The following is a 69,280-nucleotide window of genomic DNA, read 5'->3' on the forward strand; positions in this document are numbered from 1 at the left end:
GGATTGCAATTACTCATCCCTGCATCTTTTAGAACTTTCTTTGCATACGGTTCTTGAGTAACAATACAATTACACCCCTCATGCTTTAGTATACTTCAATACCCAAGTAATACCTAAGTATACCAAGGTCTGACATCTTGAACTTGGTTGACATTGTAGCTTTAAACCGCTTAATGATATCTACACTTGAACCCGTTACAATCAAGTCATCCACATAAACACCTACGACAATCAAATCATTACCGATCCTATGTCGATACACAACCTGTTCTTGCAGACAACGTTTAAATTTCATACCTTTTAGAATATCATCTAACTTAATATTCCATGTTCGAGGAGCCTATCTTAACCCATATAACGCTTTATCTAACTTGTAAACCATTCTTTCACACCCAACTTTAACAAATCCCTCAGGTTGTTCAACGTAGACATCTTCTTGAAGCTCACCATGAAGGAATGCCAATTTTACATCAAGATGGTGAATCTCCCATCCTTTTGATGCTGCTAGAGCTAACATGATCCTCACCGTTTCAATGCGAGCCACCGGTGCAAAGACTTCATTAAAATCAACTCCCTCTTGTTAAAAGTATCCTTTTGCGACTATCCTAGCCTTATATTTGCTTATTGCCCCACTAGCATCACGTTTGATTTTAAACACCCATTTTAGTCCTATCACAGTCACAACCGACAATCTTTTAACGAGCCTCGATGTCTTATTTTTCACAATGGAATCAATTTCCTCCTCCATTGCTTTTACCCACATAGGGTTTTTCACCGCTTCCAAGAAGCTAGCTGGTTCGTCTTCATTCATTGATAAGAAAAGAAAATGATCTTCAATAAATAGATTGACAACATAGTCATCAAACCTTCTTGGTCGCTGAATCTGCCTTAACGAACGCCTTAGTTGTTCCTTATTGACCTCATCGTCAACCTGCAGCTTGTTATTGACCTCATCGTCAACTTGTGGCTCGTGAACGATATTATCAGGCTCTCCATGATTAGTATACTCTTCATGCCGATTCTCGTTTTGGTTTAAATTACCCATAAGAGGCCCTGCTCCAGTGTCTACGATCGTTTCCCATTGGACCCAAAACATTACAGGCATCAACTTGTCTTCAAGCCCACTATTCCAAGTCCAAGTGGCCTTCTCATCAAAGACGACATCTCGAGATACGATTATTTTTCTGGTAGATGGATCAAATAGTTTGTACGCCTTGTACCCCGGCTCCAACCCAAAGTAGACTAATTTCTTTGATCTATCATCCAGTTTTTTTAAGTTTGGACCCAATACTTTAGCATATTCTATACAACCAAAAACCCGAAGGTGTTCAATGTTGGGTTTTCGTCCAAAATATCTTTCGTAGGGTGTTGTATCAGACAAGGCCTTTGTGGTAATCCTATTGATAATATATGATGCATGTCTCACAGCTTCACCCCAACAATAATTCGGTACCTGTGTTGCCTTCATCAAACTTCGTGTCATCTCAAGAAGGGTGCAATTTCTTCTCTCAACCACCCAGTTCTGCTGCGGTGTATATGGTTCTGTAAGGTGCCTCATCATACCATGGCTATCACATAGACTATTAAAATCTTGAGACGTAAACTCACCTCCACGATCTGTCCTTAGCGTTTTTACCGAATTACTCGTTTCCTTTTCAACTTTAAGCACAAATGTTTTAAAGAAAGACAATGCATCACTTTTTTCTTTTAATAAATAACTCCACATAAACCTCGAGAAGTCATCTATTATGACGAAAATATATCTATTTCCACCCATTGTGGGAGATGTTATAGGCCCACAAGTCACCATGAATTAGTTCTAACGTTCGTTTTGCCCGAAACTGCGAATTCTTCTAAAAAGAACTTCGAGGGTGTTTTCCTACTAAGCAAGATTCATATACCTTGTTTGACCCGCTGACTTTAGGTAGACCATTTACCGTCTTCTTTTTTTGCCATCGATGTTAGCGTTCCAAAGTTTACGTGGCCAAGCCTTGCATTCCAAAGCCACTCAACGTCATCCAACCTCCCATGCAAACATACAAGTTTCCCAATAGCAATCTGAGTCTTATACAAACGATTAACTGACCTCTTCACCTTGAACAGTAATGTGTTTGTATTATCATACAAGCATAAGTATTCACCCTTCATGCTAACTTCACAGCCACACTCCGTTGACTGTCCTAGGCTGATAATGTTTGTCTCTAAATCGGGAATAAAGTACACATCAGTTAAAAGCTTTTGCCTACCTTCACGACTTTCGAACAATACCGAACCTTTTCCGCAAATCTCAACATGTGAGTTATCACTAAATCGAACCCTACCTCCTATTCGAGTATTTATCTCACTGAAGTAAGACCGATTACCACTCATGTGATTGCTTGCTCCATTATTAAGGTACCAAACGTCATTGGCTCCCATTTGTGAATATCTTGATGGAATTACTACAGCCTCATTTAACAACACAGTTTCGAACATGGTTTCTGCCATGAATACTGCCGGATCTTGCTCATCAACTTCACCGAGATTAACCTCCTGTTGCTTGACCTTATGTTCCGGACAACGATTAGTGAAGTGTCCGAATTTATCACACCGATAACATTGGACTTTTTAGTGATCTTTTGCTTTACCTTTTATTTTTTCAGTTTCACCACCGGCTAAATTCAGTGACAGGTTTTGGTGGTGAATTTTCCCGTTATTATTCCTACTTCCACGACTCTGTCCACCGCCTTTACTCTTCCTAAGATTGGACTCATTGTTCCGCGATGACGACACAACTTTGTTGAGTAGGAGTTTACCTTGATCAATGGTTTGAGAGTCATCACGGGTCCTCTCTTCGTATGCCTTTAGCCTTCCAACGACATCTTCAAACCCAACTGGCCCAAGGTCTAAGATTTGCTCTATAGAAGCAACTATGTGGATGAATCTTCTTGGTAAGCTTGTTAGAAATTTTTTAATCATCTTCTTTTCATCAATCGTTTCCCCAAGAGAAGATGATTTAGACGCTATAGCTAAGAGTTGGCTCGCATATTCATCAATTGTAGCCGACTCCTTCATTTTAAGATTGTCAAACTCGGTAATTAGAGTTTGCAATCTAGCCTACTTCACCCTGTCTGCACCCATGTTACGGGTTTTTATGGCATCCCAAATTTCTTTTGTCGTATCCAGCATTCCAACTTGCAAAATAAGATCTTCAAGTATCGCCTGGAAGATCACGGCAATAGCGACGTTGTTCTTCTTTGGATCAATTTCAGTAGCAACGTTATCCTTCTTTGGATCATTCGCTCCCGGATCTATGACATCCCACACCTGATGAACATTCAATATCACTTTCATGCGAATTTCCCACACAGTATAATTTGTCGCATTCAACATTGGTACTTGACACGAGAAAGACGTTCCTTTGTCGCTTCCCCCTAGACCAGAAGACGATGGAGTATCTCCCTCCACCATGTCTTCTTTTCAACCAGGATCTGATACCAAATCAAAGCAAGAAACAAGATCTAACCAAACACACAATGGTTATTATTGAGAAAAACTAAAGCACAAAAAACTCAATTGGTTCACGCTTGATATCACAACTTGATAACTTAGCATGTATATATATAGAATACACAACATAACAACCTTGCATCTATTTAGGATCCTAGCATCAATCCTTATCACTATCTAATTTGTCAAGTCACAAAACTAGATAACTCCTATTATACCTCATCGTATATAGGATAATTCAGAAATTTATGTGACCCATGTAGAATAGAAAACCATGTTGTTCCCTATTTATGTGAAACTGGTGAAAATGAAATAGTCAAAAATACTACTTGGGGGTCGAATGGTATACCTAAAAAATATTTAAACATATACCCAATAGTTATATTAAAGTTATTATGATCATATCCAATGAGGTCTTGTATCTTGAAATATTTTCATAATTGTATCATTACTAATACTTTCTAAACATTTTTTTTAATATATTACACCAAACTATAGTATCATTTAAATATAATTCTTGATTCAGGCAATAAAGGATACAACACACACTTGTCAATTTGGCTATCATATTATACTACGAACAAAACCGTAAACAAGGTTTTGGCATGTTTAAAAAAAAATACAAATGTTTTTTTATATAAGAAAATCTAATGTTATTATATGTATGTAATATTTTTGTTTTAATATATGTAAATAAAGTATTTTTGTCTCAATATTATACTTATGTGAATTTTGAAAAACTATTAATTTGTAAGATCAAATTAAACAATACATTTCGAAAATAAATATATTCAAATCCATGTTTACCCAGGTGTATCTCCTATTGTTTAGACTTTGGAGATATAAATATTGATTCTCGAATGTCTCACTGCAAGAAATGTTGGCATTAGTGGCGACGCGGGGCAATAGAGGCGACATGTAATTAATGTGTTACATGTCGCCGCTATTGCCCTGCGCCGCTGCTAAAGGGGTCGCCGCAAATGCCAACAAATAGTGATCCGCGTCAAATGAGCCCCATCCGTCCGATATGTTTTCAATCGAAGAGTCGTTGAGGAACGCGAAAACGCACTGACTTTTCCCTCCAAGGTGTCGCCGTTATTGCCCTAATGTCGCCGCTAATACCTGGGCGTTGTCGCTATTTCCCGTCGCCGCTAAAGCCTGTTACAGATAACCCCCTTTCAGCTTCCTTTTCTATGTCGTTGAGTCGTTCGTTTTTGTTTTCCTTTTCTCTCGTTTCTTTGTTCCTTTTCTTTCTCACTGTGACGATGAAGACGAAAGTAGAAACCGACGACCATTCCGTAGCCGCTCCTGCTACCACAAGACCGCCACACCTCCCCCCAATCCTCCATTATCGGCGACCTAGACACTTCATACCAGCGCCCTACAGCTCAATTCCGAAATTTTGACATTGAAGGTCGAATTCCTCCCTATTTTCTATTATTTTTTTGTTTTGGTGCTAATTTGGATGATAAATTGTTAGTATTCTTCAATTTTGTTGAGTGATTATCTTTGTATTTTGAGATATGAAGTGTTTATGCATTTTGTGGGATTGTATATGTTTTTTCAGATTTTTGGGAAGTGTTTATGCCTTTTGCATTTGTTTTTCTGATTTATGTCTATACCACATTGGCTTAAAAATGAAATTTGGCATGAAATTGAAATTGGATATATATATATATATATATATATATATATATATATATATATATATATATATATATATATACATTTGTTTGATTTTGTACTTAGATGTATACATTTGTATGAAATTGAAATTGGATGTATGCATTTGTTTGAAATTGGATGTATACATTTGTTTGAAATTGTATGCTTAATTGTATGAAATTGGAATATGCAAGTTGTATTGTATGTCCAAAATGAAATGAAAATTGGAATTGAATGTATTGTATAGATGTATGATTATGTGATATTTATGATTAATAGTTTGGCTTAATTAGGTTATTAATAACAACTTACTTCTAGTAATGTATTGTATATGGTTTCAAAGTGCTTAATTTTGTTAGTAACTTAATGCTGGTCATTACAACTTTAGCTTAATTAGGTTATTAATAGCAACGTACTTCTAGTAACTTTAATTTAACTATAGAATAAAATTAAATTAATTTTAAAAAAATCAATAAAAAATAATAAATTAATTGTAAAATAAAATAAAATTAGTTTAAAAAATTAAACTAATAACAAAAAAGAAAATATTAAATTAATTAGAAAATCAAATTAATTTACCTTTAGAATCAAATTAAGTTACTTTTATAAAATCAAATTAAATTAATTATAAAACCAAATTAATAGCAACATACTTCTAGTGACTTAATGTTGTCACTTTCTCTTTGCTCCTCGGGTATATATATATATATATATATATATATATATATATATATATATATATATATATATATATATATATATATATATATATATATATATATATATGCTTTTTGAATACTCTATCCATTTCTGATTATCTGTTCATGTGTTCCCGTGTTGAGATACTTTTTGAATCATCGACTTTATGAATACCCTACTTTATTTTTGTTTTTTGTAGAGTAAACCTTAAACACTAAATTATGTTTCAATTGCATCATGTCTATTGATAAAAGTCGGACTACTAATCCACATTGTCAATCTCCCGAGTTCCAGCTAGGACTCGACTCTTTTGTCAAGAGATCCATGCTACACCTAGATTGTAAAGGTGAAACCAGATATCCGTGTGAGAAATGTGATAATCGTTACTTCATGGATCCGAAAGCAATGAGACGTCATGTTCTTATATATGGTTTCAGTCAGTCATACGAAACGTGGATATATCACGGTGAACCTTTAATCCCTTTAGTTGTAAATGTCGTATCGCCAAGTAATGAGATAGCTGATGTTATTGACGATGTTATGTGGGTAGAGAGAAAATGATACAAACCTCGATGAAGGAACCTCGAATACAGGGTATAGCGGTGTCGATGATGATTTTGGACATTTGTTAGAGGCAGTCGAAACCAAGTTATATCCTGGTTGTATGTTTTCTTTCCTTGATTTTTTAGCAAAGCTGATGGATATCAAGATCAACAACAAATGGACTGATAGTTCATTTGATCAACTCCTTGAGTTGTTGCATTCAACATTTCCACCAGACAACAAGGTTCCCCGTTCATATTATTTAGCAAAAAAGAAACTGAAGAAGTTAGGTTTGGGGTACGAGTCAATACGTGTGTGCAAAAACGATTGTTTTCTCTTCTAGAAGGAACACGGGTCATTGCAAGTTTGTTCCGTTTGTAAAGAGAGTCGGTGGATTGATAAAAACATCAAGGGTAAGAAAGTGGCTCATAAGGTGTTACGGTACTTTCTAGTGACCCTTACACTACACTGTTTGTATTGTTCACGGTACACTTCCAAAAATATGATATGACATAGTATCGGGAGATCAGAAGATGGTGTGATGCGTCATCCCGTTGATGGAGAATCTTGGCAAAATTTTGATGTAGATTACCTTGAATTCTCGAGTGAACCTCGCAACATACGCCTAGGGCTGGCATCTGATGGCTTTAATCCATTTAGTAACATGTGTAATCCGCATAGTATGTGGCCGGTTGTACTCACCACATACAATCTGCCACCATGGCTTTGTATGAAAGAGTCATCATTCATGTTGGCCTTGTTGATTCCCGGTCATAAAGTGTCTGGAAAGGACATAGATGTTTTCCTTAGACCGTTAGTAGAAGGGCTTAAGTTTTTATGGCAATCATGCGTACGTATTAAGGACGCAGTGACAAACACATTCTTCACGGTGAAAGCTATGTTGTTATGTACAATAAACGACTTTCCAGATCGTAGTAGTTTATCGGGCTGGAGCGGACAAGGGTTGTTGGGTCAAAATATGGTTTATGCTTTACTTTTCTGGGCATTGTATTTTTGTGTAATAATTGTGGAGTTTTCGGTCTAGTTTACGGCTGAGTTTACGGCCGTAAACACCTTACGGCCGTAAACTCATTTACGGCCCATTTGTTTCCGGCCCATATCCAACATGTATAAATAGAGGTGTTAGGGTGAGGAGTAGAGATTGATGATTGTTGAATAGAAGTAGTTTACGGCCAGAGAGACAAGAGCTTTTATTTGTGTGTGAATCTTGTGTAAGGAATTTCATTCATATCATTAATACAATCAAGATTCATCATATTCTTCTTCTTCTTCTCTTCTATTTTATTTTGCATCATCCGTTTGATTGGGATTCCGCACCATCAAACGGATCTGACTGATACACGGGCATTTTAGGGACTTACAATTGGTATCAGAGCCAAGTTGTATCAGTCAAAAGGTTTATTGTTTCATCAAAAAATCAAATATTCTGTGTTTACGGTCCAAGTTTACGGCCGTAAACACCGAGTTCTTGGGCCGTAAACTCTATTTGGGGCATTATTTGATTTTATTTTCAAAATATTATTGCGTTTTTGGATAGATCTCGCAAAAATAATGGGGGTTTGTTCTTTGTGTTTTTCTTAAAAAGGGGTTTTTGATTGAGTTTTGGAGCTTCAAAGTCGAATTTTCACGTAATCTGATACTGTTTACGGCCGGAGCTTACGGCCGGAAACAGTTCACGGCCGGCGGCGCGTTTGTGTTTACGGCTAGGGTTTCCGGAGATCTCGGCTCGGCTCGGCGGCTTGCGGATCGGACGGCTCGGCTCGAATTTGCGGCTCGGCTAAGCAGCAGCACAAGCATCGGCACCTTGGTAAAAACAGGAAACGAATTGAGGGTGACCGGGATCGAACCCGGGACCTCAAGATCATCAACAAGGCGCCTAACCAAACTCTTGTCCTTTTACTTCGAAAATTTAAACTTAAACACTACCTGTCGCCTTCAAATTTCGCCAATTTGACACTTTCTGCCCAAAAACTAAATTTCTTTTATTTTTTAAATTCCTTTTTCATCCAAATTAAAAAAATTAAAATAAATTAATAAATAAATTAATTAAATAACAATAATTGTTTTTATTTTTTATTTTTATTCTTAATTTTGACTTTTTATTTCAAATTTTGATTTTTAAACTTTGACTTTTTCGTTTAATTTTTAAAATTTCAAATTTAACCTTTCGGTTTGATTTTTAAGTTTGACTTTTCAAGTTTAATTTTTTTAAATTTGACTTTTAAGGTTGTTTTTAAAAATAAAAAAAAATATTAATAAAAAAATAATAATAATAATAAAAAGGGGCATTTTAAATTTGACGTTTGCTTCTAGTTGTTTTTTTTTTTAATTAATTGATTTTAAAGTCTACAAGGGGTTTGAAAACATGAAAGAGAGTTGTCAGGATATGTTAAGACAAAATTTCAACTTTTTCGATAATATCCCTGGAGAAACCCTCGAAACTCAATTGCAGAGATTTACTACACTCACTATTGAGATGAATATAGCCGGGATCTTCTTGACTAAGTCCGAGATCAACAAAAAGCTGTTGAATTCACTTCCAAAATCATGGGACATGGACGTGGCTGACATCAAGAAGACAAAAGATCTCAATCGTCTTAGTCTGGCTGATATAATTGAAGAACTTAACGCTTTGAATTGTCGAAAAACAATGAGTTCAGCAAACCTTCCGGTCAATGAAGTGCCGTGTTCTCATTCATGTGAAGTTTCATGTTCTCAATCATGTGAAGATACGATTAAATTTCTTCGGGAACAAATTGATTTATTGAAAGGGGAAGTTGAGGACCTGAGATATAAAGGATATCAACTCAAGAAAGGACAGAAACCCCTGAAGGCTGAATTAGAAGCAAAAACCAAGGACTTTAGGAAACTTCAGGAAGACTACAGTAACAAATGTGAAAACTATGATTATGTAGTCAAACAAAATGTTGAGCTAGTGGCTGAAGTTGAATCTTTGAAAGGAAAGTTTGAAACCGCCAAACTTGATGTTAGAAAATATGATTTCTCAAGTGAGGTGGTTGCAAATATGATAGACCAAAGCATGCAGTTTAAAAGGAATCAAAACAAGGGTCTAGGGTATGATAGCATACCTCCGCCTTACAATCATAACTACACATCCATCCCTATGAAACAAGAAGAAATTGACAGGGAGGCACATCTTAAATACGGGAAACCAGCTGGATTTGTGTCAGGAGGAGTTATTAATGTTGAAAATATTGATGTTTCTGTTACATGTGCAGGTAAAGTAGAAGAGGATGAGAACAAGGAGAGTTCTTCTGAACAAACCAATGACTCCTTGAACTCTAAATTTGTTGCTTCGAACTCGGATGCTTCTAACAAACCTGCCGTTGAGAAATATAGGCCTCCAATTCCAACGCAACAGAGTGCTTGTGGCAAGTGTGCATGTGGGAACAACAAGAAACGAGGCAAGGATACGCCACCAGGGGCAGGAAGAAACAATTTCCCAGTGAAGAAAAGGACTTGTTTTCACTGTGGAACACCTGGATACATTGCCCGAAACTGCCCAAATCGCGCATACGTTCCCTATATGCACAAGGCTGGCAGAACGCGTCAAGAGGGAGACACTCCAAAAGATACCCCTCAAGTTCACGTTCAGATATTGACGACTGGAACGCGCAGAAGGCCAAGAATTCAAATCCCAAGGGCAAGAAGGAAATGTCAGCCAACAAGCCCAGTTCAAGAGATACTACTGTGAAGCCAAGACCGGTTAGGTCAAAGTCATCTCGGCAGCCGGCTTCAAGTTCCAAATCAAGTGCCGAGGCACCCATCGGATCGAAAAAGAAATGGGTTAAACCCAACTACAAATGGGTTCCGAAGGCTCAATCTCCCAAATCAACTAACGATTCTAATGTTTCTATGTATTCTGTTTGTGATAAACAGGACATGTCATGGGAGAGAGTATTGTGCAAGGATGACAAAGGTTGACCCAGTTTCAAAATGGACTGGGTTCCGAAGACCAACTGATCCCGCTCTGTGTCGGAGCAGCTATGGAGGCATATCATCAGACTTCGGTTTGTTGGTAGTGGCTGCTCCTGGCATATGATTGGGGACATCTCTCAACTGTACAACACTCAGAACATTGTTTGAGAGCATGTGTCCATTGCGGGAAAGGAAAGAAGGAAGGAAAGAAGGGATCACACGGGGTTAATTCTTAAAGATATGAAGAATTTTCGGATCTGTTCTGAGATTATGCTTGCTGTTCTCAGACCTTCTGGATGCAGATTCAATCGGTGACTTACGGTTTGCATTTTCTTCTCTATACTCCTAAGTTTTTCATAACCTGATTCGCTTTAAAGACTAATTTTTGTTTTAGGATAGTTTAAATTTGCGCATTTACTTTCGTTTCTCTCCTATGCACAAATTTAGGGGGAGAAATAAAAACAAAACAAAAATTAGAAAAATTCAAAATTCCAAAAAAATTAGAAAATCAGAAAATAAAAAATATATATTGGTTATGAAATGTGTTTGAGGGAGATGTTTTGGGAAGTGATATTATCAAGTGATAACAGGCAACCTGAGTCTGCGTAACGTACCCGAAGTTGAAGGGTCTATGCTCTGACTTGATGCGTCGGTAGGCACGAAAAATTTTAAATGGACTTGACTAGGGAGAGTTGAACTTAGGAAATTTATAGACTTGAAAAACCTTGACCTAGTTAGATACGTTCAGCCTGACAATACGACGCTCGGATAGGTTGAGCAGGGAGATATATATGGGAATCTACTCGTCACATTAATTGAACCCGTACTTGGAACCGTGGTTTAACTTTTCCTCGATGTGCGGATTCTGTCCTTAATTCCGGTTGGATGGGGCGACTGGTAAATTCCGATAAATTAGGTCTGTAGAAAATCGTTTTCTTTCTTTCTGTCTGTTAGTCATATGTTGTCTCCTTTGCGTGACCTCCAATCCGACCTGGTACACAACATATGCAACTCCATTTCTCTGTAGGAAATATATATGTGCTTGAAATATATGTGTGAACTGTATGTGTGAAAAACTTCTCATCTGTTAGCCATATGCTGTCTCCTTTGCGCGACTTCTAATCCGACCTGGTACACAGCATATGCAACCTTCTTCTTCTCAACCCCTCTGAAGTAGGTAGAAATAGAATTTTGTATCCCTTCTCTCTCTGAATGATTGTCTGCTCACCCGGTGTAAGGAGTACTCTGGAAGTTCTTGATGGCTGGGGCATATCAGGAAGCGGGAAACACGTTCCAGTACAATTAAAATGGAACACTCAAAGATTGTCTATAGATCTCGCTGCTCAATTTAGGTGGACAACAATATCCCTGGTCGTCGTCAGATGAATGGTCCTTAAGATATAGTATCTAAGGAATTAGGATCAGATATAATATTTAGGAACTTAAGTTCACCTTGTCTTGTATCAAATAGTATGTCCTAAATAAGTCACAAATTTTTCGTGTTTAAGTGGACAACAATACCGACGATCGACCAGACAAAGATGTGAATATGGAAGGTACCGAAAAGTGGATAAAGGCTGTCTAAAAACTTTGATCCCAAATCACCCTTAAAGTTATATATCATGTTTATTTTTGTTAAATTTATTATAGTTTCTTCTAATTTAAATATTAGGGGAGAATTAAAAATTAAAAAAAAAATCAGAAAAATTAAAAAATCCAAAAATAGTGTTATTTCTGTTTTATTTATTGTTCAGAAAAATAAAAAAAATCCAAAAATATTTTGTTTCTGTTTTAATTTGTGTGCTAAGTTTTCTTTTAGTTTTGTTTTGTCTTGAATAGTGATTTCAGGTATAGATAAGACTCATGGAGTGTGTGTTGAAGATTTCTGAGCAAAAGCTTCGTCCGTGAGCATCGAAGAATTCTCATTCGAAGGAGCAAGAAATGATGATCATTCTTTCAACATTCAATCCTTCAACCCCAGAAGCAAGGTGAAGCTGCAATTGAAGAATATGTGACGGATTGCATTGAAGCCTCCTCAATCAGTCTGCTGCTATCTATGAACTTGCTGAAGTGATCTAGAAGATTTGTTCTCTCTGATGTTCTCTCTGAAGATGCTCAAGCTGAAAGCGCCATCTTTCAAGAATCAGTACAAGAAGCCTCCTCACCCAATGTGTGTTCAATGCCAAATTCTGAAGAAAAACCCAACCGCTCAAGATGAAGTCAATTATTGAAGATTCATATGTTCATCTTGATGCTGTGAAGAAATCGAAGGTTAAAGCTGAAGCCAAGCTCTCATTGAAGATTGACAAGAAGAGCCAGCTACTTTTTAGGGGGAGCTTGTTGGGTCAATTAAGAAAAGAAAGCTATAAACCAAGGGGGAGATTGTTGGGTCAAAATATGGTTTATGCTTTACTTTTCTGGGCATTGTATTTTTGTGTAATAATTGTGGAGTTTTCGGTCTAGTTTACGGCTGAGTTTACGGCCGTAAACACCTTACGGCCGTAAACTCATTTACGGCCCATTTGTTTCCGGCCCATATCTAACATGTATAAATAGAGGTGTTAGGGTGAGGAGTAGAGATTGATGATTGTTGAACATAAGTAGTTTACGGCCAGAGAGACAGGAGCTTTTATTTGTGTGTGAATCTTGTGTAAGGAATTTCATTCATATCATTAATACAATCAAGATTCATCATATTCTTCTTCTTCTTCTCTTCTATTTTATTTTGCATCATCCGTTTGATTGGGATTCCGCACCATCAAACGGATCTGACTGATACACGGACATTTTAGGGACTTACAAGGGTATAGAGCATGCCCGACTTGCAATGAAGACACTCCCTCGTACCGTGCAGTAAATAAAGTCATTTATACCCGACCTGTTCTGCAGCATTGGAAGAGTGGTTTCGCTCATTGCCACCACCAAATAATCATGAAGGAAATGATAAGGACGAGTAGCTACTTTAGGATTTTATGAAATGTTTTGTAATTTGGAAGAATACTTTAGGTGGTGGTATGGATTAATATTTTGGATTGTGGATTAATATTAATATTTTGGATTGGTTGTGTATGAATTAATATTTCTATAAAAATTTATCAAATTTTATAAATGTTATATTGTTTTTTTTTTATAAATTTAATGTTAAATAAACAAAAAAAACAAAATTATTTTTGCGGAGACATTACAATATTAGCGGCGACAGACCAATAGCATTACCGGCAACTAAATGTGCATTAACAACGAAGCATTACCGGCGATTCATTTTCAGTGATGAGTCGTACCTTTTGCGGCGACACACGTCGCCACTATTGCCCACTTTTCTTGTAGTGTATATTGGCAAGTAACTTATAGTTGAGTTAGGTTTTCCAATTTAAACAAATAAGGGGCCAGCCCATTTATGTGAATTGTGATGCATATAAACCTATAAAGCCTATATAACGTCCTCGCACCATTGTACAAATTTCTCTGTGTATCAAGCTGGACGAGCATTCGTAAATCATGGGATCTTAATTAATAAAGCCCTTTTTATTGATTGCAGTCTAATTCACTATTCGTCTTCTCCGTTGTGTGATTTTTTATACTCTGTTTGATTTTCTTGGCTCGTTAAATTTGTGAGGATAAATATCTATATGGGATATGTCTATATGTGAAAATAGAATACTAAATTAGTATTGGTAATTAGGATCTTTAGTTACAAATAGAAAAAAAACAACGAAAAAGATGTTAAGTTTATTGTGTGGTTAACTTATGATTTTGCATGTTGTAGGTAACATCTTTAAGAAATATATAGACGTGTACAGAGTATGTAAACAAATCAGTTAACTAAGGTCGGGATCAAATCAGAGTAAAAATAAGACTTATATCGATTTTAAACAAAATTTGATCAACATGTATCACTAAAGTACAAGTTCTGGATGAGAAATATATATCCATTTTGAATTTAATATTAGTAATGTAATATAGTTTTCTGTCTACAATAAAATTCAACTAGTGTTGTATGGGTTAACCGATGTAAGAAAACTTATTGATTTTACTTATTTATATAACATCCTACTTTCATTTGTTCCCATTATAGCATTATACTATGACAAATATACCAATTCTAATTATGTCATTCATATAAAAGTTGTTTATTTTATTTGTACATAATACGTTTAAATTTGGTGATTTGTTTATTATAGCATCCTACTTTCAAGTACATTGCTATTTTTTTTTCTAGAGTTTAACTTGATCATATTATTTGAAAAATATATTTACCAAATGAAACTTATTTATTAAAAATATTTAGATAACAAAAGGGCTTACACAATATTAAAAAAAAGACGTTTTTGAACATAAATGCTTAATCAATGAACATAAATCTATTTTTGTCATTTTCTACAATGGGAATAGTATCAAACTTAATCATTGTCTTTTTTCTACCATCAATATTATACCAAATTCTTCATAACTCATAAATAGTTATAAATCTATTTTTGTCAATCTTACAAAAACAAAGCAAATATTGAAATAAAGAATAGAACATTGCACAAAGAGTGACTTGAAATGTGGATGTAAATCTTATATGCTATTGCTGTAAAGTACATTGTTGTATTCAATAATTTTTGTAAACTATGTTGTTATTTCTGGAAATTTTGGTTGTGTATATTTCAATATTTATCCTTTTAACAAATATCAACCTCGTACTTATCTTTTTAACCGATTTTATCAACTTACTAATCTTTTTAATTAAAGCAAAATTTTTAATATTTATTAGATTTTAAGCCACCATAGAGCAAAATCACATTTCACATGGTTGAAATGAGACATGTAGGATGTAAGGAAACAATTGTACATATCCAACAATCATAGAGTAGTTATAGAGAAGTCGGTAGCCTAAATGACACAAGGATGCAAAGGTAATCCGTAAAACATTTGGATTTTTCCCATTAAATCCCAATACTCCTATTCCTCACTGATTTTTAAAGGTTTTAAAACATCTTTTTTTTTTCTCCTTAACGTTTCACATTTTTCAAGAATAATAAGAACACCTCTTGGTTTTGCTGTAACACCATAAATTTCCAAACAAATTTTTCATTTTAAAATCATATAAATTTCATAACACATTTCACAAAATCTCATTTGTTTAGTTTACAAAACACATCTCCATAATTGATTGATTAATATTAATCCAGGATCCCCAAAACATAACTCCTTTTCTGGTGTGTACAATCGAGTCGGTGCCTTCCCGCGATCCTAAGAAAAACCTGAAACATATAACACATAACACGGTAAGCACCAAACTTAGTGAGTTCCCCGAAATACCACACACATCTCATTAGCCTCTCATGGCTATACTCAGATAAGACCCTCCGGTCAATGTGTCTCAGTGGGACCCTCCAGTCCCACGGTTCGTTGGACCCTCTGGTCCGGTCTGTAAAGCTCCGCATAGCATAAATCACAAAGACATAATGCATAGCATACAACAATAAGCAGGATAACATAACACTCAATGTAAGCACGTAAGACCCTCTGGTCACATATAAGTACCATTCTAGGTAAAGTATAGTGAGAAGACTCACCTCGGATGAAGAACAGCCCCTAAAAATGCTGCTGCTGCGCACCGACCTCTAACTCTGAGCCAAAACCCACAATTAACCCAAATAGGAACTATGTCCAGACTCTCACTCATTAGGTCTAAATGAAGACCACTAACTAGCCCATTAATAGCCTAAAACCCATTTGGCCCACCAAGGCCCAATAATAAATGGGCTCACCCAAGGCCCACCCTCGAAACTAATGGCAAGCCCAACTCAAGGGCCCAAGCATGAATATATACATTCCTCTGGTCCAATACCCTATTGTAAGAAGCCCAAACTCCAGGCCCAACACTCAAGGCCCCAAAATAAGACTTAGCTCAAAAGTCCACAGTGAGGTTACGTGGGTCGTACCTCCCTTAGTACGCTCAACATACTCACAATCCATATTGGCCATCGGGGACACTGGTCAGTACGCGGGGGGTACTAGAATTACGCTCAGCGTATGTCCAGGATTTTTATCTCCACTCCCTTGGTCTTAATCTGTTAAGACCATAACTATTCTCTTAGATCTAGTCTCCATAAAGGCTCATACACAATAAAGCTTGTGACTTTAAGCCTTTGCATGGCAGATCAAGTCCCAAACACAAAAACTCTTACTCTATACTCCGAAAATCCTCATATCTTATGCATGAGGTGGTTCTAACGTCCAAGACCTCATTTTTATGAATCCTCTCCACTAGAACACTTAAAGGGACATATATTAGGCTCTGGAGTTCAACAACTCATAAAGCTTCAAGCTTTGGGACCAAAACCCCTAAAATGGACCCAAAACAAAAACTAGCACAACAATAAGCAAGTTTAAAACTTGATACCTCTGGAAGATGCACCAACAAGAGAAGAACATAGATCCAAAATCTAGATGCTCAAGTTATTCTCTTTCAAATCTCCTTCTTTTTCAAAATCCAAACATAACAAGTCATCACCCCACTATATCTGTAACATCCTAAAAATTTAAGACCGGGTTCTTAAATTAATATGGATAAATAAATAATAGGTGAGTTATTTAAATAAATAATCAAGGGATAATCATATTATTATTCGATATGAAGCTTGCAAAGTTAAAGGTTGAGATGCTAACATTTCAAAGTTAAGGGACCCAAAGTGTCAATTTAGAAAAGTATGTTTGACCAAGAGTTGACTCACCAAGGTTAAATAGATGAGGAATGTTACGAATGGGATGTTCAAGGACTCATTATGTCAACCTTTTAAGCAAATGTGAAAATAAATGAAGAAATGGTAAATTTGCCAAAAGATGTAAACTAGAAGGACCAAATATGACAAATCCGAAAATAAGAATGCTTCCTCCTCATTTCAGCCAAACAAGAATGATAGGAGGAGATGAGAGGAGATTGGATGGTGATTCAAGCTCAATAGAAACCCTAGGGGTCGATGTTAATCCTTCTTGGTTCATTTGGAGCAAGTTGTGAAGAAATCAAGTGGTTCAAGGTATAATTTCTCTTCCTTTTCACCTAGAATTCGGATTTGTGAAGTGGGTTTGACCCCAATGTCGAATTTATATTATTATAAGGGTTAGGGTTTTGGTTTCTAACCTCCTTTGAGTTGTTTTGATGATCCCAATCTTAATCCAATCATCCTATTGATGGATTTGAGGATTTAGATGAAAACACTCATGAACCCTCGAAATTCAAAATGATGATTTCATGTTTATATGTTAGATTGGAATGGATTCAATGATCTAGATGAGGTTTGATGGCAATGAATCCAATTAGAATGATCAAACACATTTATGATGGGAGAGTTTTGCATAAACATGGGTTTTAGATGGTTATGTGAGAAATTATGATGAAAACCATGAAATTCTTGGAATGTGAGCATTTGATGAGTATATGATACTCATAATCATGAGTTGATACTACAATATGATTTGAATGCAAGAATATGAAGGATTGAGTGATCTATAGTTGAATTTATGGAATAATTGGCCATAAGGGTATTTTGGGAAATCTATTGGTAATTACATAATGAATCTCCTATAAGAAGTGAATGATATTCATGAACATGAATTGACACTCAAGAGATGATACTGAAACACAAACACGAGGGGATGCTAGTAAGGTTCTAGCTCAAGTGATTGTTTGGGCAAAAAGGGCAATTTAGGAAACATGGAATGGAATTGAGGATTCCATAGTTGGATTAAGTATTTGCAATGAGATTAATGATATTTTATCTACTTGACAACACCCAATGATGTATTAAATGATTTGGGAATAAGTCATATTGGCTAAAGAGTGTTTTTGAGCAAACTGAGCTATTAACCCTTTCATTTGAGTATTTGTAAGCACAATAAACTTAACATATTGATTGAGGACTTAATGAATTAAGTTGACTGGTTTGACATGATAAAACATCCTCTAGTAGTGCTTAAAGACCTTTATATGTTCCAAATGGTTACCTAAAAGACCAAAACCATCTAAGCAAGTTTAAGACTGAAAAAGTGAGTTTTTGAGGGTGTTTGGGCTGCTACGGGACGCGACCCGCGTGGTCAGGCACGCGGCCCGCGCACAGACAGCAGATTGCCCGGCTAGATGGAACTTTAGTATTTTCCTCATAACTTTTGCATACGGACACGGATTCACATGCGGTTTTCGCCTACATTCATATTTTTACATAAGGAATAGTATGAAACAATAAAATTTAGTAATGGAAACTTTGAGGGGTATTTTGGTCATTTTAATGACTTGTGTCCATGTTATATAGGTGTTGAATGAGAGTGTTTCTATAAGGAAAGGAACTAGAAGAAGCTAGCTAGCCTACGTGTGATTGAGGTGAGTATGTGTTGGCATTTTTCCCACTTTGGGGTACATGGTAAAATGATTTTATGAAAATGAAATGCAATGGTTTGATAAATGAAATATTTTGAAACGAAAGTGTCAAATGTTTTTGGAAAGAGTATTTTGAAAGACTGCCTTAAAGGAAAGAATGATTTTGAAAGAAAGGAACGTTTTGGAAGATCGAATGTTTTAAAAATATGGTTGAAATGTTTTGAAATATAGATGCTTTACTTTTGAAATGATTTTATGATATTAATTTATGAAATTTGTAAAGCATGGAAAGTAATGAAAAGAAATGTAAAGTAATGAAAAGGAATGGAAAGTAATGAAAGAAATCGGAAAGTAATGAAATGAAAACTGTCCGGACCATGATACCTCGTAAAAGGCGTTGGAAGAATCTATCGGGATGGCGCCTCCCCTTCGCGAGATAAATGTCCTAATGGAAATGATGCCTTGGTGGATTGATTTGTTCTTTTCACCTTGGTCTAGACTTGGGAGTGGTTCCTTTATTGGACGTAGACCCTAAGTATAAAAATGGCAACGGTTCAATGCCAGAATTAGCCCTTAATGCTAAAAGAAAATGAAATATGGAAACATGGCTTTTGAAATGAAATGATAAGATATGAAATGAGTTTTCCTTGAAAATGTTTTGTGGTCTAAAACTATTCTTTGCAAAGATGAAATGTTTGGTAAAAATGTGTTAAATGTTTTGGATCACAAACCCACGTAGCTCACGAGACATTATTATCTTACGTATCTCTTTTTAATGCCATGTATCTCAGGTTACCTTTAAGGAGAAATGATGATAGATGGAAGTTAGAAGTCAAGTGATAGAGTATGGAGTTGGACTTGTTAAGTTCATTGTTAATTATATTTATGTAATTCTTATTGGCTTGCTATGGTTGTATTGATGCTTAATGGTAACACCCATTGTTTTAAATTTGCTAATGTTTTTCTGGGACCGGTTTTTGTTAAATGTGGGTTAAGATCCGAATGTTTTTAAAACCATAGCATGAAAAAGTTTTGAAAAAAATTTGGGGTGTTACAATATCCACATGAGAAAGCCACCAAGATTCAAACTTTATGCTTTCTGGAACTAGATCAACCTGATTAGGGCTTGGATCCATAAGCTCCAAGCCAAGCAATGCTTCCTCAAGGAACTCCTTTTTCCACAATATGCACCAAAAACTCTAAATCACCAAAATTCTCAAGAATCACTCAAATGGAGGCTTGGCGTCGATTTCTAGGGTTTATACGGATGGAGGCTGAAGATATTAGGGTTAGGTTATGATACAAGGAGCTTAAATAGGGTCCAAGACCCTAAAATAGGGTTCGGGTCTGATTACCGTACGCCCAACGTACTCCGAAGAACATTCGTGACCAGCCGACCACCCCTGGTCAGTACGCCCAACGTACTCCAAAGTACGCCCAACGTACTTCTTTTTCACTAGTACGCCCAGCGTACGCTTTGTGTACGCCCAACGTACTCGGTTAAGCCTGAAACCACAATACTTCTGAAGGCCATAATTTCTTCGTTATAAATTCGTTTCCGACGATCCTTATATCCACAAAAAGGTAAGGAGAAGCCCTACACTTCTATCAACTTTATTCCTCCTGAAGTCCACTCAAAATCAGATCCAAAATTCATGAAAAGTCCGAACCAACGCTTTTAACAATACATTTGGGCTCTAAAGCACAAACCGAACTCTTTTATCACACAACCTACCTTACCCGCATCCCAAAAGGGCCTAAACATTTCTCTTTCAAAGCCTAAAAACCTTATCATACTCGGATTAAGGCCCATGGGCCTTAAATCATAAAACTATCCAGAACAGGATATTACACTTGCATTCTTTAGTGTTCAAGCTGTAACATCTTGTTTCGAATTGTTCCTAATTTGAATTAGTGATCAGAGGGTTGGGTGTTATCAGGCTTCGGAACCTCAATGGTTTGAGTTTGGACCTAATTGGAGTTAGATAATGTATCTTGGTTGCTCGGGTATTCGGATGGAGTTTTTGGACGAAAGGATATTTCGGTAATTTATCAGCTCAGACTTTTATGGAAAGTGGATTTTAGTTCGGGATGTTGTAGGGTAGGCATGAATTGATATTTGTGTTGAGCATCTCAATAACTTTCTATAGATATATAGATGGTTGGGATCAGGGTTGTATCTAGTGAGTTATGGTCTTCGGAAGAATTAGGGTTTTGGGAAAAGCCCTAGTACGCGGGGCGTACCAAGGTGGTACGCATGGCGTACCGAAGAGAAAGGAACTACGTGAGGTGTAGCTAGGAACACTTAGTGTATATGCGAGACTAGATCGAGGTGCACGTCCTCCTACGCGGGGCGTACGAGAAGGTACGCTGGGAGTACGAGGGTTAGACTGAAAAACCTAAAATTTGGACTTGACACCTATTTAAACATCCTTAAGTCATTGGGATTAAACCCTAATTAGCCTCTACAGCTTCATTTCGCCCCTTTACCTCATTTTTCCTTTGAGAGTGTGATTTTTGTAACATCTCGAGACCAGGTATATCTCAATAGCCCTTAATTTATTGTAGTTGTCAATTTTAGCCCTTAATTGACAAAAAGTGGTAGTTGAGTACGCAGGGCGTACATATGTGTACGCTCAGTGTACTCATGTACGTGATTTGGACGCCGAAGCCACCTAGTACGATGGGCGTATCATAGGGTATGTTGTGTGTACTTGGCCTAGAATGGACACCTTAATTTGTGGTGTGTCCCTATTTAAGGAACATGATGGCTCCATTTTTAGTCACCATTTCCAGTCTTCAACTCCCCTCAAAACCCTAATTTCCGCTTTCTTAGCTTGAGTGGCCATTTGAAGCTTTTTGAATGATCTTTTTGGGATTCTTTGTGTGAAGAAGGAGCTTTGAAGAGAGTAGAGTTGGTGTCCAAGCTTTGTATCTAAGTTTCCATGTGGTTGGTGCATCATTTGGAGGTATCAAGCTCAAAGCTTTCTCATTGTTTTGATTTGTGCATATTATGGTTCATTTTAGGGTTTATGTCCCAAAGCTTGAAGCTTTATGAGTTTGTTGAACTCCAGAGCATAATATTTGTCCTTTTAAGTGTCTTTAGTTGAGTGGACTCATAAAAATGGGATCTTGTACATCAAGATCCCCCCATGCATGATATATGAGAACTTTTGTGAGTAAGGAGTGAGAGTTTATGAGTTTTAGACTTGCTTAGCCATGCTAAGGCTTAAAGTCACAATCTTTATGGAGTATTAGCCTTTAGTGAGTCCAGATCTGAGATTATAGTTATGGTCTTAACGGATTAAGACTAGGAGAGTGGAAAAGAGTAAGTATGGGACGGACGCTGAGCATACTCCCAGATACGCGCAATGTAGCATCGAAGTTTCCCGATGCATGCATGGTGAAGTAGTACGCCCAGCGTAAAGGGTTGTACCCCCAACGTACGCGCTTGCTATTGACTTTTAGGGTTTGGTCAAACTGTGGACTTTGGAGGCCATGGAAGGGTAAAATGGTCTTTTATCCTTCTGCGATTCAGTAGAGGGTTTAGCCTAACATCTTTGGGGGTTGTTTATTAATTAGAGTTAATTACACGATATGTTAGGCGGAGGCTAAATCGGTGGTTCGAGTACGAGACATACATGCTTTACTTACGAGGTGAGTCTTCTCACTATACTTACCTGAGTGGTAATACTATGTGACTGAAGGGTCTTATTTGAGTTATCGACCGGAGGGTCCTAGGTGCTTATATTGAGTTATGTGATATTATGCATTTTGTCGTTGTGATATATGCTATATTATTCTGTGCTTTACTGAGTTAGGACCGGAGGGTCCAAACCGAGTTGTGAGACCGGAGGGTCTTCACTGAGATACAAGACTGGAGGGTCCAACCCGAGCTGTAAGACCGGAGGGTCTTCACTGAGAGACATGACCGGAGGGTCCACACCGAGCCATGAGACTGGAGGGTCCATTCCGAGCTATAGCCATAAGAGGCTTATTATTTGTGTATGTGGTATTTTGGGGAACTCACTAAGCTTCGTGATTACCATGTTGTGTGATATGTGTTTCATTTAGTTCTCAGGATCGCGGGAAGGCGATGGCTTGATTGTACACACATGTTCGAGATTATGTTTGAGGATTCTTGGATATTATCAGTCATTTTGTTAAATTGTGTTTTGACAACTGATACATTGTGGTTTTGAGAAATGTGATATTGAGTTTCATGTGATTTAAAAATGAAAATTTTGTTTTAAAAATTTACAGTGTTATAATTTTGGAGCATAAAAGTGTGTTGGTGGCCATTTTTGAGCTTATTCAATAAGAAGGAGTTAGTGAACAAGCTTGGTGTGACATTGGGCTTCAAGAACCTGCATGTAGTACATCTTAAGAACTTCTGGAGGTATAAATTTATAACCTTGTCATCTTATTCACTAGATTGAGTTAGGGTTTTCTATATTGTCCCCTTTTGAGTTCATAAGTCACCTCTTGGGAGTTGAGCAACTCCAAAGCTTAGGAAGAGTAGATCTGAGGTCCTTTAGCTTGTTCTTACCATAAAAATACAAACGTGTTGGTTGTTTTGACCTCATGCATGAGTTAAGACCTTTGGAAAGGTCTTAATGGGTTGTTGGGAGCATATGGAGCATGCAAAGGCATAAAGTTGCCAACTTTATGCCTTAGGACTCATCAAACAACCTAGATCTAAGTTTGGGACATAAAGTCTTCAAGTATTAAGCACTTAATGAATTTTGTGCATTAGCTGTTTGTACGCTGGGCGTACAACCCTTTGCCCAGTACGCTAAGCGTATAGAAGAGGTACGCTTGGCGTACGCTCTCAGGAAGACTTGGGCCTTAGCGGACTTCAGACCTTTGGGCTCTAATGGTTTTGGGGCTGGATTTGCTGGTAATTGGGCCTGAATGTATCTTTGGGCCAATATTGGAATAGTTGGGTCTACTAGGCCTTGTGGCCTAATATAGAACTCGACTTCGCATTTGTGGGCCTCGGTTTGGGCCATGTTTTGGACTAGGTTGTCGTGGGCCTTCGTGGGCCAATTGGGAACATGGTTATGGACTAAGGAAATTATTGGGCTTTAGTATTAGGTCCATGTGGGGGAGCCCATGGCAAGTAGTAAAGACCATGGGGGAGCCCATGGCATATAGGTATAAGACCCTGGGAGGAGCCCACGACATCCTTATAGATGCTGGATCGGTCTGTGATAGTATTTATTGAAGATATGCTGGTCTACACCAAGACCCAGGAGTAGCATGAGGAGCAATTGCGAGAGATATTACATACCCTAAGGAGGGAGAGGCTATATGCGAAGTTCTCCAAGTGCGAGTTCTCATTGTGCAAGGTGTAGTTTTCGGGGCACCTTGTCAACTAGAATGGTATTTTGGTCGATCCGACCAAAGTAGAGGTCGTGATGAGATGGGAGGTTCCGAGGTCTCCATCCGAGATTTGGATTTTCCTTGGGTTAGCTGGATACTATCAGAGATTTATTCAAGATTTCTCCAAGATAGCGGTACCCCTTACCCGATTGACGAAGAAGACTGCCATTTTCCACTGGGGGCTTGAGCAGCAGGCAACGTTTGGGACTTTAAGGCAGAAGTTGTGCGAGGTGCCGATTTTGACCCTGCCAGAGGGTGTCGAGGATTTTGTAGTTTATTGTGACACGTCTATTGCGGGCTTAGTCGCGGTCTTGATGTTGGGCGTACATGCAGAGTACGTCGCGTGTGCGTATGCAGTGGACAAAAGTGATTTTTGGGCTCTAGGATGTTGGGCCTTGAATTGTTGGGCCTCAATCCCACCTGTGGATTAATACCTATGGGCCTAGGACTATGATTGATGATATTTGGGCCTTATTGGGCCTTAGAGTTTATTTGGTTGGGCTTGGACACTTTGGGTTGTTTTGAAATTGGGCCTTGGGAGGAATAGGCCCAATAAGGCAAGGATTAAGGAACCTTTTGCCTTAAGACATGAATTAGGGTTTGGATCTTGGAGTCATAATGTAATCTAATGGCTAGTTAGAAATTTTTGGTGTGCGATAAGGAGAGGACTTCACGAGTCATTCACTAAGTACGATTTGACACCCACTGTTTGAGGTGAGTTTCCCTTCGTAGAATTCGTGGGTCGAAGGCACCAAGGTCGGCCCACTAGTTATGATATATCATGATGGTTGTCTTTGTGATAATTATTGGTTGTGTATGTATTGTTTGATGATTCTGTGAACTATGTATGATATTATGTGGTAGTGGTAGGGGTGAAATAGACCTGGTATCCGATTGATAAAAACCAAAGTGGCAGATCGAGCACCCATATATGCTCGACATTATCCGGTTGGAATAGACCGAAGGGGCAAGTCGAGCACCTAGATATACTCAGCAGTATCCAGTTGAAATAGACCGAAGGGGTAGGCCAGCACACAGATATGATTGGCAGTATGTTTGTTTTGTATGTGGTATGGTGGGGAACTCTCTAAGCTTTGTGCTTATAATTTTAGTTTGTGTTTAAGGTACTTCTAGCTCGAAGGGAAAGGGGTCGGCATGATCGGATCGCATCACATTTTGATTTTCTGCAGTAGAGATTTTGGGACTTATGCTCTGATAATACTTTTCTGTGTTTTGTTTTGATTACATACTATGATCATCATATGTTCACATTGTATTTGAAATTGATGATATGGGTTTAGTAACTTTAAAAATGAAATTTTTGGGTCGTATTTTTGAGATGTTACATCACCACAATAATCTTGATAAGATCAATGAACCGAACCCTAACAAGGATCCAAAATCTGTATGGATTCTCCAAAGTTAAAAACTTGGATGGCCTCAATTATAAGATAGTATGCATATTATACTATATATTAAAATTATTTGGCTTAGAAATAGTATACTTTTGTAGTTTCACACTTTTACCATAAAAGTTTCTTATTTTACATTTTGACCACAAATAAAAGGGTTTTTTCATATTTTGGCCACAAATGATTTTAACAATAAGTTTAGAATAATTTCACCTTTGGTCCTTCTTTATGTAGAGCATTCACTTTGGCCATAATACTTTCGTATGTTGGTAGGCTTGGTCTGTGTGTACAAAACAAATTACAAAAAAGTATCCATGTAATGTACAGAAAAAGTCTTTACATAGATTTTTGTTATAGAAATGATCCTTGTGTTTAATACTTTCATATGTTGGAAGGTTTGGTCCCTGTGTAGAAAATAAATTACAAAATTGTCCCTATATTTTACAAAAAAATCCATGTTTAGATTTTATTTACAAAAACAATCCATGTGTTTAAAAAAATACAAAAATGATCCCTACCAAATTGGAAATTTATGCGTCACTTGCAATGCAGACTTAAGTAGACTCCCGATCTGTCTCATTTGCAAAGCGGGGAAATGACAATTTCTAATTGATATAGATATAGATTATAGATTATAAATTTATATACAAAAGATAATGTTACATTGTTTTGTTTGGTTTAATCATATAAATAAATCATTATAGATGGTGATATAATACTAATCAAATTGAATATCAAAGTTGGATCATATGGAACGCTTTTTCTAAAATAGTATCTTGAAGTTTTTCTATAACACAAATATTATTGATCCCAAAATTGGACCGCCTGAAAAATAGTGTAACATATGGGTTGCAACTATGAATGATCAACGTTTGCAAGGTCCAAATTATAAACAGGTGCACATAATATGGATGTATCATCCCAAAATAAAATAGCAGGTTCGATGACACTAAGTTATTACAATATAATCTACAATGGGGTTATATATCTAAAAAGGTCTCACATAGATATCGTATAACATCTATACTCTTTAGATTGTCACGCATAATACAAAGCATAACTATGTGTGCATGATACATATTATGAAAATAATATGTATAATAAAATTGTTACGCGGGATACATAGGAGAGAAAGATGCAATCATCTTGATTTTTCATAATCACATATTTTTCTTTGAAATCAAACAATAAAGACTCAGACATCTTCATCTTAGGTTAACAAAAAAAATTAAGCAATTTATACATTTTTTTTGTAAAATTAACTGATAGTCGAAAGTTGTAACTTTTATTTATATTAAAATATTCGGAAAAATATTTGTTGTAAGCTTTTTAAAGATCCAAAATAACATAAAAGATCATACAAACCCTCCAAAAGTTCATTAAAGTAAATTTGGTTAGAGATTTTATTTATGATAAATATTAAAATTTATGCTACCAGAGTTTTTTTTAATTTGATTTTTTTGGTAAAAATAAGAAACTAACTAAAAGATTCCAAAGGCTTGTTGCCTAAAAAGCAACTTTTTTTAGCCTAAAAATTTTCAAAGGATTATAAGCATTACTTTTTGTAAAAATAAAAAATTTCAAAACTTCATTATGTTTTCATAAAAATTTAATTTTTATATAACTTTGTTTTTTTTGTTTTGTTTTTTTTTTTTTTTTTGTAAAAAATTAGTCACCAAATTTTTTAATTTTTTTAATATTGACCATATGATCGATCAACCCAGTTACTCGCTAACATCGCATGTTGACATATCAGTCTTTTGTACCGTGACATACTAATATGACATTATTTGGTACTTTAACGGTGACGTGACATGATAATGTGTCAAATTGAAAAAAAAAATAACAAAATACACAAAGTTTTCATTTTTTTCGATTTTGACACTATATTTAAAATCATATTTTTATATAAATAAAGGTTTATATATTCAACCAATAATGTTATGCATATATATGTATTATTTTTATTATAACCGTATTTTCATTAAATAGACATTTTAATATAAAATATGTATTTTTACATATAAATATGTAATTTAATGTTAAAATATGGTTTCTAAAAAAATTAATACATGAAAAATACTAAATAAATGAAAATACGATTTAATGTACTAAAAGTAAATATTTATATCTAAAGTTAGGGAAAATGACTCTTGAGGGTAATTAACTTTTGCGTTTGTACTCATTTGGTCCCTTTTCTTTTTTTTGTATTCAATATACCATCGAACTTGTTGTTGGTGTTTACCATAGCCCTTTTGACCGGCTTTTGACCTGTGATAGCCGGTCAAAGGGCTATGGTAAACACCAACAACAAGTTCGATGGTATATTGAATACAAAAAAAAAAAAAGGGACCAAATGAGAACAAACGCAACAGTTGGTTACCCTCCTGATTCATTTTTCCTTTACTCATTTACAACAAATCCCACATCATCTCCTACTGATATTAATAACTTTTATGAGATTCATTCTTGCTTCTCTTCAAAACATAACCTACGAAAGGACATTATTCATACATGTACAACTTTGTAATGCACTTGAATATTTATTTGGGGAATCTTGACTAAGCAGGCGCATTTCATGACTACATTTACATTTCAATCAAATGATTTATCGTATCATGGATTCTAGACAAGTCTACAAACGAGTGGAATCATAAGTGCTATGATTTTTGAGTTTACTTAGCTTTAAGATCGAACTCATGGGATAAGATACAACATCAATATGTATAATATTATGGTGTATTGTACATATTGATGTTGTATCTTATCCCATGAGTTCGATCTTAAAGCTAAGTAAACTCAAAAATCATAGCACTTATGATTCCACTCGTTTGTAGACTTGTCTAGAATCCATGATACGATAAATCATTTGATTGAAATGTAAATGTAGTCATGAAATGCGTCTGCTTAGTCAAGATTCCCCTAATAAATATTCAAGTGCATTACAAAGTTGTACATGTATGAATAATGTCCTTTCGTAGGTTATGTTTTGAAGAGAAGCAAGAATGAATCTCATAAAAGTTATTAATATCAGTAGGAGATGATGTGGGATTTGTTGTAAATGAGTAAAGCGAAAATGAATCAGGAGGGTAACCAACTTTTGCGTTTGTTCTCATTTGGTCCCTTTTCTTTTTTTTTTTGTATTCAATATACCATCGAACTTGTTGTTGGTGTTTACCATAGCCCTTTGACCGGCTATCACAGGTCAAAAGCCGGTCAAAAGGGCTATGGTAAACACCAACAACAAGTTCGATGGTATATTGAATACAAAAAAAAGAAAAGGGACCAAATGAGTACAAACGCAAAAGTTAATTACCCTCAAGAGTCATTTTCCCCTAAAGTTATGTATTAATTTCAACATCTTATTTAAAAAAAATAGTAGGTCAAAATTGAAAATAAAAAGGAAAACTTATTGTCAAAATTGAAAACAAAAAACAAAGAGTAAATTACACGGATGGTGCATGTGGTTTGGGGTAACCTGCGCGCCTAGTCCCTGAGCAAGATTTTTAACTTGGGTGATCCCTAATGTTAAAATTCGTAACCCGTCTGGTCCCTCATTTAACATTCCGTTTAGTTGCTTCGTTAAAACACCCCACGTGCAAGGCACGCAGGGGCATTTTTGTCTTTTTAATATTATTGAGTTACCGCCATGTTGTACACGAAGAGGCGATCATTTTCTCAGTACTCCATCTTTCCATTGAGAAAACCCAGACAAAAATTTCACAGTCAAGATAAGAAAACCCTAATCGTGATATCTTCGTCTCTGAAACATAATGGTGTTGTGGCGTATACGTGCAAGTATGGAGGAAATCGATGTTGGACATTGTTACTGTAAGTATTCTTTCACTCTCAATCTTCTATAAAATTGATTTTGTTGAAACCTAAGCTGAAGTGGGTTATTTCATTGGGGGGGCATCCGACAATCTTCTCCATTAGCTTGTACCATGGTGGAGAGTTCACCAAATTTCCTGGAAGAAAGTACATCAAAGGAAAACAAACGTATGTGGACTTACTCGACATGGATACTTTCTCAGTGCATGATATTGATGAAATGATGGAACAGTTAGGCTATGTTGATGAAGGTATACCTTTGTACTATCACTTTAAATGACCTTTTTCAGATTTAGATTTCGGGTTATTTGATTTGGGTAGTGATCAGGATGTGAGACATCTGGGTACCTTCATTTCCAAACATAAGTTGATTAAAGGCTATATTGAGCATGGAAAAACCCAATTACATACGTACACAATGTCCCCAAATCAATCAAAAAGTCAAATAAAGGAAATTATTGAACCTCCAACATGTTCTCGTAGGCTTTTCTTAGATTGGTATGATACTGGAGAAAAAAATGTTGTTGGGGATGCTTCTAAAGAGGCTAATGTAGTGGACCTCACTGGAAATGACAATATGGAGTTAACTGTTATTGATAATGGGGATAATAACAAGGAAGAAAATCCATGTGCTGATTTTGAAATTGGGGACAAAATTGAGCACACAAATGAAGTTGAATTTTAGGATGGTAACAAGGATGGAGAAGATCCATGGGCTGAATTTGAAAGTGGGAACAAATTTGAGGACATAAATGAAGATGAATTTGGAAGCGAGGACAAATTTGGGGATGATAGTGGTTATGAATCCAGTGAGTCCGATGACATAGACTTTTATGTTGACAATGATAACATCTTAGATGATGTAGAAGTTGACATGAATGATTTCAATGATAACATTAATATGGATGCATAATGGGTTGGAGGTAAGAATGGCAATGTGGCAGAAGAAGAGAATGAAGTTAGGGAGCTTAATGAAGTACTAAATAACGAGGTTCTTATGTCAGGCTCATCTTCGGATGAAGGACCAGTTGCTCAACGAAAGAAGACCATCAAAGCTATCCAAAGAGCTCACGAGAATGATGAAGCAAATGATGCTGAACCATTTTATATCCTTCAAACCTTTAATACAACCCAAGAGTTTAAAGAAAGAGTTAAACTCCATGCTATTAAGACAAGAAGGGAACTTGATTTTGAAAAAAATGACAAGAATAGGGTAAGAGTTGTATGTAGGGGGACAATACCAAAACTGGGAAACTTAGACAATAGTGGGGAAGGTCAACAAGAAGTCAACAATGAAGATGAAGAAAAGTGCCCGTGGAGCCCCTATGCTAATAAATGGAAACGTGACATAAAATGGATGGTCAAATCTTACAACAAAGAACATCAGTGTCTCCAAACGCGGAATGTTAAAGCTTTTACTTATAAGTTTCTCGCCAAACAAATTGCAACTAAGGTGGAATCTAACCCAACTATTCCAATTCATGCTTTACAAGAACAACTACAACGTGATTACCAAGTGGGACTTTCCAAGATGAAGGTGTTTAGGGCTAGAACTAAAGCTCTCAATCAGGTGAGAGGGGATTATGTTGGCCAATATGCCTTATTGAGAGATTATGTTCTAGAACTTCAAAAACATAACCCAGACACGACTGTGAAGATTGATGTAGAGAGTGAACCAAATCCAAATGCAGAAACTAGAACTTTCAAGCGCATTTACATCTGTCTTGGTCCTTTAAAAAAGGAATTTGCTGCTGGAAGAAGAGACTTTCTTGGTCTTGATGGTGCTTTTATGAAGGGTCCATACCCAGGACAAATACTTTCAGCTATGGTAACCTTTTTTCATATGAACTACATTTATATCCATTGAGTTATATTATAAAAAGTTGTATTTTAGGTTAATTGTGAAATATTTACTTATGTAGGGAATTGATGGTAACAATGGAACATATCCATTGGCTTATGCTGTTGTGGAATCTGAGAGTACCAACTCATGGACTTGGTTTCTAACTTGTCTAGAGGATGATTTGGGTTTAGGAACCAACTTTTACATTTATGACAGACAGGCAAAAGGTATTAATTCGAATATCAAATTAATACATTATATATGTTATACTTTTAATACATATTTTCCATGTATAGGGAGTGTTACCTGTTATAGCAAAGTTGTTTCCATGCGCTGAGCATCGTTATTGTCTTCGTCATATCCATGAAAACATGAAAGCTACTTGGAGGGGAAAGCAATTCAAAGACCTGCTATGGGATTGTGCAAAAGCATCTACTGTTCAACAGTTTCAACGATCAATGGAGGAAGTAAGAAAACTTAATAATGATGTGTATGAGTGGCTTAAAAACATTCCTCCTCAACATTGGTCTCGTTCACACTTTACAGGTAGATTTTAATGTTAAATCATTAGTTTGTAACAAAGACTGATGCATTATTATTGATTTATCAGGTAGAGCTCATACAGATGCTATGCTTAACAATATGTGTGAATCTCTGAATAACAAGATTGTTGAAGGTCGTGATGTACCAATCATTACAGGTTTGGAGTACATTAGAGAGTACTTAATGAAGAAAATTGTAACTGTGCAAAAGGAAATTGATAAAGCTACAGGCCCCTTGACTCCTACAGCTACCATATGGGTTGGAAAATTGAAGAAAGAGGCTACACAATTAAGGTTTGTTTTCTATGGTAATGGGAAATATCAAGTCAGTAAAAATCTTATGGAACAGTTTGCGGTAGATATGGGCCAACAGACATGTTCATGTAAAAGGTGGGAACTAATAGGGATACCATGTGCACATGTAATAGAAACTATGTGGGAGATGTTGAAGAACAAAGAAATTGATAAGATACCAGAACATTGGGTGAATCGAACATATTGGTTAGAAACATGGAAGAATATGTATTCTTTTACAATTCAGCCAATCAATGGAAGGAATATGTAGGAGAAGTCTACATGCCCTACAACCTTACTCCCTCCAAAACATCATGTGCCCATTAGAAGACCAAAGAAAAAAAGAAGGAGATCTGCCATGGAGGTTGAGGATTTGGTGAAAGGTAACCAATTGTCAAGAGCACAAAAGTCAGTGACATGTTCTAAGTGTAACAAAAGTGGTCATAATGCAAGGACTTGCAAGGGACAGAAGGCTGGTGGTGCTGGAAGTGCAAAAGTGAAGGCTAGTGGTGCTGGAAGTGCAAAAGTGAATGCAGGTGTTAGCAAAAAAGGGAAAGGTGTCCCATAAATGTGGCTTTTAGGTGCTTATGTATTGTTTTGGTTGATGTTGACAAACATAGTCTTAATTTGAACTAGGTTATATGTTGTCATGGTTGTGTTGATTGCTTTTGAAAAACAATGTTGTAATTATAGTATCTAGTTTTAGCAATGTACTTTGCCTTTGACAAACAATGTAATCTTTTGATTGCTTTTGGCATTGCTTTTATTTTGGTCACCTGTTTTGCTCATTTTTTGACAAACAATGTAATCTTGTGATTGCTTTTAACATTGTAGTTTTACACGGATGGTCCCAGTATACCTCACAAATTGTAAAATACAATGAAGTTCAACAAAATATCATTTTCATTGATAAAAGGGTATAACAATAAGATTCATTACAATGCATTGATAAAAGGGTACCATTGATACAAATAACATGCATTACAAAGCATTGTAAACAACAGCAACTATATCAATTGATCTTAAACCTAACACTACAACTTGTAAACAATTATCCCAAAAAACAAAACCCAACTGATTATTAACAATGTCTTCAGATTCCGATTTTGGACCTCAAGTTCTTGAATTCGGATTTCAAGCCCCTCATTTTTTATTTCCGCCTCATCACCATGTTTTTCATCATCTACCCACTTAATAAAGCCAGACCTTGGTCCATGTACTGTCAATGGCTTCGATTAGCACATACACATACTAGGGTATAAAAAGAAAATCCCACAAAACAATACAAGATCATACCTCTAACGGGCAAGCATAAAATGCCCTACCTGGGTTTCTTTTCGTAGTTTAAGTTCGTATAACGCCTATTGCACCACAATTGCATTTCACCATTTTTAATCGGCTGTAAGAAGAAAGGTAGAAGGAGAAGACTGCGATTGAGAAAGAAATGAGGGAGGAGGACGAATAAACCATGTTTAAAGCCTGGGTGATATGAAAAGACAAAAATACCCCCAACGTGCTTTTCACGTGAGGGGTTTCTAACCACAAAACAGACGGAATGCTAAATGAGGACCAGGCGGGTTACGAATTTTAACATTAGGGATCACCCGAGTTAAAAATCTTGCTCAGGGACTAGGCCCGCAGGTTACCCCAAACCACATGGACCATCCGTGTAATTTACCCCCCCCCCCCCCCCCCCAAAAAAAAAAAAAAAAAAAATTAGTGTCTTTTGTACCATTATTTTATTCGGGTTTGACAAATCATCATGTCACGATAGCACAACATAACCAAATAGTGTCATTTCAAAATGTCACGTTAACAAAAACTGATACATGGTAACTAGGGTTACCGGTCAAATGATCAAAATCGAAAAAAATAATAAAAAAAAAAAGAAATTTAATGACTAAATTATAAAGAAAACATAACACAACATCAAATATAATAGGAATTTTTATAAAAACATAATAACTTTATCTAGTTAGCCTTTTGTCAATGTTTTAAAAACCAGTTTGAACCGACCAATCGAACCGTTTGGACTGGGATCCGGAGAAATGAGCAGTTCAACTAGCATCAGTTTTATGTCTATTTCTGAACCGAAACGAACCAATCCGTTTTTTTTTACAAAAACTCGGTTGAAACGATTAAATTAAATAAAAACATATGAAAATGAATCATTTTGCATAACAAATTTTGGTGTTTTTGTTTACATCTATTTAAATTTCTTTGAGTAAAAACACATGATAAATGTTATGAAGTTTTTTAATGCATTTGTATTCATTTAAAACTTTATTTTGTTTCCATATTATACTTTATTTTTATTTTTTATGTATATGGATTAGTATAAAATTTATGATTATATGTTTTTTAATGTATTTAGACTGATCTACAACTTGTATTTATGTATATTTTTAATGTTAAACTTGTGTATTTTTATGATAATAGGAAAAAATATGAAAATTATAAAAACCAATAAAACCGATAGTCGAACCGGTTAAACCGAAAACCGATCATTATATCTGTTTAACTAAAAACCCGGTTTTTAAAACATTTTGTTTTGTTTTTGTTAGAATATTTGATAGAACATGAGTGAGTATATTATATTTGGCAGGTGACTTTCTTTATACAGGCGGGTGTCGCCTACGCTTCACGGCCGTACTACATCGGAGGCTTGGAAACCACCACAAATCGTATCGCCTTGTTGTGAAAGTTTAACATTTTAAATTAGTTTTGATTCTTTTGGGCTATGCATCATTTAGCCGTTATATCAAGTTCAAAACTTTCTAACTGGGTTTCAAAGATCAAAGAGTCGTCGTTCAGTGGGAGATGGCAAGATGTATTGTCGTTATACAATGACATGAACAAAGCAGGTGTTCGATTGACAGAACCTTCATTGTTCCATCCGATTTTAAAGGCCTGTTCGGCAATATCTTTGGCACATGGGAAGTCCCTTCATGCATCTGTAATTAAGCTCGGAGTGGAATCAAGCACATCTATTGGAAACTCTATCATGGACTTCTATACAAAAGCTGGGGATGTGGGTTCCACAATTAGCCTCTTTGGCTGCATGAAGATCAGGGATTCTGTTTCATGGAATATTCTCATTTCTGGGCAGATTGATCATGGTGATTTGGACCAAGGAATACGTTCGTTTATTCAAGCTAGAGCAACAGGATTTGAACCCAATGTCTCCACCTTAGTCCTTGTAATCCAAACAATTCGAACACTCAAAGCCTTACACGAAGAACAGAAAATCCATGGGTATATGATTAAAACCGAGTTTCTAGCCATCTCTTCACTTCAAAACTCTCTCTTATCCATGTATGCAGATACGACAATGGAGTATGCACAGAAGCTGTTCGATGAAATGCCAAACAGAGATGTTATCACTTGGAGTGTCATGATTTCAGGCTATGTTAAAACCAACAAAAACCATCTTGCTTTACAGATTTTCAAGGAAATGTTATCACAATCCGGACCTGAACCAGATGAGCAAACAATCCTAAGCGCCCTCAAAGCCTGCACCAATTTAAAGAATCTTATTACAGGAAGAACATTACACGGATTCATCTTTCACAAAGGTTTTCATCATGATACATTTCTAGGAAACTCTTTGATCGATATGTATTCCAAATGCAATGATACAGATTCCGCATTACAATCCTTTACAGAAATCCCTCTTAAAAACATCATTTCATGGAACTCTATCATATCCGGATTAGTATACAACGAGAAGCATTCTGAAGCCATTCATCTTTTCGATACAATGCAAAATGCCAAAATTGACCCTGATGCAGTCACATTGGTGAACCTCCTACAAATATGCAAACATTTTACAGATCCTTTAATTTGCAAAAGCATACACACTGTGATAATCCGAAGAAACCACGAGTTAAATGACTTAGTAGTGAACACTCTAGTTGACACATATGCAAAATGCAATCTTATATTCATCGCACATAAACTCTTCAGTTTGATCAACATCCACGATGTTGTTTCTTGGAGCACAATGATTGCAGCTTTCACATACTGTGGATTCCCTCATGAAGCAATTAGGGTTTTCCATGAGATGATGATCGACTCACAACATAAACCAAATGCAATCACTATGTTGAATCTTATCGAAGCATGTTCATACGATTCTGATTTAAAATTACCAAAATCAGGTCACGGGATTGCAATCAGATTAGGGTTTGCATCGGATGCGATTGTTGGGACTTCAATCTTGGATATGTACGCGAAATATGGCGATATAATGACATCAAAAAAGGTTTTTGAAATGATTTCGAATAAAAACGTTGTGTCATACAGTGCGATGATTGGGGCATACGGTATGAACGGTGTTCCTCACTCCGCTCTATCTTTACTCACCGAAATGGAATCACATGGTGTAAAGCCCAACTCCGTAACCATCCTCTCAGTGTTATCAGCATGCAGCCATGGAGGTTTAGTACATGAAGGGCTATCACTTTTCCGAAAGTTGACCGAAACCCTAGAAGTCAAACTTGGTGTAGAACATTACTCATGTTTAGTAGACTTATTAAGTCGAAGTGGGAATCTTGATCTTGCAATGAAAATGGTGGAAGGACATGAGAAAGGTGGTGTGAGTGCTTGGGGGGCCTTGTTGAGTGGTTGCAGGTTTAGCTTCAATGAAAGAATTGCAGAAAAGGTGGCGTCTTGTGTTCTTGAAATGGAGCCCAATAATTCAAATGGTTACATGCTTGCATCAAACATGTATGCTAAATTGGGATCTTGGGAAGATGTTGCAAGGATTCGAGGGTTAATGAGAGATAAAGAAGTTAAGAGTGTGGCTGGATTTAGTATGATAAATGTGAATAATAAGAGTTGTAGGTTTGTTGCAGGAGATAGAAATCAAGTTTTGTTAGATGAAATACGTGATACGATTAAAGAATTGCATGAGTTTATGAAGATGGATCATTGATTATATAAATATATAGTAATATATACTACATAAGTACAGATTGTATATATATGTGTATAGATATACATAAATAAAACAGATAATAATACTCGTATTATATAATACAATACACCCATAATTTAGAGGCTTAATCTTAAATCTAAATCTGAAATTGGAAACGTGGAATGATGATCATTAGGTGGGGGTGAATTCAGATCGAACCTAAACGGTGTTGTTATTGGTGTATTATTAACGGCGTCGTCTTTCTCCCAGTGACATCGTTTGTGTCCACCGAGTGCCTGCCCGCTTGAAAAGATCTTTGAGCAAATGCTGCATCTGTGTTGCTGCCCGCTGCCCAAAACCATCACCATGTTCATGTTGTTATCTACACATTCAAATTCTCCATCTTCAACTTCATCGTTTCTTGTTATTGCAAAACAACCTTTCACATTCTTGTGACTTGCCCGGTGCCCGCCTAACGCTTGGTGGGACCCAAATACCTTTTTGCAACTCGAGCACTCAAATCGGGTATCCGGATCCTGGTGGTGGTGGTGGTGACTGGTGGATGGATGGGCGGCGATGGTGGTGGTGGAGTTAGCGAGCATCAATAAGCATGCGGCCACGTATTCATCTTCTTCAGTTGTTACATTGGTGAAATCGTGATTATCCGGCGCCGGCGGGTGGTGGAGATTTGGTGGTGGGTTGATTCCCCGCCATGGTCGCTCAGGGTGGCAACGCATGTGGCCGAAGAGGGCTTTCCATGACCAGAACCGCTTCCCACATTCAGTACAGGGACGAGTGATTTTTGGAGCACTTGGGTCTGGTTTTTTCTTTGTGATGATGCCGGAATGGTTGCCGGAAGTTGAACTGCCGCCTGCAACACCAACAATGGCTTTGCTGTTGTGGAATCGGATCATCTTTGTGCGTTTCTTTCTGGGGTTTTGTTGGTGGGGGCGTATGGTGGTGATGGGTTGGATGTGGCCGACGGAGATGTCGGAGGTGTCAAGGGTTGGCCGGAAAATCTCTTGAGCATCAGGGGACGCAGGGCAGAGTTGTAAGTCCGATGAAGTAGTGGAGGTGGTGGCACCCATGATCGTGTGTGTGTTCATAATGTGGTTGCTAACAGAGATGAGATGGGAAAAAGTTGAAGAAGTGGCGGATGGGGTTACTTAAGGTGGTGGTGGTGGCGACGGTTACACACAGTAAGTGTGTGTGAGAGAGAGGGGTAGTTATTTTCAGTTATGTTTGATGTTTATCTTTTTGGAGCTATGGACTCCGGGAAGATGAGACTGGGCCTCGTTTTTCGGAGGTTGTTCTTTGTATTTACAGTCACCACCCTTCATCTCTCATTTAATACTGATTATCTATTAACCTTCGTTAATGGTTAATGGTTAATGTTTCTATTTCTCTTAAAAAATACTACTTTATATAAATAAATGCAGTTCAATTTGATTAAATGTTTTTTTTTTCACAGTTTAATGTGCATTTACGCAATAACATTTGTTTTTCTGATCAACAAACAAAAAAAAAGGTTTTTTACATCATGACATGGCACTCATTGGATATTTATTTATGCAATGATATTTTTACTTTTTATGAATTTGTATAAGAATTTATCAATTTGTGCCACAACATTTTGTTTTTTTTTTTACCAAGTTTTACAATAGACACGAATGTGCAGCCATGATTTAACTAATTAAACATATTACCATTTACCAATAAAATGTTAATTGTATGTGCATGGCCTAAAATGAAACTGTCCTTTTACATTCCGTATAAATTAAAATATCATCTTGTTATATAAATTTAGAACAAAATAAAATGTTGTATACATGTAAATGTACTCTTTCATATTTAGATTAAAAACAGTACCCAAACCTTATCCTAACACGCTCAGTATATTATTTACAAATCAATACCATTACTTGGAAATATAAATTGTAAAAAAAAAAAAAAAAATATAGCAATTATTAACAATTCCATCAAGGACTTCTAAGAAGAAAAAAATAAAGTATATGTATCAGTAGTAAGTTTTGCATGTCATTTCACTTGTTTGAGTCGGCTATCCATTGGGCATCAAAAATCTTTGCACGTTGGACCTCTTTTGCTGCAAATACACACAAAATGATGCAAACTTTAGACAAATTGTGTTCGTGTGTGTTAGGATTTATTATTGGTATTTAATTTCTTTGAAGTTTCCCAATATGAAGCTTGAAATGGTGTAATTCTATATCAAAGTGGGGAATGAAATCTCCAAATGTTCTTTTAGCCACACATGAATAGAGTTTTTCTTGTTTATGTATATTGACACCTTTTCCACCTTTGTTAACATAAAGGTTACAGATAAATATTACCTTCTTCCATTGAGAGTCGAATGGTTCTCCTTTCTAGTTCAACTGCAAGTCTACTAAGGTCAACTGAGGAGAGAGAGCGAAGCACTACCAAATAAGATTAACACTGTCACTGAGTGAGGGATTAAATTTTGCAAACATGAAAATGTAAAAATTACTAAATGCATTCAAGCACATACTCTGGAGATAATCATCTTGTGTTGATTGATCAACAGCCTTCAAAAAGTTTTGCAATAGAAGGTATCTCTCTTCCCAATTCTGAACACTCATTTTCTTTGTGTAATCCAATTGATGAGAATTGGAGGTGATATTGGTTACTGAAGGAAGTGCAGAAGAAGTCTCTGGAATATGTATTGGTGAATCCTTCATGGGTGATTGTTCTTTTTGCTCTTGTTCTTGTTCTTGTTCTTGTTGTTGATTGTTGTCATCCTGTTCAGATAGTGTAATTGGTAGATGTTTTGATTTGTTGTTACAGATGGTGTTTTTATGATGTTCTGATTCTGGTTTTCTGCGGACATAGACCAGATGCAGGCCATTATTTCTGATAGGGGTTTGTTGATGAGGAGAGTTCATTATTCATTAGGCACTCTGGCTAGGGCACAATGCTCCTTTTCTCATCTTTCAAATCTCAAAAAGCCTAACTTTGGAAACCCAGATTTTGAACTCCAATTTTCTGAAATTAAAATCAATTGTTTAACATAGAGTTACTTCATAAGATGTGATTTGAATTTTGAAGGTATATATGTTACAAATCCTTTTGAGAATCATACACAAAGACAACGTCCATTAGGAATCACCCAATCAAACAAATAATAAGCGTTAGCAGTTCACGAGATCTATCTATACGAATTGCCATCAAATTCCCAAAAGAAGTTTGAAAAGCATTTAAGAAATCGATAACAGAAGGGAGTAAAATTCATCGATTTTTAATATAATTCAGGAGATTTCGATGTTCCCTTACATCAACAGCTAACCTAACGGGAACAAATTCAAAGCCTATGAGGGTATGAATGAGTGCCCTTCTTAGGGAATGGAAGATTTAATGGAATTGAAAGAGAGAATCATACCTTGAGAGCAATGGAGGATTGGAAAGCAGAGAAATCGGGTCTGTAAAGTGGCAGAGAAGGAAGGTTTGGCGTGTGGATTGGAAAGGCGTTCGTTAATTTGCCGTTAAAACATGTGCGTTGACGGTGGTGATTTTAGTTCTTTATACAAGATCCATAAAAGGATTAACGCCACCGATGTTGGTATGTTTTCTATCGGTGTTGGCCACATTTAAAATGTATATCATTCTAATCATATTTTTTTGTGTTATAACTCCGTAAGTTATTGTCACTGTAACCCAACAAATTACGTATAATGGTTTAAATGGCCCTTCGTGACTATTTTTTGCATTTTAAAGGCATAAACTTTTTATTTACCGATTGGAAAAGTCATCTTACCCATTTTAGCAAGTTAACTTGCCTCGTCACTTGTCATGTATACATATGAGGTAACTCACTGAGTCAATACCGAGTTGACTCGATGACACAAAAGCTGACACATGCAAAGAGTAATTACCGTCTTTAATTTCCACCAACACCTCCAACAACCTTACACGAACACGACACGACACGATGTCGTGTTTTTTTTTCATCAACACGAAAACGAACCAATTAAAACACGACAACACGACACGACACGACACGACAAAGATAATATTACATAACTATTAGTGTATTTCATTCATACTTAAAGATATATAACACGACAAAAATGAAAAACACAACAACCATATGCGTAATCGTGTCAATTTCGTGTCGATTTCGTGTCGATTTATGAACACGAACATGACACGACACGACATCGTGTTTTTTAATCTTGACACGAACATGACACGAACACGAATTCAGATTTTGATTTCGTCCTGATTTCGTTTCGTTTCGTGTATTTTTGTCGTGTCATGTCATAAATTGACACCCCAACATGTGGGGTTTGAAGTAAAAAAAATCTGAAACTTGTTTACCATATTCGGGCAAACAATCCTCTAGAAGAACCCTTAAAAAACAACAGTGTCGGCTCCACCACCTTCACCCGACTCTTTAAATTCTAGTGAAGACATCAATTACAACGTGCTCTACTCAATTTTCTATGATTGTAGTCCGAAGATTACAGAAAACCAAACCGAAATGAAAAGGTTGAAGGAGCAGCTTGGACAGGAGTATATCGTTTGCAGGATCGACCACATCAGTCTCCAGCACAAGCTGGATGACCATGATCAGAAGTTTAAAGTCATTGGTGTTGCTATGGGTGGCATGATGGTGGGGATGCTCTTGTTGTTGGTGGTTGTGCTCTATTTCCTTGTTAAGATTGGGTGATGGGTTGATCTGCAGCTAAGGTGGTTGATGGTTAAGAAGGTCATTAGTATGTAGTGTTTGTGTGTGTGTGTGTGTTTTTTGGTATTTGTGTTTTTTTTTCGAAATATGTAAAAGACCTCTCTAAATGACAAGCATTATGTAAGTGAAATCCAATGATTAATGAAAGACCTATCTAAATGATAGGCATTTTGTAAAGTTGGGTGATGTTCTTTGTTGATTGTTTTGATCTTAATTAGTTGTTAATTTTCATTGAATAATCTGTTGAAAGTGTAATAGAATTAGGAAGAAGGAAAAAGTGGGGATGTTAGGGACCCCGCTTTCCTTGCACAGTGGGGGTAATATAGTCTTTTACACATACTACCCTTTCATATATACCAAGTAGTTTCATTCTAGCACATTGTTTTCTTCTTCAAATACTCTCCACTTTGAAGGTACATAATGAAGAACATGGAATGTGGATGTGGAGCGGAGGCTATAATAAAAACATCTCGTACTACCAATAACCCATGAAGGCCCTTTTATGCATGCCCGAAAAAGGTAATTTACCATTTATTCAAATTCTGATGTTAACCCTGCTTTTTTAAGATGTATTAATTCAAGCAAATAGTTGGAATCAGGATGCTCGTTCACGTTTTATAGCTTAGGTTGATGAAATGTAGTGCAACAATAAAGGTGTGATCATAAATCGGTTGTTTAATTCGAACAAAAAGCTTCAAGTTGAGGTCTTTAAGTTGAAGGTTTACCTAATATGTAGTTGGGTATTTTTTTTTCTGTTTAATCATGTACAAGTTGTAATGAAGGTCAATTGGACCACTTGTTATGTAACTTGTAATGCACTTTGATGTGTTTTGAAACTTGTAATGTACTTTATTTCGTTTAAGTTGTTATGTAACTTGTAATGTACTTTATCTCGTTTAACTTGTTATCTTTTAGTTTTAATGTGTTTTGTATGCACGAAATATGAACAAGCAAATTAAACAAAGTTAGTTACAACACAACCAACTTAAAACATAACAACTTGTCCAATTCCAAACTTAATAACCTACTACAACCCAATTCCAAACTTAACACTTAAATCCAACCAAACACAACCAAGTTAAAAGATAACAACTTAAACGAAATAAGATCCTAATCATTAAGCTCCAATGGGTTTGCACTGGTATCTCTTTTCCCAACTTTTCCCTTCACCCTCTTAGCAGGTTTCATCTTTATGATTCTCTCTGATTTCTTTCTTTTACATCTCCTTCCAACAGCAACACCTTCTGCTCCTTGACCCTTTTGCCCTTCATGCACTGATTTTGCTCCTTGACCATTTTGCCCTTCGTTGACACCTCCTGCTCCTTCACCTTTTGCATTGACTCTTGTTTTCCTTTTTTTAACATTTAGTTTGGGCCTCCTACCAACTTCAGGTTTTTGCACTTGAGGTCATTCAACTTGAGGACATGTGACCTTGTTATGCCCCACATTTTTACACACACTGCATGATATTTTTTCCCTGCCTTCGACACAGTGTGCCTTGGTAGCTTCTCTGATGCATCTCTTCTTATGTTAACCTTTGGTCTACCTGGCAATCTTCTCTTCATTAGTGGAAGAGGTGGTATGAAGTCAGTAGGTGGCCACATATTGCTACCATTCATCCCCTGAATTAGATACTTATAGGTGTTCTTGTAGACTGCTCCATAGAACATTGTATCAACATAACCACCAACATCTCTATTGAGAAATGATATAGTTGCAACTGAATGCACACATCCATACCCATTAAGTTGCCACACTCTACAAGTGCAATTCTTCTTGTCCAAGTCAATAGCATAGGACTCAGCCATGTTTCTTGTTTCAAATTGGTTTATACCACTTGGTAAAACCTACCAATACCTAATTGTTGGAACCTGAAAGTGAACCTCTAGCAATCATTGATACTAATTCCGAAGTGTGTTTGGTTCCGAAGAGATAGGTGCTCCAGAAGTTGTCCGGAGCTGAAGATAAGAAGTAATGGAGAAAGGAGAGAAGAAACTCATTTCGGAGTATCTCTCATGTCCGGAATGCTTGCATATCCGAAGGATGCTATTTTTTCTTTTGTCATTTATTATATTTGTATTGATGTAACGTCTCATAGGACTTGGCTTTTTGTACTCATAGACAATCAGAATGTCAGAAATAGTTCTTTTGTCCAGTCCTATGTAAGTTACTTGGTTAATTCTATGTAGTACTCTCTCCTATATATAGGAGCATTCAATACAAGTCAATGACGGATCTTTTCTCTTACTTTTGGCATTTATCTTTATCACATCAAAAACATTCTAATTGTTCATTTATTGATTTTCCTTGATCATTATCTACTTATTCATACTTAATGTCTTGATCATTTGTTGAACTAATTATCTAAGACTTAACTGGTCTTTCTAGCCTTGACTTGAACATCCATTTGCAAGCAGACATTGATCTCAAGCATTCACTCAATGTTTGAGTTCTCAAACCTTGTCCCTGTGCAAAGTTCTTGTTCTCTCAATTGGTATTAGAGCTTGAGTGGTTGTCCTTTGAATCTATAAGATCAAATTATAGTTGGTTTGAACTTACTTTGGTATTTCAACCATTTATGTGTTAAGGATAAAAGTTCTTATATATACCACTTAAGCTTGAAGATATCTTGACTTCAATGGCTGCTTCAAATCCTCAACAAATGATTTCAATGCAAATCGCAAATAGCGTGGGTGGCCCTACACGTGCCCCATTGCTAGTTGTAGAAGAATATGATCATTGGAAAGTTAGAATGGAAAGGTTTTTACTAGCCACAGGTAAAGGTGAAGAGATCTGGAGATCCGTGAAAGAAGGTCCACATGTTCCTGTTAGAACCGTTGTAAGAGATGCTACTGCTCAGCTTATGGGTCAAGATGAAGCTCGTCCAGCCTCTCTAACTGCATATGATGTTAAAAAGCTGCATGTTGATCAAGTTGCCTTCTCGGAAATGGTGTTTGGTGTTCCTCCATCACTCTTTGAGCACATCAAGCTATGCAAATCAGCCAAGAAATTTGGGACACTCTTTAGGATCTGATTGAAGGTTCCGAAAATATGAAGGACAAACGCCTCACCTCGGTTGTCAATGACTTTGACACTTTCACTACCACTCCAGGTGAATCTGTAGCCTCAGCCTCTAACCGATATTGAATCGTTGTCAACAACATGACTGCTCATGGGATTGTTCGAACTCCTCTCGAGTACAATCTCAAGTTCTTTAACAGTCTTGGTAAAGGATGGGGAAATGTAAAGTCTTGTCTTCAAAGTAATGGTTCCATAAAAAAAATTGAAACTCTATCAACTTTTTGGTGAGCTTCAGGGACATGAATCCAATGTTGCTCAAACCTTAAGAGAACTTTTCGGAGGACCACTCGCTCTAGTTAGTTCTTTTGAATCAACCATTCCAAACCCACCTGTTCCGGAACCTTACAAACCCGCTGTTCCTCTGACTCAGTCATCCTTAACCTCCTTATCCACACATATCTATCCCGACGATGATTCTGAAACTTCGGATTCAGAACTCCGTTTCCAACAAGAGTTTACCCTATTTTCAATGAAATACAAACGTCCTTTCAATCCCGCTTACAAACCATACCAAAACAGGTTCAGTGCTCCTCACCAAAACCATCCTCAATCATATTCTGCTCCGGAACCAAAACATACCTCCGAAAACCCTCCTACATACAAGCCTAACCTCACTAAACCAAACTCAGCTCCAAAATCTTCTCAAAATTCCAAATCAGAAAAACCAAATATTTTGTGTCACAAATGTGGTCATGAAACCATTTTGCCAAAGATTGTCTAGCTGATGCTACACAAAAATCAAAAGTCAAAGACTCAGCTTATTATGTCCAAAAAGCGCAAGACCTGGCAGAAAGTGAGAAGGCATTTGTCACTACATTTTCAAGAGATATTGAAGGATACTGGTCATCCGGAGATGATGAAGATTTGGTGTCTGGAAGGAATATATGTTTGATGGAAAGACAAACAATTGAATGTGATGAAGGTTATTGGTCTTCTGGGTCCGAAGATGAAGATGATGTTGTTGAACCTCACTACTGCTACATGGCCACTAATGATCCACCAGGTCGAAGCATTGTTCAACAGGTAAAATCCATGATCTCTGATAATAATTTTGATTTGACTTTATGTGAACCTTATCTGACTCAGATCCAAACAAATATGAACACTATCTATAAAGCCTATGAGTCTGCCATAGAAGCTAGTGAGAAGAAAGACTGTGAACTAAGACGTCTTAGATTACGTTTTGAGGATAAGAAATTGAAAATCAAGTCTCTAGAACATGAACTTGAAATTTCAAAAGATGAATGTATCATTTTGAAGGATAAATGTGAAATCACTTATTTTGAACGAAACATTTTGATTTCTGATAACAAACGTCTCAATGCCTAAATAGATGTTTTGCATAACTCTGTAGACATGCTTGAAGCTGACATTCGAATGACTCATAATTTTCTTCATCCATGGTCAAAAGCTCCTGGTCTCGGAAGCGAGTTTCCAAAACCAATTAATAGTCCCCTGAAGGAATTGCAAAATTTGTCATTCATGAGAGAAGTTCTGAACATCAAAATTCAGACACTCCTGTTTCCTCATTATCACCCCTTCAGGAAGATAAAAGATCTTTTGAGTCCCTAATTCCTGAGTTCCAACCAATAGTTGTCAAGTGTCCTAATTCCATGCCTCTTCCGCCTCTGATAAACCTGGACCTGAATCGGACCACAGAATATCATCATAGTCTTTCAAATTGTTTGGACCATGTTCCTATAAGCAATCACGTAAACAACTGTGTGATTGAGGAAATTATTCCGGAAACAACTAAAGTCAATGCCTCATAATTCATATGGGCATCTTTAGATGATAAAATTGAAGTCTCAAGCAATGTGTCATCTGATTCATGTGAATCGGACTCTGTAGTTCTTTCAAAAACCAAATTGGTTCCCATCACTCCCAAATTTTCAGATCCATCCAAAGGACAATCCTCTGGATTCTCTCCTCATCCTAAAAGAAAACCAATGTTGAATAGAAATGATGTTGTAGATCCCAAGGTCGAAGCGAGAAATGCTTTCAAAAAGGAAGTTAAAACTACACAAGATTCCATATTCCTTGCTAATTCTAAACCAAGTTCATTCCGGAATCCTCGTGTCTTCACTCATAGTCAAAACTCCTTTGTTCCTACAAGAATCCTGAAGAGACCTTCCGAACCTCCTGTTCGTTCATAACCAAAAGAAGTTTTTAGCTCCAAATTACCTCAAGCTCATGTTAATGTCAATGTCAAAACCATCCAAAATACCTCACCACCACCTCAAAATAGGGGTGTTGAACGGGTAAAATTTTCGGGTTTCGGGTAGAACGGGTATTTCCTTAGGAAAATAATACCTGATACCCAACCTATATTGTAATTCGGGTTTTTGGGTTTCGGGTATTCGGGTTTCAGGTCGGGTCGGATAATTATCAGGTATACCTGAAAATTTCTTAAATGACACTTATTGATAATTTTTATTTTTTTATTTTTTTATTTTTACATGTTGGTTGGATTAATAAAGAATTTGGTAGGAAAATACTTCATACGATTAACAATACAAATCATTATAATATGTTATGTACTTTTTTAATTCCATTCCGTGCGATAGTGAGAAACTGAGAATTGTGATAATGATTCAGGACTTCAGTTTCAGCGTCGTATTCCCTTTGCAAGTTTGCGTCGACTGTCGAGCCATTGTTCATAAGAAGGAAACGAAGGGTTTTGTTTTATTTGAAGTGTGCGTACGTGACTACATTGTATATTTAGTATTATTTAAAAAACGAATTCGGGTATTCGGGTATACCCGAAAATATATATTCATACCTAAAACCCGACCTATATTATTATCGGGTTAACCTATTACCCGAATGTTCATACCCGTTACCCGTTCTACCCGAATTCGGAATGGTTCGGGTGGGTAGAACGGGTTTCGGGTTTTTTCGACAAGCCTACCTCAAAATGTATCATCTGTTTTTATTGCAAAATCTGATGACACAATTTTTAAACCAAGAATTTCAAAGAACAATGTGTTACCAAATAAATTCACAAGTCCAAAAATCACTGTTTCAAAATCTTCAAACAAAAATCTTGTGTGGAAAATCAAAACAACCATTAACAAAGCAACTGTCTCAAAGATAACAAAATGTGTCCATCCTTTGGATACCAAAGTTCAGAAGAAGTCAGTTCCTAACCCACAAATAGTTGAATATGACTACTAGATAGATGAAAAGACTTTAGCATTCTGTCTTTTTCCAAAGCACTCAAGAAATCTCACCAAAAAACAAGTAGTTGTTCCAAAGTCACAATTAAAGTCCAAAGCCCATGCCTATGTCCCAAAATCTAACTCGGAGCCTAAAAGCTCCATTGTTCACTAAATTTGCAGGCACTTTGTGCTTGGGAGCAAGAAACAATATGGTATATAGATAGTGCTGGCTCCATGCACATGACGGGGCAGAAGGACTTTCTGCGCGATTTAAAGCTTTCTCCAAATGCTGGCTATGTGACATATGGCAACAACTCCAATTCTCAAATTCATGGTTACGGAACACTCACTAATGGAAACTTCTCTATTTCACATGTTGCTTATGTAGCTGACTTGAAACATAACTTGATAAGTTTTGCTCAACTCACTGACTCAAATCGACGTGTGGAATTTTGCAAAAAATACAGCTATGTGATGACTGAAGACCGAAAGGAATGTTTGATAAAGTCTCTTCGCAATAAAAACATGTAACCTATTGCCATCAACATGATTATTGGCAAACCTCAACTCTGCCTTCTCTCCAAAACTGTTCCTAACGTTAGTTGGTTATGGCACCAAAGGCTCGCACATCTGAACTTTCGGTACGTGAATGATCTTGTATCAGGTGAAATGGTAAGAGTTTTACCTCTTCTCAAGTTCGAAAATGATCATTTATGTGTTGCATGTGAGTGTGGTAAGCAATCAAAGAAGGGTCATCCTGTCATTATCGAAAAATCTATTTCAGATCCATTGGAACTTCTACACATTGATCTTTGTGGACCATCCACTGTAGAGAGAGTCTTCATCATAAGAAATACATTCTTGTGATTGTTGATGACTTTACAAGGTTCACCTGGGTCTTCTTCCTACGGCTGAAATCTGAAACAGCATCTGAGCTCATCCACCGTCGCCCTACCCTAGATTTCACTTCATTCTATGCTCATCAAACTCCCCGTCAGAAGAATCCGAAGTGATAATGGTTCGGAATTCGTTAACTCCACCATTGAGAAGTTTCTCATAGAAAAAGGGATCAATCACAACCTCTCAGCTCCCTATACTCCACAACAAAATGGTGTAGTTGAAAGATGCAATAGAACACTTGTTGCAGCCGCTCGATCAATGATAAACTATACAAACCTGCCACTCTATCTTTGGGATGAAGTTGTATCCACTGCCTGTTTCACTCAAAATCGAAGCATCATCAATCGACGTCTCAACATGACACCATACGAAGCAATGAATGGTCGAAAGCCAACTATCTCGTTCCTACATGTCTTCGGATGCATATGCTTCATCAAAAACAACTGTGATCAGCTTACAAAGTTCCAACCCAAAGCTGATGAAGCTATCTTTCTTGGGTACTCTTCAAAATTCAAGCCTTACAGAGTTCTCGACCGAAGAACTCGTGTTCTTGAAGAAAGATTTGATGTTACCTTTGATGACAACTTCGTTCAGAATTCTAGCCCCTCTTCCATCACTACTCACATTATGGAGTCTGATGCTCCTTCGCCAGGATGTCCGAACCCTCAAACTATTCTCGAAGTTGATTTTGAAATCCTCTTTGGTCCTTCCAAAACCGCTCTTGATTCAGAATCTCAATCAAAAGCATCTCTTATTCAAATTCCTCCTTCGGAAGCCCCAGTTTCTCACAACCTATCCGGTCCTCTTCCGAGCCTGTTGCCATTTGATTCTGAACCATTTCAACCTTCTCAGGTTGAGGGGGAGAATAATGCTAATCCCTCTCATGAATCAAATGTGGATGGCTTCCAAGATACAACTGTTGAATTCGATGACTCCAATCCAATCAACAATAACGACAACAAAAATTTCTTTGAGTTCCCTTCTGATGATGATGTAAATCTCTCTGGTTCAGAAGTTCAAAGGGAGCATCATCCTCAAATTCAAATCATTCAGGGGGAGCAACTAAATCCTATTGTTGATATTGAATTGACCGATACTCAAGAACTTCCCAAATTGCACGTCTGGACCAAGGATCATCCTCCAAACCAAGTGATTGGAAATCTCAATGCTGGTGTACAGACTCGCTCTGCTTCAAGTATCCAAAATGAATGTCATTTCTTAGCCTTCATTTCTATGATCGAACCAAAATCCATTAAGGAAGCATTGGATCATGTTGACTGGATCACAGCCATGCAAGAAGAACTGGCTGAATTTGGCCGAAACGAAGTATGGACTCTTGTTCCTCCTCCTCCAAACCACCCTATTGTCGGCACAAGATGGGTATTTCGCAACAAACTTGACGATGCAGGAGTTATCATCTGAAATAAGGCAAGATTGGTAGCTAAAGGTTTCACTCAACTTGAAGGTCTTGACTACGACGAAACATTTGCTCATGTTGCACGACTTGAAGCTATCAGAATCTTTCTTGCATATACATCCCACAAAGGTTTCAAAGTTTATCAATTGGATGTTAAGAGTGCTTTTCTTAATTGTGAGCTTCAATCCGAAGTATATCTTCAACAACCTCCTGGTTTTATCAATCTCTCATTTCCGAACTATTTTTACAAGCTCCGAAAGACTGTTTACGGACTTAAGCAAGCCCTTCGGGCTTGGTACGAGACTCTCACTGATTTTCTCAAGCGCTCCGGTTTTCAAAGAGGAATACTTGATCCCACTTTATTTCGAAGATCAAATGGAAAACATCTCATGCTGGTACAAATTTATGTGGATGACATCATTTTTGGGTTTATGGACTCATCCATGGTTGAAGACTTTGCTAACTTAATGATCAAATGATTCCAGATGGGCATGAACAGATAATTAAGTTTCTTTCTAAGCCTTCAAGTTAAACAAACTAACAAAGGCATTTTCATCCACCAAGAGAAGTATATTTCTGAGCTTCTAAAAAAATACTCTATGGACACCTGTACCTCAGCAAAGGTACCTATGGGCTTCGGTCACAAAATCTTTGCCGACCCTTTGGGTATTTCTATAGATGAAAAGAAGTATCATGGAATGATTGGATCCTTACTTTACCTCACTGCAAGTCGTCCAGACATAATATTCTCAACATGTATACGTGCAAGAATTCAAGTCAATCCAAAGATGTCTCATCTTTTGGCTGTGAAGCAAATTTTCCGGTACCTCAAAGGTACAAAGAACCTCGGAATCTGGTATCCAGCAAATGAAAGTTTCCTTCTGCAAGCTTACTCTGATTCAAACTATGGTGGTCTTCAACTCGATAGGAAAAGTACATCAGGAGGATGTCAATTCCTAGGTGGTCGTTTAGTCTGTTGGTCATCCAAGAAACAGAACTGCATTGCTCTCTCTATAGCCGAAGTTGAATACATTGCTGCTGCCAGCTGTACCTCTCAAGTTCTCTGGATGAAATCTCAACTCTTGGATTATTGTAACATCCAAAAATTTCAAGCCAATTTAAACTATTCAAAAACAACCCAGTTTCGTTAAGTTATTACAAAAAGGTTTTCAATACAATTATTATCAGAGTCTCCCCAGAGGCCAGAACCATATCATAAAACATAAACATGAGGAGCGGTACGATCACGCCTTTGCCTTGCCACGGTCTCCTAAAATACCTGAAACATTTAAACCACAACTGTAATCCCGAAAGCTTAGTGAGATACCCTAAAAATACCAACCACATATACCATACGCATAGCCTGGTCCACTCTCCGAGCCTCGGCACGTCTGGTCCGCCCTCGTGGGGCCTACAGCCTATCCGGACCACTCGCTGGGCCTTCGGAATATCCGGTCCGCCCTGTGTATGTTGGCCTACAACACAAAGTACGACCCGCCTCAACCCAACCCCGATCAACCAACCATGTGCACATAAACATGTAATCATATAACAATTAATCACCAATCAACCGATCTAGCAGATCACATAACATAACATCATCCTAACCAGAATACCGACCTAACCGGTCACTAGCATATACCATCCTAACTACCAGGATGCAAACATAGCAAAGCAATAACATAACAACGATACCCGGATTACAATTCGATAAAGGGCCGAGTCACCCCGCTGACTCGTCGAGTCCCTATGCTCCGAAACTCCCATAACACGACTCAACTCGCCGAGTTCCACAACTCTGAGTCTAATCGCACTCAACTCACTGAGTCATCCCTTGACTCATCGATTCACAGCTCAACCAGGAAAGGTTAGGACCTCACGACCAGACTCGCCGAGTCCAAGGCTGTCTTCAACCAACTCGCCGAGTTGTTCTTCCAGCTCGTCGAGTTTCTGCCTATCTTCATGCAACTCGCCGAGTGCACCCATGTGACTCGCCGAGTACCACTAGCTCTTAACCCATACAGAGGCTTTCTAAGCCATGCAGGGTCTCCAATCCATAGATCTACTCTTATACAAGCCATTCCTCACGTAAAGTTGCAAAATTTACATGAATCCAAAGAGATCTAATCATAAAACACTCTTGAGCTAGAGCTTGGGACAAGAAGGCTTCACCAACAATTCAAAGACAGGAACTTTATGCTCTTTTGGATCATCACTACTCCAGATCTGAGGTAGCAACCTCAGATCCAACCTCCAAACTCAAGATAGCACTAGATATACTCCCAAAATCCCACAATTGATAGATCTAGATAGATAATGGTGGTTGTCGAGGCCAACACAAATAATAACCCTAAATATTACACACTAAAATAGTGTATAGTGGTAAAGGGATCGAATCCACGGAGATTGGTTCAATTTATAACTTATGAAAAATCTCTTTATAAAAATACTTGAAAATGACAATAAAAATAAAATGGGGGGTTTTGGTGTTTTGAAATACTTGAAACAACTAGAATTAACTATGATTTAAATAGACAAATGCAACAAAAATAAGAGTTTGATGTAAAACCAATGAGGGAGAGATGGTTGACTTAAAGTTTCCTCACTTTGACTTTTGATGAACATATCATTAGAATCCAATGGTGCAATACTTTGATTTAAATCCTTAATTTGGCTATAGTAATCCAAGGAGCTTGAGATTACCTAGACTTTTCTTAATTGTTGAAATGGCTAGAGAAGCTCATAACAATTTCCTTAGTCAAAGTCACTAATTCCAAATAGCATGTAATTAGTGAAAGTCAACTAGCATTAAGAACCAAAAAGTCACCAAATCCAAGAGGGGTCAAATGCTTTCACCACCATGTTGGAGGAAATGTTTTTATGATTGTGTGAAGCAAAAACAACACAAAAATCATTTGTTGCTTGCTAATTTGAAGATCCTTTACTTAATCAAGAAATTAGCCAACTAATCACCACAAACATATTTAAACTCATGAACTAAAACATACAAGTAGTGATAAGATGTTAAAACACAAAACATTCCCATAAAGATTTAAGAACATGTTCATGGATTCTTCAACATTCAACAAAAGTTCAAAGGATTAACCAAAAGTCAACCAAGATTAGTTTAGCCAAGCATGGCTAAACACAAAGAAACAAAGTTAGAGAAATTTGTACCAAACATTAAGCAAGAATCAAGAGGTAAAAATATGATGTTCTTCAAGTGTTCTTGGCCTTCAAAAGTCTTCAAAACTCCAGAGAGAATCTCCAAAAATCGGATGTCTAAGAGTGTGCAAAAGATGGGCACCAACCTTCCTCAAATAGCTCAAAAGAAGGATTCCCGAAATTGCCCCTGCAGGGCCTTGCGCGACCCGCGTGCTGCTGCGCGGGTGGGTTGCGCGGGTGGTACCTGACATGGGCTCCTTTGAGATTTTGGGCCTCTAAAGCATATCCCACTAGCCCAGATCGAATCCAATCACCTCCTAGCCCATTTTCTTCAAGTTTTTCTTCATTTAAAGCCCAATTTGACCTCTCTAAATCCTCCAAAGCTCGTGAACTCGCCCGATTAATAATTTTCAAACGCTTGAATGTTCCCCCGCATCTTTCAAATTTAAAGCTCAATTCTTCCAAGCCTTCAAGCAATTGACAAGTCCACCCCATGAATCACCTTCATAGCCATCAAGCATGAAATCTCCAATTCCCTTCAAGCCCAATCACCTCGCAAGAGTGCCGCCCCGCTAGTTTCCAAGAAAATCTGCAATAATGCTCAAGAAACTAGAAAGTACCCCGAAATGGTCATAAAAATAACAAAAGGGAAAATATGCATGAAAGTTAACTAAAATGCGAATGAAATGTACTAAAATAAACTATAAAAATAAGTAAATAAAATGAAGCTATCAGATAACAGCTCAAGCAACGAATCATTACCTCAAAAGAAGACTCCAACAGAAGAATAAGCCAAAACCTTGAAAAGCCCCTTGCTCCAAGCCTCTTAATCTTCGAAGATCTCCTCAACAAACACTCCTTCAAGATCAAATGCTCTCTAATTCTCTCACAAACGAATATTAGGGTTTCTGGACTTCAAGGGAGAGCAAAGAGGCTGGGGAGAGGGTATTATGTTCTTTATATAGGGCTCAACCCCCGGGATTAGGGTTTTCTCCATACAGCACCAACTCGCTGAGTCTAGCCACCGACTCGCCAAGTTGGCCACTTAACACGCGACCAAAATCGCAACCCTACTCGCCGAGTCTACCCACGGACTCGCCGAGTTGACCATCCACATTTTCACTTTGAACCCTGAACTTTCACTCCTGAACTCGGGATGTTACAATTCTCCCCTACTTAAATTAGGCTTCGCCCTCGAAGCCTGCGACAACACAACTCCAGAAACTACTCTCGCAATGCACCACCTGGCATTAACTAAACTAGGTTCCTCAAAACACTACCACCGAAACCTGAAACCCAACTCTTCCCCTGCGGTGTCCTGACCACCGCCTCAATCCGGCCTCCGGCTTCATCCTCTGATAACCACACTCATCAACCGAGTACCACTCCATGATACTTCAGTTGTTCCAGATCACAACAATCACTTGAATCTTACGAGCTAGATATAACCCTGAACCACCGGGATCCCGACCCGGTACCACACTACTATCATTTTCCTCGTCAGACATATCTTTCACCAAATTCACTGTTGAGACTTAACCTGCTCCCTTTTTGAGTCCAACTTTATCCCTTCCATGCTGACAGGATGACACATCCTTCAACTTCAGAGCAACTCCCATGAGTTCTCCTCCGCAATCACATACCCATGAGTTCTTCAAACATCCCCCAGGATAAATTACCACTACAAGCATAATTTCTTGTTCACACCAAACTGGGAACCCAAGGCTCCATCCTTGCATCCCTTCCGAGCCTCTTTGGCACTACACCCTCAGAACTCCTTCCGAGACCTCAGCAGACATCCAATCCGGATGTGTTTCCATACCACCGACGCAAACACACTGCTCAATAACCATAATTGGAACACCTCAATTATACCTCCGCGCTACTGCTTTCACTTCCGTGAACTTACACTCCCTCTCGGAGCTACATACCTTTCCCTTTCCTTATCCAAGGAAATCTACTTGGCCGCCTTGTCACTACAACAAGTGCCACGGTGCTCGCCCAACGCTACACCATTCCCTTATAGCATAACTGCTATCCCATGCACCACTCATGCTTTGAATCTGCTCGCAAGGACTCTTGAGTCAATGCACTACCTTCCACTAATCATGATCAATACCCGGGGCCAGACCTTCTGATGCTATCACATCGCAACATACTCATTCCATCTCCTCATATAGATCTATCAACACATGCAAAGTCTTCAGCATGACTGGACCGCCTTACCAGGCCTTCATCCAATCTGGACCACTCTCAGAACCTCCAGCATGTCTGGACCGCCCTCCAGCACCTTCAGCCTGTCTGGACCGTCCTCCGAGCCTTCGGCCTGACTGGTACGCCCACCCGCCTTCAGTCTATCCAGACCACTCAACTAGCATTCATTATCCCAAATTATCCCTCCTGTAAAACTCTCCCATGCATACTGTTATAGCCCTCTAGGGGTTTCGAACTCTAACTCTATCCTACATAATCAATCCCGGCCTGATCCTAGGCCTTCCACAATCAATCGCCTTTTTTTTACAAAACCCTAGGTCTGTATCCCACCCCGTTTGCCTGTCACTTGCTCATATCAGCCTATGCTCTTAGCTGACAGAACCGCTGTTGAATCCCAAACAGCTAATCAACCTCTCATGCTTGTCGATCTTCCGAAGAATTTTCCAATTCTCCCCACTTAGAGCACTGACTATCAACCACCGGTCGCCATAACCAACCTCCCTTAACAACCCTTCACAACACATTCCCTTACACGCGAACTGATTCCCACTAGAACGAGCAACCTTCACAAAATCACCTATCAACACTAATCATCTCGGACTCGAAAGAAGTCCGACCTTCAGCTAACCACTCCTCAGTCTGCATATGCTACCCGACATTTAGACCAAAAGCCTGATTTCCCACAAATAATCCCCATGGATGATAACCAATGAAAACTCCCAATACCAAAACTCTTAACCATACAATAACCCTCAAGGAATGAACGAATACAATACCAAAAAAATCACACAACGAGACTAGCAGATATACAACACTCCATAATAATCACAAGATAACAAAATATCAAGAAGGAAACATACCCGCAGCTGCATCCGGCACTTCCCTGACCTCCTCCGCTGTAAGCTGAAAAGAACGAGCCGTAATCCTCAAAATGGCCGGTGTTGGAGCTTGCACTGGTCCTGCAGCAAGTTGTGGACAGTTGACCCTCAAGTGTCCAACCTGATGGCAATGTTAACAAATCCTCGTATCCCGTGCTAGGGCTGACTGACGACAATCCCTCGCATAGTGCCCTTCTCTCCCGTACTTGCGGCACGCACCACCAGACCTACAAACGCCGGTGTGACCCTTCCCACACTTCCCACAAGTGCGGCTGCTCTGATCTCCAACCCTAGAATCAACGGTCTTGGACCGTTTCGGCGCCGGCTGCGACTGCACCAGGGCCTGCCTCTGCTCTCGCAACTGCAACTCAATCTCCAACTCACACCGCCGAGCGGCCTCCTGCAACTCCAGTAAGGTCTTGCACCTCTGCGTAGACACGAACTGTCTGATATCCCTCTTGAGCATACTCAGATATCGGGACATCTGAGCCTGCTCTGAAGCAAACTCAGGGCAAAACATCGCCCTCTCCGTGAACATCCTGGTGATCTCTGTCACCGACTCTGAATCTTGCTTCAGTTCCAAGAACTCCTGAGCCAACCTCTCACTCTCAACCTGTGGAACATAACGGGTGCTAAACATCTCCCGGAACTGATCCCAAGAAACCGCAGCCCTCTACGCATCTGAATATGACCCCGTGGTCAATCTCCACCAATCCTTCGCCCCGAGCCTCAACGGGTTCAGAGCACACCTCACTCTCTGATCACCAGGGCATGAACACGTGAAGAAACACCCATCCACGTCTGACAACCATCTCATAGCAACAATCGGGTCTTGAACTTCGTCGAAGGTAGGGGCTTCGTATTATCGAAGTCCCGATACTGAAAACCTCTACTGGATCCTCCCCTGCCGCTGGTACAGCCGCCGCGGCAACCGTCTCTGTAAGAGATGCATAGCGCTCATCAAAATACTCGACCATGGCGGTCTTGATCGACCCAAACAGTTCCACCAACTCGGCCAGGAATATAGCAGCAACCTCATCATGCAGGATCTCACGAATCCTAGCATCCAACTCGTCTGTGCTCATCTGACCAATAACCTCGGGCGGTACTGACCCACCCTGGCCGCCCTCTCCTGCTCCCGATCCTGACCCGAATCCGCTCCCAGCATGCCTCGTAACCACCATACTGAAATTACCACAAAACATCATACGCTTCTCACTATCCTAAGAACTGACTCTCAACCCAGCCCTAGGGGTTGTGACTTCCTTTATATGCATATGGGTCCTGTTCTTTCAGTAGTACGGGCCCATACTACCTTCCATACCTACCCATATTTATATCAAGTATCTACACAACACCCTAGTGAAGAACAGGCATAACAAGCACTCAACCCTCACTCCTAGAGGAACACTGGAAATCTCATACAGAAGAAACCCTAGGCTAGCAGGCATCATAAATCAGGCAACTCTATCATGCAATTCTTGAAGATCCCTAGCCTAGTACTAGCATGTTGTTCTATCATATCTCATAAACAAATAACTTGTGTGGTAATTTTGGGGAAACTTACTGGCTCCGGCTGATCGTACCTTCGCGTCCTCATTTACTCATTTTGAAAACCATTTTAAATTCTCTTTTGAAAACTCTCCTTGATTTGAGACTGGATTCACACGAATGTTCCTCCAATTCACTCAAACCAAGGCTTTGATACCAACTTGTAACATCCAAAAATTTCAAGCCAATTTAAACTATTCAAAAACAACCTAGTTTTGTTAAGTTATTACAAAAAGGTTTTCAATACAATTATTATCAGAGTCTCCCCAGAACCATATCATAAAACATAAACATGAGGAGCGGTACGATCATGCCTTTGCCTTGCCACGGTCTCCTGAAACACCTGAAACATTTAAACCACAACTGTAATCCCGAAAGCTTAGTGAGATACCCCAAAAATACCAACCACATATACCATACGCATAACCTGCCATATCATAACAGAACACAGAACAGCTATGCACTTCGGGTCTACTGTGTGACTGGTTCGCCGCACCGGGCCTTCAGTCCACCTGGTCCACCCTTCGAGTCTAGCCATATACATCGAGTCTACAGTTTGATTGGTCCGCCCACACCGGGCCTTCAATCCACCTGGTCCACTCTCTGAGTCTACAGTATGACTGGTCCGCCCGTACCGGGCCTTCAGTCGGCCTGGTCCACTCTCCGAGCCTCGGCACGTCTGGTCCGCCCTCGTGGGCCTACAGTCTATCCGGACCGCTCGCTGGGCCTTCAGAATATCCGGTTCGCCCTGGGTATGTTGGCCTACAGCACAAAGCAGGACTCGCCTCAACCCAACCCCAGTCAACCAACCATGTGCACATAAACAAATAATCATATAACAATTAATCAACAATTAACCGATCTAGCAGATCACATAACATAACATCATCCTAACCAGGATACCGACCTAACCGCTCACTAGCATATACCATCCTAACTACCAGGAAGCAAACATAGCAAAGCAATAACATAACAACGATACCCGGATTACGATCCGATAAAGGGCCAGCCTTGGTGCCTTAGACCCTGTCGATATAGTGAGGATAACTCACCTTGAAACTGCTGACTAAAGGGATAAGATCTCGCTGCTCCAACCTCTGATACGAACTTCACCACTGATCAATAACCAAAACACTGAACTCAATAATACCAAAATACCCCTGGAAAACAATTGGTCAACACATACTATCTCTACTCGCCGAGTCACCCCGATGACTTGTCAAATCCCTATGCTCCGAAACTCCCATAACACGACTCAACTCGCCGAGTTCCACAACTCTGAGTCTAATCGCACTCAACTCACTGAGTCATCCCTTGACTCATCGATTCACAGCTCAACCAGGAAAGGTTAGGACCTCACGACCAGACTCGTCGAGTCCAAGAACAGACTTGCCGAGTCCAAGGCTGCCTTCAACCAACTCGCCGAGTTGTTCTTCCAGCTCGTCGAGTTTCTGCCTATCTTCATGCAACTCGCCGAGTGCACCCATGTGACTCGCCGATTACCACTAGCTCTTAACCCATACAAAGGCTTTCTAAGCCATGCAGGGTCTCCAATCCACAAATCTACTCTTATACAAGCCATTCCTCACGTAAAGTTGCAAACTTTACGTGAATCCAAAGAGATCTAAGCATAAAACACTCTTGAGCTAGGGCTTAGGACAAGAAGGCTTCACCAACAATTCAAAGACAAGAACTTTATGCTCTTTTGGATCATCACTACTCTAGATCTGAGGTAGCAACCTCGGATCCAACCTCCAAACTCAAGATAGCACTAGATATACTCCCAAAATCCCACAATTGATAGATCTAGATGGATAACAGCTCAAGCAACGAATCATTACCTCAAAAGAAGACTCCAACAGAAGAATAATCCAAAACCTTGAAAAACGCCTTGCTCCAAGCCTCTTAATCTTCAAAGATCTCCTCAACAAACACTCCTTCAAGATCCAAATGCTCTCTAATTCTCTCACAAACGAATATTAGGGTTTCTGGACTTCAAGGGAGAGCAAATAGGCTGGGGAGAGAGTATTATGTTCTTTATATAGGGCTCAACCCCCGGGATTAGGGTTTTCTCCATACAGCACCAAATCGCCGAGTCTAGCCACCGACTCGCCGAGTTGGCCACTTAACACGCGACCAGAATCACGACCCTACTTGCCGAGTCTACCCACGGACTCGCCGAGTTGACCATCCACATTTTCACTTTGAACCCTGAACTTGCACTCCTGAACTCGGGATGTTACAATTATGGTTACCGATTTCAACGCATTCCTATCTACTGTGATTCTCAAAGTGCCATTGCCATCTCTCACAACCCAATTCAGCACTCCATGACGAAGCACATTGACATCCGGTACCATTTTATTATAAATCATGTTCTAAATGGCAATATTGAACTTATTTTTGTTCCATCTGACGATGAAATTGTTGATGTCTTTACCAAGGCATTAGATGAAACCAAATTTAATGGTTTTCTAAACAAAATGGGTATGATGATGCCTGATCGTCAATTCTTTCAGGAGACATGTGCTCTTTGAGAGATGTATTCAGAAGAAGTATATGCTCCGAACTCATTTATTTTTCTTCGGAACAATTTTTCCTCTAAATACACGGGATCCTTTTACTTGTCTCTTTTACGAATTATCCCTTAAGTTTCTTAAGCTGAACCGTTACTTCTCTTTTTCACGACGATCTGGATCGACCATCATCAGAATAATCTTGTCCGAAATTTCAAAAATGCTCCGGAAATTTCAAATCTTATTCGGAATTTCAAAAATGCTCCTGAATTTTCAAATTTAGTCCGGAATTTTAAACTTACTCCGGAACTTGCATAATCCATTTCAGAATTTCAAATGTGTTCCGGAAATTCAAATTGCTCTGGAATTTTCAAAATGTGCTCCGGAATTTTAAATTGCTTTGGATTTTCAAAATAAATTTCAAATCCTCTCCGGAAAATTTCTCACTCCGGAACTGCCTCAAAAGAATAAATTCAGAACTCGCCCTTGTACCTATCGGATCTTAGTCATCCCTAATTTACTCATCCGAAATACCAAAAGGTTTTATGATGAACCGTCAGCAACGGTTACTTTTCTGAATCCTTATCCCTTTCCCCTTGCTCCTCGAGCCATGACTGTACCATCTCTAAAAGCAAACATCGTATCGCCGGTTGCTATGCCCATTTACAACTTCGAACCACTCAACCTTTTACGTTCCTGTCACCTCAACCCCCAAAAAGGCATAAAATCATTTAATGCGACCCGTTTAACCTCGAATCCTCATCATTACTTTTTCAACCCGATCCATCTTCCCTTACCTATAAATACCCTCTCATATCCTCACTTTACCTCTTTACGCTCAGTCAACTGCAAATCTCCTAAAAACCCTCATCGTTCTTCATGTTCTTCAAGCACTCATCACTCTTCAACAATGGAGCCCTCACAAAACCCAACCAAAACCGCTTCCACTCCCAGGAAATCGATCGCAAGAAAGAAGTCATCCAAAGGTTCTAAAGGTTCATCCTCTTTTGCAGATCAAGAACCCTTCCTAAGGGATACAACCCAACTGTTCTCTCTAAAACCATTAGACTATGATGAATCGATCAGAGTAACGATCGAGTTCATCGCTAATCACCTCATCTCCATCCCATTTACCAAAATTCCTGATCCACCACTACCACTTCATCATCTTCATCATGCATTCACAAGTATCAAGTTTCAAGATGGAGCTCTGGAAACCACCATCATTGGAGATCGCTCCATTCCCATCTACAAAGCGACGTTTCTCAAGGCGATTGGTGTCAAACCTAATCCCAAAGGTTTCAAAATCGTTAAACCAACGCCTAAAGAGTTCCAAACATTTATGCGATACATTGGCTACACTCAAGACTATCGGGCAAAAGACTTCAAGAAAAGTGTTGTCTCTGGGCTATGGACTGCTTTAATGCATCTCATCATCCATGGTCTATCTGGCAAGCACGGAGGAACAGACACCTTGAGTAAGGACTGGCTGAATTTCGTCTTCAGCATCTACTCCGAACATGATAACGTCGTTGATCTTCCTGAAGTGTTATGGCAAGACTTCTGCAAGTTTGCCATTAAAAGAAAACCAAATGAAATTTCGAGCCCTAGATTTTGAGCTCTGACGATCGAACAAATCTTCAAGGAACTCAATGTCCCCATTCCGGTGAACACCATTCCTCCGGAGGTATGTATTTCTTTTAAATTCATTAAGCCTTATAGAATTCTGAACCAATCTTCATTTGGTCCGGTCAGACAACTTTCGGACCACATGTTGGCTACCATCCCTTCCGAATCTCCTTACTTGAAACAAGACTTAGAGACTTTGGTTGTGTTTGACCCAACACAACCTGCCCCATCTCTGTTGAACCCACTTTGGAAGAGGTCAACCCTGACATGTCCGGACCCAAACCCAAAAAATCAGCCAAGAGAAAATCTTCTCCCAAAAAGCCTAAATCCAAAAAGAAAACCAAAGTCAGTGCATCCTCTCCACAGGACAGCACCCATGACATTCCGGCTGATTCTGGTCGTCCGCACACCCCCCTGCCCACTCATCCGAGGTACCCCTCGATGTTTCAACATCACATGCACACACTCATGGGGAGTCTCCACATAATCCACTCTCACCCTCCCAAAAGGGTGATGCAGGTGTCGAAAAAAGTTCCTTGCAGCCCCCTGGAACACACCCACGTGTCAAGTTTGATATTCCCATCATTTCTTCCACACGCACACACTCCGGAACCATTGTTCCGGACCCCAAGCATCCGGAAGGAGGAGTAGTCCCTCCCACTTCCGATGCCTCAACTGGTCTGATACCTGGAAGGAGTAAAGGACGACCAGGGGTAAATGATCCTTATTGGACAGATTATGTTAACAAGGCCGCTTCAAGGCGTACGGATCTCACCCGAGCTCAAGTGGAGTCCACTCTTATTTCCATGAGAAATAGGGTCATTCAGAGCAACTTGCCCTATACTCCTCCTACTGACGCTGAAGCAGATGATGCACTTACTTCCACGCAACCTCCTATCACCACTCCTCAAAGTGCCTTCCACATTGATCCGGAAGAAGAAATTTCCAAAGAAGTATTGCTGGACGACGAAGCCAGGCACATTCCGGAATTCACCTTCAAAACCTCTACTCACTTCCAATCCAAACCATCCGGTTCTAAGTCTGCATACGACATCGGATCCTTATCCTCCACCTCTCTGGATGATAACTCTCCCCCAAACCATCAGGAAGACGATGCAACCACCAAACCAGGTCCTTCAACTCATCCTCACTCTCACAAGTCCTCTCTATAACACTCCGACTCTGATTCGGAATCATCTGTTGGTAATTATGTTGATCCTTTTTCTCTCCTGGAGATCCGAACTACTGTCTCTGACACTATGGCCAAAGTGTCATCCGTTGAAAACTTTGTCACTCAACTGAACAACAAACTGGATCAACAACTCTCCGGACTCGACGCAAAACTTGATGTTATTCTCCACTCTCTCTCCAAATCATTCGGACCATCTGTTGCAGAAAGAGAAGCCTAGTTGGACCAATCAATCTTTCTCCGCCTAAAGCACACTGTTGAGCAAGTTGATTCCAAATATGACAATCTTGTCGATAACTATCTCAACACCATCACCTCCATGCTCAAAGTCCATGATGACTTGGTGACTGCTACCAATGAACTCATCAAGCAAACTCACATTCGCCATGAAAAGCAAATTCAAAGAATGGAGAAAGAGATTAAGCAAAAGGATGAAATGAACATGGTTATTCAACAAGTCCTCATCAAACTTCTTCGTTCAAATAGGAACATCGTTGATGTTCTGAACTAGAAGTTTGATGAGATGATTTCTATCCTCAGCACCACCTTCAAGCACCTTTCTGAGCAAGCTCCCACTGCTGAAGCCTATGATACTTTATCTCTTTAACTTACTTCAGGTCTTCAGAAAGTCTTCTCAAAGTTTGATGATCTCAAGGACTCTCTGTTCCTTGCACCGATCCGTAGGTTTACCGATGCAAGAGGGGGAGAAGGACCCAGTCAATCATGGAAGCCTCCTACTCCGTTCTCTCTCCGAGATGAAGAAGAGTTTGACGACGAAGAACTTCAGATTCTCTCTGGATCTCCTCCCATAAGTGCCAAAGAGGAAGCAAGTGAAGATGAAAGCGAATATGTCCCTGATGATGCTCCTAAGAGCATCCTCTCTCTTCAAGCTCCCAAGTTGTCTATTCTGAAGGTCATTTCCGAAGATCAAAAAAGGATATGGTCTGCAGTCCCTTGGCCATCCTCACTTCCGGAAGTTTTTGAGCAAGCTGTCAAAATGGCTAAGGCCAAACCCTTCTAACCGTCCAAGCTTTCCGGGCTACTCCTTCAGTACAAACTCCTATTCCTGAACCCAAAATTGCTCCATTTGATCAGGGCTCTCCACGCTGAACCCCTGATGATATTCCGGAAGAACCACTCCCAAATCTTACTCCGGAATTTACAGTTGATGAGAATATGAAGATGGTTATCTCTGCCATTCAAAAAGACAAAGGTAAGAAACCAATGACAACTGAACAAACAGCTTCGCACTCCGCACCTCCTCTCAAACACAAACAGGGGTGGTCTCAGGAGGAAATTAATCAAGCCTTTGAAGAAAGCATCCGGATTTAGGCTCTGAAAGATAATCCTGACCCACTGCGTGGGATATCTCCTTTTTCTCGTGAAGGCATCCCCCAATATCACCAAATCATCCCAGTCATGTCCTATGACATTCTCACAAGTGATCTTGAACAACTGGATCTTCCCCTCTTTTGTGACAACCCAAGTTGTCCCGTTACATTTCCCCGTTACCGTTAACGGAATATTCCACTGTATAAAAGTTTCGTTAATTAGAGGGCATCAATTTAATAAACATTCCATTTGATTACCTTTAACATGCCGTTAAGTCGTGATAAAAGGAAATAAAAACATAGGACACGCATTTCCATTTATTTGGAAAATGTCAAGTTTCATTATTACGACCGCTAAATCGGGTGCGACCAAAAGCCCCGTTTAACAGCAGTATCGGGTAAAATTCCACTGAGCCCCGACTGTGAAACCTATATAAGGGTGAGTGGAGTCCATTGGAGACTTTTTACACTCTCTCTCTAAACTCTCTCTCTAGACCCGTTTTCGCCCCGAATTCGTAACCAAACGCTTCCAAATTGTAAGTCCGCTTACCCTAGCTTATTCTAAACATAGTGATCCATGTTTATAGCCCAAAACTCATCCAAGAAGGCGTGGTATAAGGAGTTTACGGCCCAGGAACATTCTAGGGCCGTAAACCCCTAAAATGGTGCCAAACATGCCTTTAAACTTGTCCATAAGCTTGTAAATAATTAGGGGATATAGCCTAGGGGTGTTTAAACACTAAAATGCATGGATTTGGGACTCAAACAACAGTTTACGGCCCAAGCACAAGCTTAGGCCGTAAACTCCTCAAAATTTTGTCAAAATGTCCCAAAAACACTCCCAAACTCATCCTAGGGCTTATTACATAATTTAGGGACTTATCCTCTTGAGTTTAGACCCTTGAAACACTTCAAAATGAATTATCAAAGGGAGTTTACGGCCCAGACAATGGTCAAGGCCGTAAACACCCTTAAACATGCCCAAATTAATTGTTTTGTCCCCCAAATGGCCTTATACACTTACCATAAAATACTAGGAGGGGATTTAAGGGCTTAAACTCAAGAAATGAGGGATTTCTTGGAGTTTACGGCCCAATCATTTATCTAGGCCGTAAACTCCCCAAAACCCCCTCAAATGTTGGTTTTAATCACCCAAAATAGCATCAAACATCATAGAAAAATTCTAGAAAGGCAATAGGGACTTTAAACTTCACAAAACACTAAGGGTGAGAGTTTACGGCCGTAAACTCCCTTGGGAGAGTTCCTAGGCCGTAAACTCCTATAAATTGCCCTTAGGAGCCTCAAACCCACTCATGCCTTTTAGGAAAAGTGCTTGGAATAATTCTATGAACAAGCTAGAAGCATCAAACACCCAAGAATATGACCTTGGGATTTTACGGCCGTAAACTCCCTTAGTTTGGGCTGTAAACTCCTTGTTTGGTCCATGTTGATGCTTTAAATCCATTCACACACTTGATATTTGAGTTTAGCAAAGTTCCACAACTGATAGGAGACCCTTAGCACCCTTAAACGCTACCCGGGACCCCAAACACTCAACCAAAAGTGTTTTCCGCTCCTTTGAGTGTGTATAATTGTTTAATTAGTATATAATATGCTAATTGTATGTGAAAATATGTTATCATATGTTAAATAGATCATAGTGTGTGTTCAAGTCCTTGCGTGACACCGAACGCCCAAACGGCACTTCCGTCGAACCTAGTTACACCAGGTGAGTTCATACCCCTGAATGAACCTTTTAAATGCTTTTAAATGTTTTATAGGGGGGATTACAAGTTAAACATGCCAGTTATCATATCAATCACATGTGATTGATAACCCGCATGCACTAGATTTTGCCACTGTACACTGTTTTTACTGAGTAGGACGTTATAACGCTTTTCAATTGTTTTAAAACTCTTACTTATACCTTTTAAACTAAATTCATTCTAAACTAGTTTGTGAAAGATTTTCCAAGATTTTCAAACATATTTTACAAAAGAATACAATGTGTGAAATTTTCTATTCGTAAAGGCTTTTCATTAAGATTCCTTTTCACGTATATATTTACTTTAAGTTACTGCCACTTCGCTTATACTTATTTTATACTCCTACTCAGTAATGCTTTCACTTATGCCTGAAGTCACTTATACCTGATGACACTTATACTTATTCACACTCTTACTTAGTGATACGAGTCTACTTCACTTATACTTGATACGCTCTTACTTCACTTGTGGTCATCTCCACTTCGCGATGCGCTTATACTTATTCGACACTTATACTTCACTTGCGACCGCTCTTACTTCACTCAGTGTCGTCTCTACTTCGCGATGCGCTTATACTTATTCGACACTTATACTTCACTTGTGACCGCTCTTACTTCACTTGTTAGACACTCCTACTTCACGAGAATCACTTTTACTTGATACCCACTCGAGCATAGTTAGATGTATGTATGTGCTTGTATAGACGCATATAAATAATGGTTGAAGGACTTAGGAAGGTTTGCCCGCCCTATTTCCTTTTCTTCGTTGAGATGTGGTCTGGTGGGATCGGATATCCATCCAAAGGTCGTTTGATTCATTAGTTATATACTATGTATACAAGCTTAGACATACGGGTTACTTCAGCCAATTCAGTTAAGAGTCTCTACCTCTATTTTATACTTTCATTAGAAACCCACTATTGGGAAGTCTCTACCTCTAGTTCAACACTTTCATTAGAAACCCACTATTTGGGATGCATCTTCAGGACACGGCCTTCTCCGTCGTCTAGTTGGTAACCAGAGTCTCCTGTAGGGAGAGCGGACATTGTGTGTATAGATCTATACGGGATTGACACCCCCGCACCCTGACTGCTAGCTACAGTCCACGGCTCACCAAGACAAGGGGTGACAAATGTCACATTATATAGACGCTTGTAGGGTGTCTGGTACTCTAGTGTCGGTTAGTATGGTTACGAGTATCCCGGGTTACCTTATAATTCATGGCTTTAAGGTAACGGTATTTTTGTCAGCAATTTACACTGTATGCTGATGTCGCTTTTCAGAGTCACACTGTTTTGACCTTGCTATACGTATCTTTCATTTGATACTGTCTGGGGTCTATAGTCTCTGTTTTGACCTTGCTAGACGTATCTTTCATTTGATACTGACTGGGGTCTGTAGTCTTTGTTTTGACCTTGCGAGATGTACTTTTCATTTAGTATCGTCTTCGGTCTATATTCACTGTTTTAGACCTTACCAGCTATACCTTTCATTTGGTACCTTCTGGGGTCTGTATCTCCCCTTTGTTAGACTGAACCAGGCGTGTCGTTAATTCGATACCCTCCTGGAGTCTATGATTATTTGCCTTAGTCAGCAGTCCTCACTGCTGAGGCATATGTTATTCCCTGATGTCTCTTGTTTTCTTTAATAATCAAATTCAGTATTTTGATAATAATAGCAATTAAGGGAAAACTACCACTTACCACAATACACTGAAACAGTCTTGGTCGAAGGCTGCTTTATTTAAAGAAAATATAGGATTTTCTGGAAAGAACACTAATGCACTGAAAACACTTAAACTACTACTTATTAAAGTTATTTGACTAAATGACACTAAATACTTATGAACTCACCAGCATTTGTAAAAATGCTGATACTCGCTTTTCAAATAACTTGTAATCTCAGGTCAGCAATTAGACAAGTATATCCCCGGAGCTGCTGATGAAGATGGCTTAAGTACCTTGCTGCACTTTATATATGTTGCTTGTATTACTTTGATACTATGTAATGTAATCATGTAAAATTATTACTATTAATGCAATGTTTTGTTGTACTTTGATTACTATATGCATGTGTTGTGATACTTGACATGACTTCATCCACCCCAGAACGTTTCCGCCGTTCCGGTTTTGGGGTGTGACACCTCTCCCTACAGCAAATATTACACCAAGTGTGCTCCGCTCCATTCCACAGATCCTCCTGAAGTAATCATCCGAACAGAAAGAGAAAGACTTGATATGTTCTACTCTAAGAATGCCTTGCCATTCAAGGACGTATGGTCAAATAAGAGGATCACTCAGGTCTCGGGCTTCGGAAGAAAAATCCTGGTAAAGTTTGAACTGAACTGTCCATTGTTCCAGTTTCATATTTTCCGGAACAGACCTATTCCCTGGACTCTTACCGATGCGGATTTCCCTTCCATGAATCCGAACAATATTCTTACCTTAGCTGCATACTTCAGAGAAAATCAAAGGGATGACCTTAGTATGGGAGCCTATCATGTTGCTCTAAGCTTCTTAAAAGATTATGTTGCAGAGTTCAGCCGAAGAGACTTTGAAGTTGCTCACCTCTACGGAACAGAACAATTTGTTCTGAAAATTGACTTCATCCTTCCGGAAGCTGAACTCCTTGCTGATGGTCCCATTGAAGAGCATGTTCTGGCGTTTGTCTACACTACAAGAAAAACAAACAAGAAGGATTGCTTCCGAGTTCTAGACAAACACCTGGTCCCTACCAAAGCTCTGAAAAAGTTTATTTCGCGTGCATCCAAGTCTGATGCTCCGGAACACATTAAGGAAAAGTTTGTGAGTCAGCTGA

General features: G+C 38.5%; 3 protein-coding genes across 3 annotated transcripts; 1 reads left to right on the forward strand and 2 right to left on the reverse strand.

The window, feature by feature from the left end:
- The first annotated feature begins 34,378 nt into the window (after positions 1-34,378).
- Positions 34,379-36,972, forward strand: LOC111888362 (pentatricopeptide repeat-containing protein At2g17210). The gene has a single exon (XM_023884549.3). The coding sequence runs from the start codon at positions 34,766-34,768 to the stop codon at positions 36,959-36,961; it is 2,196 nt and encodes a 731-aa protein (XP_023740317.1). The 5' UTR covers positions 34,379-34,765; the 3' UTR covers positions 36,962-36,972.
- A 108-nt stretch (positions 36,973-37,080) lies between these two features.
- On the reverse strand, positions 37,081-38,473 carry LOC111888361 (zinc finger protein ZAT3). Its single transcript, XM_023884547.2, has one exon. It carries the CDS (start codon positions 38,047-38,049, stop codon positions 37,081-37,083), a length of 969 nt encoding a protein of 322 aa, XP_023740315.1. The 5' UTR covers positions 38,050-38,473.
- A 243-nt stretch (positions 38,474-38,716) lies between these two features.
- On the reverse strand, positions 38,717-40,513 carry LOC111888393 (uncharacterized). Its single transcript, XM_023884580.2, has 4 exons — positions 40,359-40,513; positions 39,471-39,964; positions 39,295-39,378; positions 38,717-39,047 (listed from the first exon to the last, which is right to left on the reverse strand). Exons 2-4 carry the CDS (start codon positions 39,862-39,864, stop codon positions 38,986-38,988), a joined length of 540 nt encoding a protein of 179 aa, XP_023740348.1. The 5' UTR covers positions 39,865-39,964; positions 40,359-40,513; the 3' UTR covers positions 38,717-38,985.
- Positions 40,514-69,280: the final 28,767 nt, after the last annotated feature.

This window comes from Lactuca sativa, chromosome 3, assembly GCF_002870075.4.
Source record: "Lactuca sativa cultivar Salinas chromosome 3, Lsat_Salinas_v11, whole genome shotgun sequence".
NCBI classification, from domain to species: domain Eukaryota; kingdom Viridiplantae; phylum Streptophyta; class Magnoliopsida; order Asterales; family Asteraceae; genus Lactuca; species Lactuca sativa.

Excerpts from the sequence above, each read along its gene's own strand:
- LOC111888362 (XM_023884549.3), top strand. The coding sequence starts at position 34,766 with ATGCATCATTTAGCCGTTATATCAAGTTCAAAACTTTCTAACTGGGTT.
- LOC111888361 (XM_023884547.2), bottom strand. The coding sequence starts at position 38,049 with ATGAACACACACACGATCATGGGTGCCACCACCTCCACTACTTCATCG.
- LOC111888393 (XM_023884580.2), bottom strand. The coding sequence starts at position 39,864 with ATGAACTCTCCTCATCAACAAACCCCTATCAGAAATAATGGCCTGCAT. Across the intron at positions 39,379-39,470 it reads ACAAGATGATTATCTCCAGA|TGCTTCGCTCTCTCTCCTCA; the intron begins GTATGTGCTTGA and ends CTTATTTGGTAG. Across the intron at positions 39,048-39,294 it reads TCGACTCTCAATGGAAGAAG|CAAAAGAGGTCCAACGTGCA; the intron begins GTAATATTTATC and ends GTGTATTTGCAG.